Genomic DNA, 72,089 nt, shown 5'->3' with positions numbered 1-72,089 from the left:
ATGGCAGCTTTATTTAGGTGATAATCGAAGAGCCCTGCTGTTTTATGAGGCGGTAATCCAAGCCCTGTGTGGGTAACAATTCTTTTAGGTTGAATGGTTTATCCGTCTGATAAAAAGAGGTAGATTATTGTTCTGAAAATCCAAAGTCTTCCTTTCATTCTTGCGTGAGATAAAGACACTTGCCTGTTTACTTTTAGCCGAGGCACCAGAGGGAGCCCCAAGCTGAGATGCGCAGGCCTGGCCGCCCAGCAGAGACCAGACACGGGACCGTTCTTCCTTCACTGTTCGCTGAGATTTGAGGAAATCACCTGCCGTTGTTGAGAACGGCTCCTTTTCCTTTTATTTGAACTTTTAAAGGGGTTCCAGGGCCATCAACTGCCTCATTTGGGGGTTGGGGGTACTGTCCCAGTTTTAGCACCAAAAGTCCTGCATTCCAGAAAACCCTGGTCCTGAGCAAACCAAGATGGTGAGGAACCCTAGTTAAAACCTCAGCCAGGGCAGGGGTGCCCCTGTATGGCTCAGTTGGTTAAGGGTCTCCCCCTGATTTCTGCTCAGATCGTGAGCTCAGATTCGTGAGATCAAGCCCTGCGTTGGGCTCCGTGCTGAACATGGAGCCTGCTTAAGATGCTCTCTCTCCCTCTGCCCCTCCCCCACCCTTAAAAAAAAAACAAACAAAAAACAAAACCTCAACTGGAAGAAAGGATAGAAAGACAGAAAGGACTGGGAAGCAGGAACTAAAGCAGATATTTGTTAAAATATGATTTACCATCCCTAGTGGCATTTGAAGCCACTTGCCTATTTTTTGCCTGGTGACAGAATGGGATCTTTTGAAGGCCCAGGAGAACAACCTAGAAGTCCATTAAATAGTAAAACATGGAACCTCCATCACTGGACTATAAGACAGCCTTAGAAATCAGGACAGTAGATGTATATATGACCATGTTGAATAATTTCTGAGGTTGGAGCAAAAAAAAAAAAGTCGAAATCTTTTGTACATGTTTACCATTTATGGAAGGGAGTACTGTCACACGGCTGTTGGCAGAAGCCCGCTCTCCCCCCCCCCCCCCGCTCCTAAAGGATGCCCAAAGTTTTTTGTCACATGAGTCTTCCTAGCAGAGCTGTTTGCTTCCTCAAAGCCAGCAAGATAGCAAGAAACTCAAGCAAGATGAGCGACAGAACCTTACATAACATCATGCAATCGGGTTGGATTCAGTTTCCATTCTTTTTCACCGTTTAATTGTTTTCCAAGTGCGTTCATTACTTTTTTATTAAAATAAAACACATACACACGCAAAACCAAAATTTCACTACCTAGTAAAGAGAATAAAATATCAGACAAGGGAGAAAGCATTTTGTTCACTCGGCAGTCATCGTAAGCCCAGGCTCCGGCGCTGTGTGAGCCCGGTGACAGCTCACTGCCCGTGCCCGGCCAAGGCTTACACGTAATTTCACCTGCACGTGAAAACTGAGGTGAGTCTTACGGCAACATTAAGACGTTGTAAAAAAACTCTATCATATCTCTTAAAAACACTGTTACGGTATGTTGACTTGATTGGAGAGAGTATATTATAAGAAGTGGTCCATTCAGCATTAAAGAGCAAAGCAGGCCAGTTGCGTTTATGGTGCACGAGGACCCACGGGTGCGGGAATGTCCTCGGAAGCTCCCTAGAAAGCAAATGGTTCTTACCATCTCATAAATCCCCAAGTGGTCCACAGACCAGCAACACTGGCATCACCTGGGAGCTTTTTGGAGAATTCAGTTTCTCTTCCCACCCCAGACCTACTGAACCATAATCTGCATTTTAAAAAGATTCAAATGCAGGACCCCTGGTGGGCTCAGCTGGTAGAGAATGCAACACTTGATCTCTGGGTTGTGAGTTCGAACCCCACACTGGGTGTAGAGACCATTTCTAAAAAAATAAATAACTACATTAAAAAGATTTGAATGCATTCCTTCCAAGTTGGGAAGTTTTGAGCTAGACTATTCCGGGCTAGAGTACCATACATTCCCAGAAAAACTCACCCGCGTCTTCCAGGAACTGTCCGCACAGGAAAGCTTATTGCCGTATTGTTTATAGTGGCAAAAACCAAATAAACCCTGGAAAAAATAAAACTAACTGATCCTCTGTAGGGGGTTGAAAAATAAGTTGCAGCGTATTTATCAAAGGAACACTCTAAGAAGTTAAAATGAACAAACGATAGCCACATCTATCATGGACATATAGAGAAGTGGCTATATGGATAAATCCCAAAAAGATAACAAAACAAAAACATCCAAGTTCCAGGAAGTAATGTACAATATAAGATCGTCTACGTAAAGGTCAAATGCTTGGTGTGTGGACGCATATGTGGGTAAGTAAGTATCAGAATGACAAACACCAGGGGGGCCTGGGCGGTTCAGTTGGTTAAGCATCTGCCTTCAGCTCAGGTCATGATCCCGGAGTCCTGGGATCGGTCAGGCTCCCTGCTCAGTGGGGAGTCTGCTTCTCCCTCTCCCCCTGCTCTCTCTCACTCTCTGGTTCTCTCTCTCTCTCTCTCTCTCTCTCGTGCCTGCACACACTCTCTCTCTAATAAATAAACAAGATTAAAAAAAAAAAAGAATGACAGACACCAAATTCAAGACAGAGAGCCTCATCTGAAGGCTCTTCCCCGTGCATGCTTCGTGCTGGGCGGTGCATACAGACATTTGTGACATTTTTCCTGCCTTTTTTATATATTCAAAGTATTTCATCATAAAAAAGAAACAAATACTCAGCTTTTCCAGATGATACAAAATTCTCCTTCAGAATGCGTATACTGATTTCTAATCCCACAAGCAGTGAATGGGGTCCCCATTACCCCACATCTCACCCAGTCGCGGTTGGTCAGACTTCTAATTTTTGGCCAATCTGTTAGGCAGGTGTGAAATAGCATGGTAGTGCTGCTTACCCTGCTTTTCTCCCTTTATAAGTGGGATGTGCTTATTGACCATGAGCTTTCCTGTTCTGTGAGTAGCAGCTCCGCGTCTCTTGCACATTTTCCTATTTATTTGTTTCTCCTTATTGATTTGTAAGAAAGACTAATTAAGAGCACTAGGAATGCAAGTTGTTGTCCTTGTTCTGTGTAAATTGCAAGTAACTCTCAAGCTGGAGAGAGCACAGGCCAATGGGAGATGTGTAGTGGGATTCTCCACACAAATTGGGTCCCTTCTTAGGTTACCCCTCAATATCTGACAGTTTCAAGTACATGTCATTCTTCCTGCCTTTAAAAATATAATTAAAAAATCAATTAGCCAACTAAACGACAGGATTAGCAACTCTTTACATAGTTCTCCATGGTAACTTTATTTTAACTTGCAAAGCTTCCCAATAATGCTTATTTTTGCTGCCATAGTTAGAGGGAAAAGAAAAAAATACTAGTGACATAAATTAGCAAAATTCAAGATTTTCCCAGTCCGTTAAATTTGTATTAGTCTTTCTTTTTTTTGGACTTTAAAAAAATGACAATCTCTGGAAATTACTTAATGAAAGAAATTCTTTTTGTGTTTGATATAGTACTTGGGTAACTGTCACTGTTTATATCTGAAAAGAGAGACACGTTGTCTTATGTAAACGGAAGGGAATCAATTTCTTCAGAATGCTGGAAAATCCTTGTGCTTAAACGATTACGAAATCTCATTTATGTGATGGATGTTCCTTAGAAAATTTTTGGTTGCAGTCCAAAGAGAGCTGTACTTCCATTTATAATGGGAAAGGTAGTATCGCCTTGGTGAGTGAGACCTATTGCTCTAAGTAATAATGTACTTTCTCTCAGACCCGGAGCGTAAATGGGATTTTTAAGCATTGCAAAACAGAAACGCCGCAGACACGTGCGACATTGCTCAAATCTGAGGTCTAACCCTGTCTCCAGGACTGGCTGTCTTGCTCCGGGATTTCAGGTATGTCTAAAGCCTTCAAGGACCGCAGATCACCAGATCAGTCATTCTCATTCTCCAATACCAAGGAGTGAGGCTTTCGTTTTGTTTGTTTATTGGTTTGTTTTGGTATCAGTATGAGTTCACAGCTTTAAACGTATTTCCTGGGTGTTCTGGAATGAATATATTCACACACACCCCCATTCGCATGTTGAAATCCTACCAGCTCGCAGGATGGGATTAGGCGGTGGGGCCCTTGGGAGGTGATTGGCCTTAGATAAGATTATGAGGGTGGGGCCCCCATGAATGACATTAGCCCTGCTCTCCTCCCTGTGAGGCAAAGTCTGCAACCCAGGGGACGGTTCTCACCAGACCTGCTCACCCTGGCGCGGTGGATTTGGACTTGAAGCCTCCGGAGCCGTGAGAAATTTCTGTTTGTAACCACCTGGCCTACTTCGTATCTGCTAGAGTAACCAGAACATACTAAAACATTGTACTTACTAATGGTCGAATTTCCTCCTCTTTGGCCAGTAGGAACTAGTTCAGATAGGCTGATTTGGTGCAAAAAGACATTCCAGGCTCATTTTGTACATATTCTGGCCTAAGACCTAGGATAATTTTTTTCTCCCAAGATCCCTGATTCCTTTCACTACTTATGGATGACATTCTGGGCACTAATGGCATCATGGCACATGGGTCGGTCATTGTTTCTAAACTTTTCAGTGGAGATAGCAGAAAATAATATATATTTTTTCTTAAGTAAAAAATACAGCATAAATTTATAGTAATACTTCCGATTCAAATTCAGGCCTATAAAGTTTTCATCTAACCTCATTGATCTAGTATTGATATCTTCTGTCAACTCTGCTGAAAAGCTCACGTAATTACTTGTTTGATATTGTTCCTGAAACATACAGAAAAACAACAGAATCGTTACAGTAACATTTCCTCCAAAAGAATGATGGCTAAAAACAGCTTAAGGATTTTTTTCGCAGTGCTTTTTTCCTCAAGGTCTAGCCCACTAGGGCCAGACAATCAATTTATTGTTTTTTAAAGTCACTTGGAATAACTCTTCTCTGTGCGGTTTTGTCTCCAAATAGATACATAGCTAAGGTCATCCCTTTAATTTTACTTTCAACTTTAAGTAATTACCTTTTCATTTATTTAAACATAATTCACATGGCTCCAAAGTAAAATCTACAATATGGGCTATATTCAAAGCAGACTCGTTGTCTCTTGCTCCTATTAAATCAGTCTGAACCTGGCCCTCATTATGGTCTTTTCAAAAGGCAGAACTTGTCACCCCTGCCTCCCACCCTTTCTGCTCAAAAACATTTCCTCACTGCTCCAATCACTTTACTGTGGTCAGCTGAGCTCTGCAGGAGTGAGCCCTGGCCTCTCCAACCTCATTCTCCACCCTTACTTCTGAGGCTCCAACTAAAATGGAATTGACTCCGAGCCTTGGAAGTACCAAAATCAGTAGCATTTTTGAGTTTTTATCAATTTCATGCCCCCGGTTTGAAACCCTATCACTGTCCACACTCTGTGTGTGTCTGTCTAGCTCCTGTTCACCCTCTGCTGTTAGGCTGTTTCTCGGTCCTCTTCAGCCTCTACCCAGATCAGAGTCCTCTTGAGTGTGCCTGTGGCATTCCACATAGGCAATATCCAACACCCTGGTGTACAAGCACCTGCCAACGTGTCAGTCTGTTCCACTGAAACGTAAGTTCTGTTAGGAAAGGGACTTTGTCTATTTGGTTCACGATTTTATCCCCAGAACTGAAAATCTTTTCTGAATCTAGGGCCTCCACTAGTTCACATGGTTTCTTCACGAGTATCTGGGAGTTTTTGTGCAGTCTACATGCTGCACAATCGTACATGGCAGACCTGCCTGGCACAAAGTATTCGCTCATTAAATAGCTGGTGAATTAATTTTGATTATCTTTAGTTTTGATATTTACTTAATAATAGCTTTATTGCTGATCCTCTTTTCCTTTAAAAATTTTCGTTGTACTGTTGCAGAGCGTCCTTGAACAGTTCCTCTGAAGATGATTGAACTACCATTTTCTAAACGAGAAGCTCAGGCTGGCAATATCACTTCATTTGGGAAGGCACACAACTCATTCCTCCTCACCAAGATGTCTTACCTGGTCTACCAAAGAGGGCATGTGCTTTTTATTTGAAACTTGACTCTATCATCAGTTCTTTCAAGGAATAAGTGGCTAGTATGGGATAGGACACAGCTGGAATCATTACTGTTTATTTCGAAGACAGCAATCCCTGAACTTCATCTACTCCAAAACTTAGAAGAATCTGGAAGCATGAAGTTTACAATCACTACCATGCAGTTTGACTGTTATTGTTCCTTTCATTAGAACACATCCTTGTGGCTAATCCACTTTGTGGAACTCAGAACCACCTCCTTCCTCCTCCCCCGAATGCCCGAGTGGTGCTCTGTCTCACACGGCGGGGGGGGGGGGAGACCCTCTCCACAGGTGGAGAACCTTTGGAATATCAAGGAAGTAAGCCATTTGAGCACAAAGCCTTTTTTTCTTCCACAGTGTTGACAGAATTGTCAAAATGCCTCTTTTGTTATGTCTTCAAAATATCAAGATATTTATTATGAATGCTCCCTCCCTCCTTCCATCACAACACAGCCCCGCACTCTAATGAGAGCGCGATGCCCCGCACAGGCCATGGACTAGAGACAGAGCAGCTCTGCTGTCAGCCCGCGGCTGGGCCGGTTTTAGACCCTCTCTGAAGACACTTCAAATCTGGAGAGATTGCGCTGATGAAGTATTTTTAGAACTGTGTTCAAAGAACAGGAAGAAAGAATTTAAGTGTCATAGGAAAAGAATCTGGACTTAAATCCGTATCCTCTTCAAGAATTCTTTCCGAGGCTGGTTGGATTGCTTCCTGAAATATTTATATGAGCAAATATCTTGACTTACCATAAAGAAAGTCTGGGGATGACATAGTCAAACAAACTCGTCTCTAAAAGAAGATAAAAGCTCCCACTGGAAACTGAGGTGGCCAGCTGCCATTCAACATTTAGACCTGTTAACAGCAGTAAGTAAATATTGGTGAAAGCAATTTTTTCATTGACTCCAAGAACTGGGTAAATACATGATCATGGAAATAATTCTCCAAAGAGCAGAGTTATAAATTGGTGTTGCAAAGATAGAGGACAACTATTTCATTTGGTGCCTAAAGCAGGAACAAGCCTCTGAGGTTCTCTGGGAAGCGCACTTTTCTTTTTCTGCACTTAGCAGGTTTGTTTTTTTTTAAATAGCTTTATTAAAGTATAATCAACATACAATAAACTACACATATTTAATGTATACAATTTGATGAGTTTGAACATATCTATATACCCAAGAAACCATCACCACAATCAAGGTAATAGACATATCCAACACTGCCAAACTTTGCTTCTGTCCCTTTGGGGACTTTCTTGGGGGGGGCGGGTTAAGAATACTTAGCCTGAGAGCTATACTTTTAAATTTTTAAGTGCATAATATCGATTGGTGACTTAGGTGCTATGTTGGACATCAGATCTCTAGAAGTATTTTGCATAACTGAAACTTTAGACCAATTGAACAACTCCTCATTTGCCCCTCTCCCTGGTCCCTGATAACCACCATTCTGGTCCGTGCATTGAGTTTATTAGTTTAGGTGCTTCCTGTAAGTGGAATCATACAGTATATGTCCTTCTATGACTGGCTTATGTCACTTAGCAAAATATCCTCCAGGTTCATTCACATTGTCACGGGTGGCTGTATTTCCTTTATTTTTAAGGCTGACTAATATTCCACATCTTCTTTATCCCTTCATCTGTCGATGACCATTTTTAGTTGTTTCCATAACTTGGCTGTTGTGGATAGTGCATGACATGGGAGTGTAGATATCACTTAGAGATCCTGAGTTCAATTCGTTGGGGCGTATACCTAGGAGTAGAATTGCTGGATCATATTGTATTTACATTTTAAATTTTTTGAGGAACCTCCATACTGTTTTCCATAGTGGCTGTACTATTTTACATTCCCCAAAACAGTGCATTAGGGTTCCCTTTTCTCCACATCCTTACCAACACTTGTCTTTTCTTCTTTTTTTCATAATAATCATCCTAACTGGTGTGGGAGTGATATCTCATTGCGTTTTTGTTTTGCAATTCCCAGATAATGAGTGATATTGAGCATTTTTCATTGGCCATTTGTGTGTCTTCTTTGGGAAAATGTCTGCTCAATCCTTCTTCCATTTTTAAATTGGGTTACTTGGTTTTTTGCTACTGACTTGTATGAGTTCCTTACATATTTGGAGAATAACCCATTATGAGCTATATGGTTTGCAAGTATTTTCTCTCGTTCTCTTATTCCATAGGGTGGCCTTTCACTATGTTCATTGTTTTCCTTGCCATACAAAACTTTTTAGTTTGATGTAATTCCATTTGCCTATTTTTGCTTTTGTTGCTTGTGGTTTTGGTGCCATATACAAGAAATCATTGCCAAAACTGATATTATAAAAGATTTTTCCCTACATTTTCTCCTAGGATTTTTGTGGTTATGTCTAAGTCTTTAATCCATTTTGAGTTGAGTTCTACATATGGTGTAAAATAAAGGTCTAATTTCATTCTTTTCCATTTGGATATCCAGGTTTTCCAACACCATTTCATAAAGACAACATCCTGTCCCATTGTTTCTTCTTGGCACTCTTGTCAAAGATCCATTGACTGTATATGTGTGGTTTCTTTCTGGGCTTTCTATTATGTTCCATTAATTCTGTGTCTATTTTTATACCAGCACCATATGTACATTTTCTATTACTATAGCTTTGTAATATAATTTGAAAACATTTGCAGTGGCGTCAAAGAGACTAAATACTTAGGAATAAATGTAACCATGGAGGTAAAAGGTCTATACAGTGAGAACTATAAAACATTGATGAAAGACATTGAAGAAGACACACATGAATGGAAAGATACCTCATATTAATGGGTTGGGGAAATTAATAGTGTTAAAATGTCCACGCTACCCCCCCGAAATCTACAGAATCAATGTAATCCCTATCTAAATGTATACTGCATTTCTCATAAAACAAGAAAAAGCAATCCTAAAATTCATGTGGACTCACAAAATACCCTGAACAGAGAAAGCAATTTTGAAGAAAAAAAAAAACAAAGCTGTAGTCATCACACTTCCTGATTTCATTCGACATCTTTTAATTGGAGAGCTGTATCCATTTATGTTCGGAGGACTTATTGTTAGGGAAGGACTTACTATTACCATTCTGCTAGTTTTTTTCTATCTGATTTGTGGTGCTTTCATCCGTCCCTCTTTTCCTCTCCTGACATCTTCCTTTGTGATTTGTTGACATTTTTTATGTAGTGATATGCTTTGATACTTTTCTCTCTTTTTCTTTTGTATATCTACTATAGGTATTTTCTTTGTAGTTACCAGGAAGCTTACATAAAACTCGTAGTTACAAGTCTTTATTTTAAGCTGGTAACAACTTCAATTGCTTACGAAATCTCTACATGTTGGCCCTTCCCCTTGATGCTGTTGATGTCATACTTATAACTTTTTGTTATGTTATCGATGTCATACTTACATCTTTTTTTTTTTTTAGTTCAAACACAGTGTCACATTCATTTCAGGTGTACAACATAGTGATTCAACAAGTCTGTACATTATGCTGTGTTCACCACAAGCCTAGCCACCACCTGTCGCCATAAGACACTATTACAATACCATTGACCGTATTCCCTATGCTGTCCCTTCTATCTCCCATACTTCATCTTTTATACTGTATATCCATCGGCAAATTTCTGTATTTGTGGTTATTTGTAATACTTTTATCTTTAAATTTGTATATTAGAGTTAAAAGTGGGTTGCATACCTCCATTACGGTATTTCGTATGTTTGTATATATTTGTCTTTACCAGTGAGGGTGATCTAAAGAGGAAATGGAAAACACAGATGGCGAACAAAGAAATGAAAACTGGTACCAATGTAAGTGAAATCTAAATCAAACATAAAAGGAATTCTAAAAACAGTAGCTGGACACAGGAATGTTGATTCTGCCTCCATTTGAGAGACTCTGGGTGTGCAGCGAGAGGAATTTATTGAAAGTGAACTTATCAGCATAAATGAGGAAAGTGGTTGTATAAAAAGATAAAGCTGTCCCAGAGGAAGCAAAGCTGGAGCAAAAACTTCACATGAAAGGAATTCTCAGAGGTGTTTCATGACATTGAAGGCACAAAGAACACAATGTTGAAAGCAGATCCAAGTTTAGAAAGGAGGATGACAATTCAACAAGGCATCGGAAGGAGGCTTACTCCATGTTCTAAGTTCTACCACGAGAAGAAAGTAAGCACTCTTCAAACTACTCTTGATACATTTCTTACAAAGAAAACACTTTCAGTCTCAATGTTTCTGATGTTTTACAACTGACATAAGGGAGTTTTTAATGTTTCAACATAAATTTTTAAAGACCAAGGAGCAATCACGATTTTTTCCTATTGATGATTCAAATCACTTTGCATGGTTTCAGCGGCTCTCTGCGAAGTGAGCGCTGCCTGTATTCAGAGGAACTGCAGAAGCTAGTGCGTGGATAGCAGACGTGGAGAGCTATAAACCCCAAACTGAGACGATTCACAATGCTGGACATCTTTTTTCACGATGGATGGCAAGGAAAAGGCTTTAAGGCTCTTTAGCTGGCTTACGAGTCCCACAGGGAAAAGCTAATGGCCTGAGAACAGGAAGGTGCAGGAAGAGGACCAGCTTTGGAGAACCAAGAACCTGAACTAAATATTGGCTCTTTCACTCATCTCTTCTCCAGCCTTGAGCACTCGTTCACTGACGCTTTTGCCTCATCTGTAAACTAAGGATGGTAAAAGCCACAGTACAGGATAGTTCCGTGTATAAAAAAAAAATGTGGGTATATACATATAAAAACTATGGTAATAGTTCTCAGCGGATACTGCCAAGGACCCACAAACTGTTGCCATAGTTTCTATAACCGCAAAAAGAATCGAAACATAAGTTATACAAGTAAACCTCCAGTGGAGCATAGAGCCCTTTCCCACCCAACAAGGACAGGAAGCCATCATCTTTTACAGGCTTAGTCAACGTCAGGGACTTTTTTTTTTTTTTTAAGATTTTTATTTATTTATGTGACAGAGAGACAGCCAGCGAGAGAGGGAACACAAGCAGGGGGAGTGGGAGAGGAAGAAGCAGGCTCATAGCGGAGGAGCCTGACGTGGGGCTCGATCCCGGAACGCCGGGATCACGCCCTGAGTCGAAGGCAGACGCTTTAACGACTGCGCCACCCAGGCACCCCAACGTCAGGGACTTTGACAGAGAAGATCTTACTCAGTCAGTACAACAGCATAGCAAGGTGTGACAGAGACCACTTCCAAAGGCAGTCTGAATTTTCTCGCACAGACATTGCCAGCTCTGGGTGCTTACGGTTAGGCCAGTAGCTAGGTTAATCTATGGGGCACCTTGGATTTTCTAATAAAAATCACAGGTATTCCTGGGACGCTTGGGTGGCTAAGCGTCCGACCCTTGGTTTCGGCTCAGGACATGATCTCAGGGTTGTGAGATGGAGCCCCACGTCGGGCTCCATGCTCAGTGCAGAGTCTGCTTGTCCCTTTCCCTCTGTCCCTCTTCCTGCTCCCTGTCTCTCTCCCTCAAATAAACAAATTTAAAAAAAAATTACAGGTATCCCAGAAAAAAATTTTAAACTCTACAGTTTCTTTTCACATCTAATTATTTTCCTGATTCCACATTCATAGAAAACGTACCTTCGCTTCTCTGCTTCTCATTTTGTTTGAATACACTACGAAGAGAATCCAATTTTAATAACTAGTATTATGATGTGTTTACATATAACGAGGCTATCTCCATGTTCACACAGATGGTCTAGAATAACTAAACATCATTACAACCGGTTCTTATAAATGTGGAGCATCTCTACTAGTTTCTTTGATCTCTATCAATAAAATATTATTATTTTGATAGGCATTTTTATAAGAAAGTTGTATGCTACACTAGAAACTTGCTAGAATCATAAATTGTTCCTTTTTGTTCAGAGGAGAGTGGGGAGAAAGATTCTGATGGTGAGAATGTCGTCTCCTAGAGGTTGAATACGCAGATTCGGGTAGATCAGTAGTTGTGTTAGCTGGGATCGAAGAGTTGAGTGGATGCAGAATTGGCCTGGGAAAGAGCCCCGGGCCCTGCTCGTCTCTTCTTCTCATCTCCTATCATTTTTCCACACATTTTTCCTCTAACTCTCCTGAGTTACCAGTCCGTGTGCCTAAGGTATCGTGTTCTGACTTGTCTCTGTACCTCAAAGCAATGTAATAGTCCAAGAAAAAGATACGGCAGCCACGGTCGTAGCAGAGTGGATGGACAGTATGAGTCGCAGAGAAGTGAAAGACCCAGACCAGCAGATCCTGTTACCTTGTGCTCCCCAGCTAAGTACTTCACCAGGACATAAAGACCCTTTGCTGTCTGGCCCCGCCTCTGTCTGCCTACCGTTCTCTCCCGCGGCCATGGGAACTGTGAACCTCAGGCACCCTCCGTGCCCTACAGGTGATGCTTGTTTTATATTCGCCTCCAGGTGGCTCTGCTTGACTGACTGTGCTCTCCTCCCCCGTCTTGCCTCCTTCATTTCCCAGAGCAAATGTGGCTATACATGAGCTTTCCTAAGAGAATCAAGCATTTTTGCCTCATTGTTCAAAATATTCTTTAAAATATTTCAGTTATGACATAACCGGGTAAAAAGAATAGTATTACTTTGTTCTTGGCACCAGATTTCCTGTTAGGGAAAGAACCATTTTTATTTAGGAAAATACACTGAAAAGCTGCAGCTGACAGAAAATAAGGCCTCAAGAGAACGGAGGAATGACACAGAGACAGATGCGAAAACTGTGACCCACAAAAAGCAATATGGAGCTGGGAGAGAAGCAAGGGCCGAGAGGTTGCAGGACCTGCTGAAGAGATCAAGAGAATGGGGTGGAAGGTGGGAATGCACGTCACCAGACTAAGCAGAGACATTTACAGAAAGAAGGATCTCGTATTCTATGTAAATTCATCTACCACCTGGTCATGAGATGCAATGTCCCCATGCTGTTAGTCCCACTTACCTCCAGTGAAAATCTCCTCTCTGGGGCTCCATGACGTGAGTGGAACTTTTAGAGCGTGAAGGAGACAGATCTGTGACCCATCGTGTGACCAAGACTGAGAGAAAGGCACAGAGATCAGAGAAAAAAAGAGTTCTGAAGAAACTGGGTCACGAGGGTTGGCAAGGAAATTTTAAAATAGAAACAGAAATACCATCCTTCCCCCGTTCCAGATCCCTGCCTGAACCATATGCCCCGTGTGAACTGTATACCAGTCATTTTCCCCACCTGTAAAATTAGAGGGAGAAGCTAGAGGGTCCCTCAGGGCCCCTCCAGCTTTAATATTCTGTGAATCTAAACTTTCCACGGAGCTTCGGGAAACTAATAAAAGTTACATCCTATTGTAGAAAAATATTTGGTGCTCTGAATGAACTTGATTAGGCTCTAGAGATGACACAGATGATGACAGTCATTTAACACCTGGGTGGGGGGGGAAGCAAATTAAGAGAAGTATTCTCATGGTACCAAACAATGGCTTGTTCACATTCTTCTGCCAGTTGTATAGCGTCTGTTCTAAAAATTACAATGTGTTTTGAAATTACTACTTGAGTGCATACACAGTATGTGTCACACATTTATGTAATTATGTTATTAAAATGAAGTTTCCGGTATCTATGGATACAAACATGCCAACATAAGCAAAAATATCAAATGCCCCATTCTCTCCAAACCCGGCAATTTAAAGGTGGTCAACATTGGCTGTCGAGGAGCGTTTGACGCTGAGGGCTTAGTCCAATCAATTGATTAAAATGCAATTATTTGGAAGGAAAATATTAAATTGTTCTTGTTTATCTGCCGGAGGCAATTATCTGATTGTGTTTAAGTAACTACAGCCCCAGAGAGCTCTCATGTGCGAGAACAAGCATGGGTCTGTCAGTCCTACCCTATTTCAATGATGACAGGTCTGTCTGTTTTGCAATGGAGATGCTGTTGTAATTTCTCAACGGAGCAGATATTGAGGTTATTAAGTCAATTCACCATTAGTCATGTTTTGACTGGATGCGTATGGAACCAGTGGGGTCCTGTACAGAGTTCCTTAGGAGCCATTATAAAATATTTGGCACCAGGAGTAGAAGTTAAGCCCATAGAATCTGGAGAAAGCCTGAGTTCAAGTGCTGAATTCCAGCACCTGTCGGTTGCATGATCTTAGTTGCTAACCATACTTCAGTTTATTCTTGTGTAAAACCGAGCCTGTATAATAGCTCCTGACTCTTGAGTTTGTAGTTGGGATTCAGTGAATGAAGACAGAGGAAGTACGGGGAGCCATGACTAGGACGTAGCAAGCACTATGTAGACGTAAGCTGTCATTTTGGTTAGATTTTGTCCTAAGGAGAGATTTAGAAAGAGTATTAATTAAGAAAGAGATACCCCTATCAGGGTAAAAATAAAGGATTTAAAGACAATATGATGTAATGGTAGGGTGGATACCAGTCATCTGCGTAAACAGAGGGGTGGGAAGCGACTGTGTATTTCTTGCCTACTTGATTCCAGACATTGGGCTAAGCACGTTACCCATAGCAACTTACACCAGCTCTCTAACATTCCAGAAATAGTTATTAATCTCACTGCCTTACAGGTGAAGGGATGGAGGGCTCACATCTTAGTACATGGGCGGTCATGATCAGAATCAGGTCTGCAGACTCAAGCCCTATGGTCTTGGTGCTGTAGGGAGGTGCAGTCCTCTGATGGCACAGACGTTGGGGCCACTAAGGCCAACTGTCTGAAGCAGAAGTCTTTAAACTCTTTGGTCTCAGGACCACTCTCACTCATAAAAAAGTACTGAGGACTTCAAAGAGCTCTGATTCACATGGATTATATCTATCAATGTGATACTAGATATTAAAGCTGAAAAAGTTTTAAATTTATTTATTAACTTAAAAATGACAACAATAAACCTATCATATGTGAACATAAATAATGCACATTTCTGAAAGATAACTATATTGAGCAAAGCAGAAAATATCTGTGAAAAGAGTGGCATTGTTTTATGGTTTTTGAAACCTCCTTAATATCTAAAGAATTCTCTGAAAGAAATGACTAGAAAATTTCAGGCCAATGCTCAAGTAAACACGGTAAGCAAAATGCCTGAATTCATTCATACTGTTAACTACTCCCATGACCTTTGGCAAGTTCCCTCATCTCTCTGTGCTTCAGTGCCATCTCTAAAATGGGGATAATAATAGTAATTTCTAATTTGTAGGGTTGTTGTAAGGACTAAATGAGTTAATATATGTAAAGTGTTTACAACCAAGCACTCTAAAAAATTTGCTGTCATCATCATAATCATTACCATCATCATTATTTTATGGTCTGATAGTTCCTCTTTTTTTTTTTTTAATTTTATTTATTTATTTGACAGAGACAGCCAGCAAGAGAGGGAACACGAGCAGGGGGAGTGGGAGAGGAAGAAGCAGGCTCCTAGCAGAGGAGCCTGATGTGGGGCTCGATCCCAGAATGCTGGGATCACGCCCTGAGCCGAAGGCAGACGCTTAACGACTGCGCCACCCAGGCGCCCCGTGATGGTTCCTCTTAACTCTGATTTGCAATGTTTCCACTATTGTACATGCCAAGCTGAGCACACAGTAACGATGTAAGCATAAGGACTGCCTTTTCAGAAGAAAACTTAATCCACAAAATTTCTGCTCACTCGGGATGCTTCTGACATTCAAGGGAATTTTAGATGAGATCCCACTGAATTCTTTGGTCTGGAAACCGTACCTGTCGCTAGAGATGAGAGTGTCTTCCAAAAGCTTCTCCTCGCTTCATCCATGTTTCCATCCCTAAAAACAAAAGATAAGAGCCGTCTCCATGTTGAAATATTATCGACATATGCTCTGTTATAATGTGTTATCTCCTTTTGTTTCATTTTTCATTCTCTTTTTCCTTTCCATGCTGCCACAGCTCCATGTAACCAAATAACTCACAAGATAACTTTTTATTCTTCCTTGACAATTTCTCCTTTGACTTCCATTTCCCTGCAGATTTAAAACAAATTAGTATCTGTTGGAAGAAACCAACCTTCCCTCAGCATCTCCTCTCCAGCCCACACTCTCTGCCCCATTCTTCGCCAGGCGGGTACAGCCTCGGGACACATCCTCGTCTTCTGATGCGTCAATACTTAATAAGAGTTTGCTTGTAGCTCACACTGATTTCGGCAACCTTGGGATGTTTTCTACTTCAGCAGACACAGAAGGAATGTAGTTGGCACATGAAGTCATAGCATGACTTAGCAGTTCATTTTTATTGCAAAGCAGGATTCCAACCTGATATGCATTTCTTACATTCTGGAGAGAGACCCACAGACCCAAGATGAACACCTCCATCACCTCCAGCCACTCCCACCAGCATCAAGGCAAACAAGGACCATGAACCAACCGGAGGAAGGATTAGCCAGTTCGGTGATCATCGCTTCATATCCCAGCGAGTTCAGCGCACAGATTCCTACTGTTCCCCCCCCCCCAAATCTCCATATACACACACCCCCACCTCTTCTGCTTCGGGGGTCCCCTGGAAGCATCCAAGCACAATGAATTAGGAAAGTGTTGGTTTTGTAAACCAATAGTACTGTAATGTTTAATAGCCACTTTCTGGATGAAAACCACTGATATCTACAAGCTAATCTACATTGCAAAGGGAGGTTAGAAATTGTTCCACATCAGTGGGAAAATGCGCCCACGGAAATGCGCCTAATTTTGTCTATTTAATTCATTTTCCAAAAGGAGGATCGTATTTTATAGAAAGAGATTGTATTTTTAAAACGCATCCTCACTTCGCCTTTCCCAGCTGTCTTTGGCTAAGATAGCATTTTAAGCTTTTCATTTTTTCAGATAGTGAGGGTTTTCTCTGAGGCGCTTTTATTTCTAATAAGGTTTTCTATGCCCTCTAGTGGTGGTTTTGTTTCTGGCGTGGGAGACAAGGTACTGTGCAATTAGGGAGCACAATTCCGCCTGAGGGGGATTAAGGAGAATCTGCTGTGCGGTCATTGTAGTATTTGACGCGGTTTGGGGAGCGCCTTCAGAGAGAGGGAAATTCTAGAATGGCTTCACCTCACACTCCACAAAGACAGGCGCAAACTTCCAGTTTATTTTTTCCACCCTCTTTTCCTGGGCTCCCCAGCACAGGGCTATGTAAAATTCTGCCTCTTTTGGACTGCGTTTGATAGTTTCTTATAAGAACTGGTTATTTCAGTTTGAACGTTGACAGGGAAGAGCCTATTTCTGTCCTTACATCCTGGCTACCAGAGAAGAAGCTTTAACATCCACGCCTCTGAGAAATGGAAAATGAATCGTGTCCGTCTTTAAGGCCACCGAGTACAGCCATATGGCATTTTGTGGGGCCCTCCTTCCTGTTTTCAAGTCCAGCCCACGAGGTGGGACGCAGGCTATGCTCATGCTCGGGCTTTCAAAGAGCCAAGGTGATCTGGAAAATCTGTGCTGAGATGTACCATCTGTGGCTGTGTGGTCAGAGGCAGATTTATTTTTCTAGGGCCTCCAGGCCCTCAGTGCGCCTTCTGTAAAATTTGATCCCTAGTAATTATTGGAAATGACACCAACTCTTCTTAATTAACCCCTCTGACATAAACAGAAGGTGTGCTTCCCCCGTGAGGTTCGTGCAGAGGGCTGCGCGTTGGGATGGAAAGGATTCCATTGCTCGGCCCTCTCCTTCCTTGTTCCCCGGGACTCAGAGGACTGAAATGCTGGGGTGGATTTGTTCAGGCTGGCGTTTCCCGTCCATCTGAGAAGCTGCTAGCCATTGCTTATCCAGTGAGAGAGGAAAGGGCCACTCCTAAATGGTAGGCTGGCGGGAGAGGCAGTAGAAGAAGTCGCAAATGTGTCCGAGGTAACTGAGGTGCGACCACCATCTTTTCCAAAATTCTTCCGTCGTATTTTCAAGAGTACTGTGTTAAACGTTTATATTATGAAATAGATCTCTCTCTCTTCTCTCTCTCTCTCTCACACACACACATGCACACAGTTTACTTTTGAATAATGAGAAATCAAGGACCCCCCCCCCCACCCTTATGAGGCAATGGCAATATTTTTTTTGCAAATTAGCATGTGAGTGTTTTTTCCTAACAATACTGTAAGAATTCACTTCACTCCATCTCCTCGCTGATACTTTGCGTTGTCCAACCTTTAAACACGTAGGCAATCTGCTGGGTGTGAAATGGCAGCTCTCTGCTGTCCAATTTTGCATTTCCCTGAATTCCGACAAGTTGAAACAGTTTTCCACATATCTGTCGGCCATTCATGCTACTTCCGGGCAATAGCTCTCTATGTATTTTTACTTATTGTTTCTACTGAATTCTCTCTTTTATTCACTTGTAAGGACTTTTTTGTGTATTCTGGATATGTAGGGTCAGCTGTTTCTATAGCAAATATCTTCCAAGACAGCCTTTCAATGCATTTGAGACTTGTCTTTTGCTCTCTTTACGGTGCGTTTTGATGAATAGAAGCTCTTCATTTTTTATGTGGTTGAATTTATCCATTTATTTATGGTTTGTCACTTTGGTGACTTGTTTGAAAATCCTTCCGTTTTCAGATTTTTAAAGACAGACTCCTTTGCCTTCTAAAGCTCTACTGTATTCTCTTTCATATTCGTGGCAAGGAAAGCTGACTGCCTGCTGCCTCCCCTACCCCATGCCCCCTCCCCTTTCTGAGGAGAGTTACTGTGGGGAAGTAACTGTTCAGTCAGCAGTTAATTCATCTTTGCACAAAGATGGAGCCACATGACCCGCTCTTGACCATGAAATATGTGTAGAAGTGATGTGGCACTAAGAGGAGATGCGTGTGCCTTCTCTTTTTCTTCATCCACACAGATGCGAGGACTCTGGGATACTGGGATTTGGTGAAGCCGCGGATGGAGGAACAAATGAATCCCTCCACGTAGGTACATAGCCTGCCAGCCAGGAACACCTATGTTGGGCAGTCACTTGAGCAAGAAAAGGACCCGTGTAGTATTAACCACTACATTTGGGGGCTATTTTGTTTCCTCGGCTAGCATTACCCTTATCAGTATGGAAATCTGTATCTTGAAATGGGAAGCCCCCTTAACAAATTGTAGAATTGTATGGAAATCGGTATCTTGAAATGGGAAGCCCCCTTAACGAATTGTAGAATTGTATGGAAATCGGTATCTTGAAATGGGAAGCCCCTTTAACGAATTGTGGAATTTGCAGCATTGACATAATAGGTGGGTAGGAGGCAGCAAGGAACATAATAAAGCAGGACGGGAATATGGAGAGCTCCATTCGGTGGAAGCATAAAGCTTTGCCTGCTGTCATTTTGAAAGCGTACCTGGTGCCTAGCAGATGTATAGATCTGCAAGCAGTAGTTGGAAGGAGCTGGAAATGCTAGTGTGTTGGTTTCTAGTCACTGCTTATATCAAAGCGTAAAAAAGAAGATGAGTCCCAGCAAGGAGGGGTTGGCTCAGAGCAGAGATGGAAAATTATGGAGAGAGTCCAGAAACTTGGCCATGGCAAAACTCTTTCTGCACTCTAAACCGGGATAAAAAGTCCAAATGAGGGCTGCCAGGGTGGCTCAGTTGGTCAAGTGTCTGACTCTCGGTTTCGGCTCAGCTCATGATCTCATGAGTCGTGAGCTCAAGTCCCAAGTTGGGCTCATAGCTTAGTGTGGAGTCTGTTTGAGATTCTCTCCCTCTGCCCTTCCCCTACTCCCTCTCTCTTTTTCTCAAATAAATAAATCCTTTTTTGAAAAGTTAGCATAAAAAAGACTTTGAACTGCAAAGGTTCAGTAGGGGTTCTTAGTTACACGAAGGGATTAGGCCTTGTGGCAAAGATCGCATTAAGGTTATTTATTTCCAACTCGAGGTTATTTGATGACATAGCCTCAAGATACCTGTCAGTGTACTGAGAGAGTCAACCATGGGAGGTGGGGAGCAGAAAGCAAAGCTACGCATCAGAGAATTCTACCCAGGGGAGAATTAATATGATAATTCATACATGGGATTTACTGGAAGCAAATAGATGAGGAATCTGGTAACTATCTGTGGGAATTATCTTGCTAAATAAACTGAAGTCTGGTTTTAAAAAGCCTGTGACTATAACGTAGCTCTCATGCCTCCAAACTTGCCCCTGTAGGAAGCTGGCAGTGAAAACAGCTCCCTCAAGGAGGACATATTCCTCCAGCCCATTTCAGATGGGGCCTTAGGGGAGTGGTTCTCCCAAAGTGTGGTCCCCAAACCAACAGCTTCACCATCACCCAGGAACCTGTTAGAAATGTAAATTACCCAGACTCGCTGAATCAGAAATTCTAGGGGTGGTGCGTAGCTATTTGTGCCACAGTAAGGCCTCCGGGGGATTCTGATGCTTGCTAAAGTTTGAAACCCTTGCCTCAGAGGAGAAACAATCAGGAAAAATGTCTGGGTTGGTGGGGAATGGTGGAAAGGAAGTTTCCTCTAGAGAAGAGAATTGAGCCTAATCGAGGTAAAGAACACCACAGCTGCAGAAAAGGTCTCTTCCCATTGCCTGCATGGCAGGATTCCAACACCCCAGGACGATTGTCTTCTTTCTTACCCTTTTTCTGAAGGAGCTTTTGCACTGATATTATCTTTCATTTATTCTGTTTCTATGTATTGAGAGTGGGGATGGTTGCCAGACAACTAGTCTTTTAATTCCTACATAGCCAGATAATGAGGATCTACAATCAGACCATTTGGAGAGAACCGTGACCAGTTACTACTGATGGAATGTGAGGAAGGTGGTTAAGAAGGAGCCTCCCAGGCCCTGGGCAGCGGAGGCTTCATGAGATGAAAGGCCGTTGAGTCCATGAATCACTATGTGAACACAAGCGACCTTCTGACCAAGAACATCCACACTGATATTTCTTTTTTAGTGAATAATAAACTTCTCTTATTTTGAGACAATTTCTAGTTCTATTCCTTTCATCTTTACAAGTAGGTTGCATTTTTTTATTTTTCCATAGGTTAACAAGTTGCTTTAAGACTTAGATGTATGTGTCTCTTTAAAAGAACATACATTATGTTAAATGAAAGTGTAGTCTGAAAGTCTTATTTTTTTAACTGAGATATTCAATCTTTTCACATTTATTGAAATTACTGAGACATTTGTATTGATTTTTCTAAGTGGGGAGGGGCAGAAGGAAAGGGAGAGAACGAATCTCAAGCATGTTCCACGCCCAGTGCAGAGCCCAATATGGGGCTCGATGCAGAATGTGATCTCATGACCCTGAGATCATGACCTGAGCCAAAATCAAGGGTTGGATGCTTAACCCACTGAGCCACCCAGGCGCCCCTCATCACTATTCTATGCAAAGCCCTCCTCTGTATGATCCATTTGTTTGCTTGTTAAGCAAACTTATGACCTAACTGCACAACTATTTTTGCTTCTTCCCCATTCTCTTTTCCATTTCCTTCTGAAACTCTGCTCGTGTGTATGCGGGGCTTCTCAGTCTTCACTCCAGATCTCTTTCTTACTTTTCGTTTTCTTGTTTCTTTGGGTTGCATTGCAGATATGTTTTTTCTTATCTCATTTCCAAATAATTAATGCTCCTTTTGCTGTGTCCAATCTCCTGTTTTACCAATCCATTAGTATTTTTTATTGCAACTTATATTTGTTATTTCTAGAAGTCTGTTTTTCTAAATTTGCTCAATCATCTTTTAGTCTTATTTCATCACTCCTCTTCTCAAAGCTTTCTTAAATTTTTAACCAAAAACCTTGACAGTCTGATTCTTCTATCCTCCAGCTCGGATGTAGTTCACCCATTGTGCCTTTTTGTCGGCATTTCTTGTGATTTCTTTTTAAATGGGTTTCTCATTTTCCTTGGAAACTTTACCACTAGGAATTCTTGGAGACTTAGGTTAAAGCCGTGTCCCCTCAGAGAGCTTTCCCATATGCTCTGCCAGTTGCCTGGTGGCACTACCCATCTGGAAATCACTTTAAGTGCAATTCTCCACTTGAACTTCAATTTTAACGTGCAGATAACAACAAATTTACATGAGGGCTTGATGCTGACTATGATTTCTCAGGGGCAGATTCGTTTTCCTTCTATCCAGTGTCAAAATAAATGCAGGCTATTTCACATGCTGCTCCCTTCTGCTTTGTAGCCTTATTTATCATTCTTCCTAAGTAGGAAGAATGGCAAGTAGGGCCCCGTTAATGTGCAGAGTTTTGCAAGATCTCCTATTGGAATCCCTACTTTTTTGAGTTTCTTACATTATGTCCGACCTCTTATAGTTAGAATGACCACGTGTCGTTCAAGACATTTTTAAGGATAAGAGTGGGTACTATTAATAATTAGACCAGGGCAACAGACACTAACGTTATCCTGAGTAAACCAGGATATGTGATTGCCCTACTCATCCCAACACAGATACCAAAACTTAGGCTCAAAACACCAGATACTATTTGGAAAATTGTTGCTTTTGCTGCTTGCTGACTTCTAGTTTCCCAGCTGTATATGTATTTTTACCCTTTGTGGATTCTTTAGTTTCCTACCAGTTCAGTAAGCATTTTTACAGGTGTTTATGAAAATATTTGATTTAGCCATTTTTGCTGTTTCCAACTGGAAGGTCGTGCAGTAGATTTAACTTAGCATGTTATCAACAACAGTCTTCTCCCTCATCTTCAAAGACAATACGAAGACTCACTTTAAGCGTGAATTTTCCATATTCAGAAACTGGTCAAGTAAGAATTGGGATGATAAGCAGATATTTCTTATTCTAAGAGGGGCTCATTTTTGTTGTTGTTCCATATATCATACCTTCTAGCATATTCCAAGGAGCAGGAAACACAGGTAAATGTGACTATGTGTTGGAGGAATTAAAATCTCACCAGCCACCAAAAGGACATGGGCATGGAAGACTGGTAATCCAAATCCTGTGTAATAAAGAGCTCAAAATGCTTCATGAGTAGGAAAGTGTAGTTGTGGGCTGGCTATCTTAGGTTGGAGAGAGGTTCTCAAAGGCTAAACTTTCGGGGAGCCTGGGTGGCATAGTCAGCTGAGCATCCGACTCTCGGTTTCAGCTCAGGTCATGACAGGGGGTCCTAGGATTGAGCCGAGCATGGGCGCCGTGCTCAGCACAGAGTCTGCTTGAGATTCTCTCTCTCCCTCTGCCCCTCCCGCTCATCCTCTTTCTCTCTCAAATAAATAAATAAATCTTACAAAAAAAAAAAAAGGCACTACACTTTAGCAGTGCCTTCATGAATGATTAAATTTTGAATAGGGACCTTAATATTGGCCTTGTTTTAATTCCTTAATATGAGTACTATCTGGGTTTGGAGGGGGAAAACAGCACTATTATTTAAACTTTCAAATGGGCTGTGTGAATCAGAAAATGTTTCGCAAGAAGTAGGGAGTTTGTTATTTGATACAGAGAGCATCATCTGTGGTGCGTATGTAGGTTTTTTTGGCTTTCATGGTGTAAGATTCAGATATTTATAATGCTGCCTCTGATAATGGGATATTACTAAGTATTTAATACCAAATACTGTGATATTGTTCCTCTCCTAGGTGGACTTAAAAACAGATAAATGGGGCATTTAACATGTACAATTAGCACCCTAAGATATTTCTGTGGATTTGCCATGTATTTATTTATTTATTTATTTATTTATTTATTTATTTATTTTTATCTTTTTTTTTACATTTTATTTTTTTATTTGACAGAGAGAGACAGCCAGCGAGAGAGGGAACACAAGCAGGGGGAGTGGGAAAGGAAGAAGCAGGCTCCCAGCGGAGGAGCCCGATGTGGGGCTCGATCCCAGAACGCCGGGATCACGCCCTGAGCCGAAGGCAGACGCTTAACAACTGAGCCACCCAGGCGCCCCTGGATTTGCCATTTAGAACACCCTGTAGAGTTACTGGTGAGAGTGATTTAGATAATTATACATGTTCCTGAAATAATCCCTCTGGATTGAGCTCTTCAGAACATAACTAGAATAATGACAAACTAGGATGCAAAATGAATGGGGTAAACATTTCACTGAGATCTGGTAAGTAAATGCAGCATAGCATAAATAATCAGCCTACAAGGTACAGAGGAATAACGCCGTTAGTCTGCAAGATTGCAATATCTTTGAAAGCGGACTTGCTTACCACTAAGGTCTCTGTCTCTAGGGGATAGCACAGTCGCATAGAGGTTTAGAAGATGCTGGTGTGAGTTCACCTGAATACAGTTAAAACTGATATTGAGTCCTAAACATGCATTCCTCCATTCTAGAAATCCCTGCACTCAACGAGCAACAATATAAATAAAGAATAAAGAATTATGCATTTATGTTTTATTTTTATTATTTTTAAAATTTTTTTTATTATATTATGTTAGTCACCATACAGTACATCCCTGGTTTTTTTATGTAAAGTTCGATGATTCATTACTTGAGTATAACACCCAGTGCACCATGCAATACGTGCCCTCCTTACTACCCATCACCAGCCTATCCCATTCCCCCACCCCTCTCCCCTCTGAAGCCCTCAGTTTGTTTTTCAGAGTCCATCGTCTCTCATGCTTCATTCCCCCTTCTGATTACCCCCCCCCTTTCTTTATCCCTTTCTTCCCCTACCGATCTTCCTAGTTCTTATGTTCCATAGATGAGAGAAATCATAAGATAATTGTCTTTCTCTGCTTGACTTATTTCACTTAGCGTTATCTTTTTTAATGTTTGTGGAAGGCACTGTGATTCATGCAAAAAGCCACATCATTTAGAAACATTAAGGTAGTGTTGGAGAGCATTTCTAGAAAGAAAAACGATGTGCTCAGGCTATGAGCATATTTTTAAATCACAGAAAACAAATTATATGCTATTATGTAATCACATAACATCTACTCTTATATTATTTCATATCTAATCATAGAGACAAAATAAGAAAAAGGAAATAGAGCAACTCCAAGAAACTCAGTGGTTTAGATGCACTTAAAAGAAATCCCACTTTCCTAAAACCTCTGAAATGCACACAAAATTACAAAAATCAGAGAACGCTTCGCCTGCACTGAAATCAGGCAATAACTCTGACATCCTCTGACCAGCCTCTTAGACTTTCTTCTAGTTATCAAACAGTTAGAGTACACTGAAAGGACATGCCAGGAGAACTCCCAACTCCCCGTGCAAAGTCCGAGCCAAGCTGTGGGCCGTTAGCGAAGGGCATGGGGCCTAACCCCGTTCATTTCCCCCAGCTCCGTATCCAAGAGCTCTTTGTTGTTCTTTGAACGGTCATTCCTTTAGAACCTCCTGGTCTATTTCAAAGATGTCTCAGAGAGTATTAATTTATAGGTTTTTTGAAATCTTCTTATGCTCCCTACAGTGTTTCTGTTTCCTGGCCTGCTTTTTCCCTGTTTGTTCATTTTGGAGTCTCCGATTCTACTACGGGCTTTCATCGCTTGCCTTGTTATTTGTGGCTGTCCCCTCGTTCTGAAGAGTAAAATACTAAGAAGTGGGGTTGACAGGGGGGTCAACTAGTGGGCCGCACCGTGGGAGAGCAGGCTGAGCTCTGCCCCAACTGTTAGCATCTGGAATTTTCTCTCCTTTTATGTAAGTCAGGAGAGTGTAATGGTTCTCTGCCTGGTCTTTGAAGTCGGATTACCCGGGGGCATGAAGAAAGCAGAGAAAGAAAAGGGAGCCCAGTACAGGTGCTAATAAGTTATATCGGTTATTGGCATATTTCCGTTTCCATAGAGCGCATATGCACCAGCATTCTGCTAGGAAATGCAAGCCTGAGTAGCCAGTGGTGTCCGAGCCACGTGTTTCTATCGGATATTTCGGACCTCGCTTTGACGCTGTCTTCAGTTTTATCTGTTGTCCCCAAGAACCTTCCTGGTTCAACCTCCCCAGAATGAAAAGCTTTGAGTTCTGGTGTGGAAAAGGGTCAGTGATTGGTTTGCGTGGGAGAAGGGAGAGTATCTAGAGAAGCCATTGTTTCGTCCTCGGGCTTTACATCAAACCCCTTGCCCTCGGCCCCACTTACACCTTCTCCAGCCCTGAGCGGTCTGTGCCGCCGGAACACATTGGCCTGCCTGGGAGGCTCTGCGCGACCAGCTTCGTTCCCATTTGGCTTCCCCATTCGGCCATGGGCTTTCGGTCTCTGCATGCTCTCATATCTTTGTAGTGATGTCCCTGTTGTTATTTGAGTGTCATTTGAGAGGAGGAGATGAGGGGTTCCACCTCCACGTTTAGATTAAAATCTCCCGCAGTTCAGAAGCGTGAACAGCGGAAAGCGATCACGGGAGAGGCGGTAACATCGCACGTGGATGTTGCTCCCTCCCCGGCGCTGATTCTAGCCGAACAGAAGTGAGACACCGTTAGCAACAACAGGACTGGACAGCACGTACGATCCAATGTCTTCAGGCTGGGCCCGTAGACAGAGCAACACCGCGAGCCCCACAGTCACCCCGGATCCCTGTCCGGGCGTAGTTTCCTAACTGTGGTGCAGAGGTCAGAAGTCTCAGCAGAGGACAGCAGTCCTGTGGTCCCACTGAGCTAAGGAGGTGGGGGCCAGAGTTTGGCACTGCTGAAGCGTCTGCAATATTTGGAGCAGAGCACCCAGGATGACGAAATCATGGGGAGCATAGGGGCAGAAATACATGGAGATTTCCTGTGGTTCCTGGGCCAAGGGCTGGGTTTGCAGGGAGAGATCACTTGAGAGTCACCAGAAAGAGGCTGTCCAGGCATCAGAGAAACTAATGCTCGAGCAGTGCTAAGGGACATTGCCAGGCTGACCCAGCCAGGGGTGAAAAATCTCACTAACTCACGACTCATCTCACTGAGACAGCACAGAACTGTATCTTAGTAGTAAAGACCATGCCCCAAAGTAAGGTCGATTCTAAACATGCTTTGAAAAAAAACCCTAAAGCCAAGTGTGGACAAGACCAGAAGAGAAACAGAATTTGCCATTTGGGTCCAGCTGGATGAGAAGTATGTGGAAAACATCCTGGGCTTTTCACAAATCTGTTCCTTAAAAAATTGTAAGACCAAGTCAACACAATTTTAAAGCGATTAGCAAGTAATTGATGTGTCTACCAGAGACAAGCCAACAATCTTCAGGGGATTAGAGTCTCCACAATGATGTATTCAGAATGTCCTATCCTCAGTTAAAAAAAAAAAAATGATTAGACATGTAAAACAGAAAAATGTGTCTCACAGCCAAGAAAAAAAGCAATTAGAAACTAGCCTCGGGGCACCTGGGTGGCTCAGCTGGTTCTACATCTGACTCTTGATTTTGACTCAGGTCATAATCTCAGGGTTGTGAGATTAAATCCCGAGATGGGCTCTGTGCTTAGCATGGAGTCTGCTTGTCCCTCTCCCTCTGCTCTTCCCCACACTCATGCATGCTCTTGCTCTCACTCTCCCTCTTTCTCTCAAATAAATAAATAAAAATATTTTATCATTATTTTTTATTTATTATTAAGGAAGGGAGGGAGGGTGGAAGGAAAGAAGGAAGAAAGGAAGGAGAAAGAAAGAAAAAGAAAGAAAGAAAGAAAGAAAGAAAGAAAGAAAGAAAGGGAAAGAAGAAAGCTAATGAATCATCGAACTTTACATCAGAAACCAGGGATGTACTGTATGGTGACTAACATAATATAATAAAAAAATTTTTTAAAAAGAAAGAGAAAGAAAGAAAGAAAGAAAGAAAGAAAGAAAGAAAGAAAAAGAAAGAAAGAAAGAAAGAAAGAAAGAAAAAGAAAGAAAGAAAGAAAGAAAGAAAGAAAGAAAGAAAGAAAGAAAGAAAGAAAGAAAGAAAGAAGGAAAAAAGAAACTAGCTTCGAGGTCAGTTTACATTGTTACTATTGTTATGTTAGTCAGTTGGTCTTTAAAAAAATACTGTGGTCAACTACATAACAGCCTTCCAAACATGTCCTTGTCCTAATCCCAGGAACCTGTAAATATGCTACATTACAAAGAAAAAGGGACTTGGGGGATGTGATTCAGTTATGGATTTTGAGATGAGATTATCCTGAGTTATCTGGCTGGGCCCAATGTAATTGCAAGAGTTACAATAAAAAGAGGGAGGAGAGTCAGAGTTGGACAGAGGAGACGGACAGCTAGCACAGGTCAGAGAGATTCCAAGATGTTGTGCTACTGGCTTTGAAGAGGGAAGGAGGGGCCATAAGCCAAGGAATGCAGGTGGCCTGCATCTAGAATCTGGGAAATGCAAGGAAATGTCTTCCCATCTAGAGCCTCCAGAAGTAAGGCAGGACTACCAGCTTCTCGATGTTAGCCCAGTGAAGCTGATTTTGGACTTCTCACCCCTGAAAGAGAGTAAATTTGTGTTCTTTTAAGCCACTAAATTTGTCATAATCTATTACAGCTTCCAGAGGAAAGTAATACAAACCAGATGCTAGATTTAACAGAGAAAGATGTTAAAGGAGCTATTTAAATATGTTTAAAGAGTTAAAGGAAAATGATTTATTTAGTGAATGAGAGGAAACTTCAGAAGGGAAGTGGAATTAAATAGAAATTTTACTATTGAAAAGTAAAATAACTGAAATAAAAACCTCTCAGGGAAGCCCCTTTGATTCCTTCAAATGCAATTTCTGTCATTCAAGCAAAGATTAATGGACATGCAAGGAGACAAGGTCCCATGAACGATGAACATGGGCAAAATGGCTGGCAATAGAAGCAGGCCCAATGGTCATATGATATTGGAGTAAACAGACAAGGACTTTAAAATAACTGATTATTCAGTTCTAGAAAATATAGGGAAAGGGACAGAGTAGAGCAAAAGAAAAAAAAAACACCTCACGTAAGTGGTAGAATAAAGATAACCAAAAGTGCATTGTCTTAATTAAAAAATACAATATCTGAAATTAGGAATTCAATGCATGGGTTTCATAGCAGATTGTATACAGTACAAACCAGGATTAATGAAGGATAAATAGAAAATACTCAGACAGAAGCGTGGAGAGGGAAATAGCCTTGAAAGAGAACAGATCAATGTGCATAATAATTTATTTTCTTCCTAGGAACTCAGTCACGGAAAGGGCTCTCCCCCTTCAGGGACTTTTGCCTTGCTGGCCTTGTATCCTTTGATATCATCTGGACTCATTGTATCGTAGCAGGTAGATTAACCGAACGGTGCTGCTGGGTAGAATTTAAGAATGAAATTAGAACAGGAAGTGTACATTTAGCTTCAAGTGCTACATGGCCTCGTAGCTACTAACGTCTTGTTCTACCTCTTCTCCGAGCATTGCAGGGGAAAGTTAAACTGCCCTGCCCCAATCCAAGAGGACACACAAAGGCACTAAGGTGAGTTTCTAGAAGAATGTTAGCAGTAAGGCAAGCTCGTTGCCCAAGGGTGCACCTCTAACCCTGTGGATCATAGGCATGGCTGTTAACCCCGGAGAGTTAAAGAGCAGGAGTTTGGCCCGTATAGAAAGGAGACACGGACACTCCCAAGGAGGGAGCCCTGCAAGGTCAGCTTATGGATCTCCTTTCATTCCTGACTTGTGCCTCCCAAAGGGGGAGGAGCTAAGTCTGATCAGTGCGCCTGCGCTCAGAGTGGACGGGGAAAGGACAGTTGATGGATGAAAGATATTTACAGAAAAGCCATAATGAACAAAAGCGGAAGAGTATTAGAATTTTAAAAGTCACCATGTGAAAGCCCTACTGGGTCCAGACAAGAATTAGCAATGACTGATAAACTGTGAAGGGCCAAGGAGGTTGGAGATCTTTATGAGATGAAAATCAGGTTGATACATCCCGAAAGCCCTGCTCGGTCGTTCAATGGAGGGCAGTCAGACACGCAGCTCCAGGGGCGGACTACTGTTTCGGTGGAAAGGAAACAAAGGAGGAAGGAGAGGAGGGAGGGAAAGAAGGAGGAAGGGAAAAGAGAGAGAGGGAACGGGGGAGAGAGGGTGGAAGAAAAGAATCTGCATTTAATCTAACCTCCAGCTCTGCCTTTGAATTTCCACCACATACAGCGCATGGAGGGGCATGGCGAACAGCAAAATGGAATTAAGAGAGCCAAACCCACAGTCAGGAAAATTCCACAGGAAGAATGATGCAATTTCTTCAGTATATAGATGACAATAAATAAAGGAAAGGGGAACTCTAATGGATTAACAGAAATTTAATAGACCTTTCAACCACATGGGATGCATGGGCCTTATTTGGACCCTAATTTGAAAAAAAGTAAATAATAACAACTATAAAATGACATGTTTGAGGTAACCAAGGGAAAGAAGATAAGGATTAGATATTAGATACTATTAAGGATTCATTTTTTATTTTGTGTTTGTTTTCTGTTTTTTGAAAGAGATCAATGTTGAAGCATTTATAGGTGAAACTACTGCGTTTTCTAGGATTTGCTTTTATATATTCCAGCAAAAAAAACATGGAGAGGGATAGATGAGACAAGGATAAGTTGTTAATTATTGGTGAAATTCAGTCATGGATACGTGGGGTCATTTTGGTACTTTCTCTAATTTTGTGACTATATAAATTTCCACGATATACAGATAAAAACAGAGTGGAGGGGTTACTATGTCTCCAAAATTTGGAACAGTTTTTTTCCAGATTTCCTGCCTTCACTTGCAATGGGCCTAACTTGAACTTGGAGTCCTTACCATGGTGACCAGCCCCAGCAGCTCCCTGTCTGGCCAACAGTCAGAACTCTGCTCTTTTGTCCTATACTTTCTTGGCCTACAACTACGAGGCAAAGTCATTGGGGTCCCATTCTAGTCTCAGAAGAATCATCAATCTCTTTTTTTGGCTTCCATTCCAAACACAATTAGCCCAGAACTCTACTTTGGAAAATAAAACTGACCCTTCGAATCCAATTTAGCTTGGATATTTGTGATGATATTCTATGGGCAGAACCCTGGAGGGCAGACAGTCATCTGCACGGGACCCTGAATTCAGGGGGCAGGTCAGGTATAAGAGAATTAACAACACAGCTGAATGAGGGAAGGTATTTTGAGGATAAAAGAAAATTATGCATGTTCCCAAATTAAGATCAGTTATCCAGGGTAATAGAAAGGTTATAATTTGAGAAAGTGGGATTAAGTATCAGAGCAAGGTCCCTAAGAGAGCAAAAGAAGGACCAAAGGCACAGTGGAAGAATTTGTAAATCAGAAAGAGAACTGGGTTATTGTTCTGTACATGGGTGGGAAGAAGAAAAGGAAAACAAAATTTACAGGGACAAGTTGAGATAGACATAAGGGAGGTTGAGTGGCTTTTTTCTGGTGGGCAAAATCTTTCAAGTAAGAAAGAATAGAGACAGAGGGAAAGGAAAGGGGTTTACATCCAGGGTTAGAACAGCGTTGGTATAAAGACTAACCTGGCCACACTTGGGTGAGCGTCCCGGAGCTGGCCTGGGCATTTGGGAGACGGGAGAGGAGAGTTACCCAGCCTCCAGGTTTGCAGTGGACCTCAGGGTGCTACTCCATGCTGTGCAGTCAGCATATGTGAGCAAGCCCAGCCCTATGGTCAAACAGCTCATTCCTTATCCTATAGAAAGGCCTGGAGAGAATGTCTCAGAAGGTGGTTGGTGTAGACAGTGCCATCATCCAGAAACGTCCATGTGCGGAACCATTGGCTTCCCTCTTTCCTCCCCCTCCATGCTTGGCACAGGTTCCCAGGGAATGTCCTCACTTAGGTCTAAAGTTCTAGAAGCACCTGCAAGTCACAAAGTATTCCTATGGTACTCATTCTTCTGTTTTAACCATCTAGTCCAACCGGATTCTAAAACTGATTCTTAAAATTATTTTTGTTCCCTAAACACAGAGAACGTAAGCTTCATGTAAATAGGATGGTGGTAAAGCTGTGTTTTCACAGAAAAACATTACCAGCTTATTCAGTGATTTTAAATTAGTTTATTAATTGTATCAACACATTGACTAAGGTTTTAAATATCCAGACTAGGCATTTTCTCAAATATTTACACTTAGTGATAATTAACCACACACATAACTCAAAAATAGCTTTAGCTGTTACAATAAATAGATAACATATTTTCAAGAGTGTCACAAAAGAGAAAGGTATTTAAAGAGAATTGGTGTTTCCTGGGATAGTTTTCCACAGAAATCGAAACATTGTTAGATTACTTAATACCCAAAATATACGTGATATTTAAAAGTACGTCTGTTCCCCCAAAACAGGCCCCTCCTTCCTTTTCTGGGATGTGTTGATAATCACTAATACCACTTGATAATTTTTCTCAATTCAGTAACAACTTTTAAAATGATCTACAAAGTAAAGACATAATGCCCCCAATATCTTACGGGTATGTCGGCCATCTGCATCAACATCTTTGAATTGTCTCAGGTATATCGTACCGGAAGGCTTGAATCTATAAAACTGACGAAAGCCTAGTGAGAAACACAGTTTAATGATCTCAAAGCAAAGTTTGAAGAAAAAAGAAAGTCTTAGAGACATGAAATGAAAACAAAGAGAATACTGAGAAGGAGAAAAATAATGCCTTGGAGAGTCTAAGGGTTCAGTACAGACAGGCCCGCGTACGAAGGAACATGAAACCCAAAGTGAGAAGAGTGTCTTACTCCAGTCTTGGCACCTAACTTAACTGGGGCAAGTGCGGGAACTTTCGATCTTATAAAACTACTGAAATTAGAAGTTTTATTTATACAGAGTAAGTTGGTGAGACTAGATGTTTTTCAAGGTGTCCCTGAGTTCCAACAGCTTCAATTCCACATGTGAATCCTCTACTGATAAGCGTGTATCCCATTCTTACATTGACCCTTGGGAAGATCTCAACAAACGGGCTGCCTGGAATCCCTGGTAGCCCTGTCCTGGCTTTGGCACGTAATTACCTAAACATACAATATTTACCGAGAGCCATCGAGGGAGCTAATCTGGACTTCTTAGAAGTTCAAGTCTCTGCAAGCTCTTCTTGGTTAACTAGCTGAAGTATGTCAAGGGTTGTTTGAGGAACTGATGTTTTTTGCTTGCTCTAGGTCCCCACTTGCTTTACATCTCACCATCGAGCAGATGGCCTGCTGGAAGTTGTCACTGACCACCACGTACAGTAGGAGGTTACCAAAGGTGTTCAGGGCAGCCAAGGGTCTAGAAACGATGTAGGCTTCGTGGATCTGATTCTCAACAGAGCAGCTGATGGAAAGCAGGCGAGATTCGATCCGGATGACCCTCAAGATGTGGAAGGGTAAAAAGCATATGTAAAACACAAGGAGTAGCAGAATGGTTAGCCTTCTAGCTTTCTGCTTCAGGCCGCTGTGATTGTGAGGTCCTTGCGTTAGGGTGTAGATGATCATCGTATAGCAAAGAGTCACTATCACCAGGGGAAGGCAGAACGTAATGGCCGTCAAAATTAGATTGTACCATTTGATGGCGGTGAGGTCATCCGAACTGGTGAGGTCAAGGCAGGCGGATCTGTTGGTCCCGGTGGTTGACGTGATCAGGAAGGTCATGGGAATGACGGCCACCAGTGAAACGATCCACACCATAGCGCAGGCCACCACGGCCCATCGAGTTTTGTGAATGGAAAAGCAGCTCATGGGGTGAATGATCACGAAGTATCGGAAAACGCTAAAGCAGGTGAGGAAGAGGATGCTGCTATATAGGTTGAAATGGAAGCCGAAGCGGATAAACTTGCACATGAAATCCCCAAAGACCCAGTTTTCACCGCTGGCGTAGTAGTGAATCAGGAAAGGGAAGCTGGTCAGATACAGCAGGTCCGTGCAGGCCAGGTTCAGCATGATGACGGTGCTGCCTTTCCAGGGCCGCATTTTGAAAATGTAAGTGGAAATTGCTACTGCATTCCCTGGAAAGCCCACCAGGAAGATGACGCTATAAATAACAGGGAGGTAGTGCCTCTTGAGTGGGATTTTTTCATCAGTGCAATTTCCGAACTGCGCTGCATAATCGGGGAAGTCAGAAACATTTGCAGAATTGTCTAGTGGCTCATTCATGGCTGTCTCCTTTCATCTTGCAGGAAAACAAGAGTTCGGTTTGGCAATTCAAATTGACTTCGAGATAACTCGCTGATAAAGGAAAATAGAAAACATTAATGATGGGGTAATGAAAACAATGATCTTCTTTTAAATGAAAATTGCTCTAAGATCCTAAATTTGCCACTTCTTTCTCTTTAATCTCAAAGAGACCCCATGGAGAAGAGATTGAATTTCTAAGAAAACTATTGTGAGGCAAGACATCTAATAATAATATAAATGTTAAATTACCACCAGAATTAAAATGAAGGATTGGAAAAAACAAATGCACTTAGCTGTGGAAAACAATTTGGCAAGGTTGCTCTTTGGGGAAGCCATAGGGTGTCACCATTCGAGACTTCACCACAAGACCCACCATTAATCAAGGGTGAGGCACTTCAACCATCGTGTTACCTCTAAACTTCACAAGATGCTGAGAAGTGTTTCTTCTTATCTCTATTTTACAGAAGAAACAAAGACTGAGGGAGCTTTCGCATCCTGTCCCTGGGAAGGCATCTAGGAGCAAAGCCGGGGTTCGAACCCGTGTTAGTCTGATTTAGAAGCCATCCTCTATTCTGCCTTACCTCACTGGGCTGCCTCTCCATCCTGATTCCCCAAAGATGTGATGGAACGTGAAATGGGAAGGCATGAAAAGACAGAATACCAGCTATTTTTTAAATGCAGATTTCGTGCCTCGCACCATCATATGTATGGTAGATTTCATTTTCAAATGTCAGCTCTTCCAACCTATTTTACTAGCTCACATAATTTGTTCACGGGAGGGCGTGTGTGTTTGCCGGGGGAGGAAGAGCTGCAGATTCATGCAGCGTTAAGAGCTTTGGGCTCTGTCGCCAGCCTGCCTGACCTCGATTCTCAGTTTAGCCACTGAGAACCTGTGTGTCCCTGAGCACGTTGCTGAAGCCCTCCAGGGCTGGGAACAGTGGGACTTTAACTTCCTTCTTCTTACTTATCAGTGTTTTCTAAAATTTTGTCAGTGAATTTCTGCAATGAGAAAAGCATGAAGATTATTTAAAAGAAGAATTACTTACAATGAGCTTTTTATTCGGATGTAAATAGATGTTGGTAAAATGCATCCACTTACACATTTATGGAGCGCCCACTGTGTATTAATTAGGCACTCCGCCAGCTCTTAGAGATACAAAATGAATAACACACACAGATGTACAAGCCACTATCACATCTACTGGGGGAGATGGACACGGACATAATTTTAACAAAATATAACCCTACCACATGGAGCTGTCAATATATTTTTTTAAAAAGCAAGAAAAACACTTGGAACACTACTGGGCGCATGATAAGTACTCAATAAATGTTGGGTAGTTGTTAATCACTAAGCCCTTTGATAGACGAACGGCAGGAAGCTACTGAGATCAAAAAGAAGTATGGGACTAGCTACCTGGGGGTCGGGGGAGGGCGCTAAAGGAAGGTCATTAGGAAGGAACATTTAAGCTGAAGGTAGCGATAGGAAGGGAAAGGCATGCCGGGCAAAGGGAATAGCATGTGCAAAGCCACTGACATATGAAGACTTCAGAAGGCTCAGGGGAGCTCTGAGTAGCTCAGCATGGCTGCTACATTAGGGAGCAGTGGGAGATGAAGCTGGAAAGAAAAAGTAGCTGATAATGAAAATAAAACACCTCCTGTGGACTGAGCTCTGCTACCCTGAGTGTCTTACATGTAAAAACTCATTCAATCCTCACAGCAGCCCGGCGAGGTAGTTTTGCGATCACGCCCATTTTACAGAGGAAACTGCGGCACTGAGAAGCAGTGACTTGCTCAAGGTCACCCTGCGAGTTAGGAGTGAACCAAGAGACAGACTAGGGCAGTCTGTGAGCAGAGCTAGGCTGCCTCTCACAATGCGTAGGCAAGAACTGAAGTAAGTACCCTACAAGAACGAGGCTGAATTAGACTTTATTCCAGAAGGGCTAAGTAAATCGAACATCATAAATTGTGGGATGCGGGGCTCAATCGTCAATGACGATGGTACGCACCTCTTTGGGTTGAGGGAGGTTAATTGAGTTAATATGTTAATACACAGCAAATGTTTTGAAGGATGCCTGGCACATATAACGGCTATATCATGGTCGGCCATCATTATGACTATGACCTGGCCCCGAAATCTACACTTGCACACTGTCCCTCAGTGTAGTAAAGAGGTGTATTTCAGACTGGCCCAACTTAACCAATCTGAAACGGGTAGAATCCTCCCCTGTTCATTGGCCCTGAATATACTCTTCCAGCTCGCACTTCGGGTGCTGGTCAGGATGCCTTTAAACATTGATGACTTTTATTCCATATGAATTGGGGAATGACTAGCCTAGGGAGTTGGAACATGCCACTGGGCAGCCATTAGGCTCGCCCCGGGGAGAGGCCAGGGCTCGCTGGGACGGTGTATCACAGACGGAAAGCAAACGCTTCCCTCCTTGTCGAGTTAATGTACTCTCCCTGGACACGCTATTCCTAGAACCATTACCTACACAGTACTGGAGGTGATAGGAGTCAGGTCCTGCTGACCAGCGAGGGTGTTCTGAGCCCAGGAAACTGCAGCTGAGAGCCTTTTCTTTGGCCAGGTTATTTAAATGGGCTCATGGGCAGGTATTTAAACCTGAAAGAAAGGGGTCATGGTCAGAGAGTCCCTGAGGCAACACTTCCAGAAGTCACTTCTTAGTAAGTCCTGATTCAAGGCCACACTGCTTGTCTGTCAACTCCCTGAAAGCAGACAGATGGAATCACTGCATACCCCAAGGGCCAACTCAGAGAAAGTGCTCAGTATACATTTGCTGGGGGCAAAAAAAAAAAAAAGAAAAAGAACAGTGAGTAACGTCAGCAAAATTTTATCTTGGGCTGAAGGGTTAATGAAGTGGCAAATGTTATGTTTCTAAAGTTTGCTTCTTTAACCACTTTTAAAGTAAGAAGCACAATTAAAATTTCCCTCGTTGCCAAATAAACCCCTGGCCCTGGTATGGGGCCATTTTAAATAATAATCATATCAGGAAAAGACAGGTTGTAGGTAGAAACAACCACCTTACTGTTTTGAAAAACAACAGTTCAACTGGGGATTTAATGAAGACTGACCAGTTGTAAGGGAGGAGGGGTTGGCTAAGAAATTTAACCCCTCTTCCACAAGCTTCAGCAAAAGAATGGTCTGAGTTTACAAAATATGGGTCAAGTTTAGAACAACGGACAGAACTGGTCAGGGATGTGAACAAGTAGAACGAGGCAGGTGCTGGAGTCCTGTGCAATTCACGGCCACCACCCAGATGTCCGCCAAGGACTCATTTACATTCAACGGACAGTAAAGAAAGATGTGAGGTGTTCCCTACTTTTTGTTACAACAGTGGATCTCAATCATAGGGAGGTTACTGACCACCTAGAACTAACCGACCCTTCATAAACTAGAAATAATGATCTATGAAGTTTCAACGTAACTGGATACATATATTTGAACTAAGCTAGGTAACACACAAGTAAAAGCAAGCACCAATGATTTGGGATAGTTTGATATTTTTGTAAAGATAAAAACCACATCATTTTGGCTCTATTTTTTTTCTCTGAAATTGGGACGAGATTGTGATTATTTGAGGCTAGTGGCAGGACACCAGTGTTTGGGGATCACGCAGCTTGGGGACCGCTATCTTAAACGCCAACTTGCCCATGAACCTCACAGACTGGGTACCAAGCTTCTGCAGGTATGGAAGACAGGACCAGAAATAGCTTCTGTTCAAGTGGCAATATATACTACTGCGTGTCCAATGCATACTCTGGCCCATTTAGTGGGAAAAAATGGGATTAATGATGGAATGTGATTTTTCTAGGGTATCTGTTAATTTTGTAGTAAGCTCTTAATCTAACTTCCCTGACCCTCTTCCCTCCCAGCACACACCCTATGTTTTTCTGGTGCTATTCCAAGGCTGAGTTAACATTCATTCTTTCTTCTTCTCAAGCCACCAGTGGACCAGGGACATATAAACTTGTAACCCTGCACCTCTTGCATTCCTTCAGAGTCCTTGGAAACTGCGGCTGGGGTTGCAAGAAGAACAGTAAATAGACATTTCATTCATAAAAATCCATCTTCGTTTCCTCCTCTGCATATATGTAAACTGATTTGATTTCGCACTAGTGGAAAACAGACCTATTCTTAATCTAGGCAAATCTGAGAGGTGCGTGAATGCTGTCCTCCCAGAATTTGAAGGAATCTCTCTCCCTAACCCTTCCTTCAATCCCAGCTTTCAAATAAGAATATGCCACTCAGTCACCCTAAAGACTGTTAGTACTTGCCCTGTTGATGGGGCCCAAAGCTATGATTTCAGCGATTTGATCTTTAAATAAAATCTATGAAAGTTCTCTTGGGAAAAATACATGTATGGGCACACAGAAATTTAACATACCATTTGGAGGTTTAGAGACAGTACTAACTTGTTCATTAAATCTATAGTGACAAAACAAGACCAAAAAAAAAAAAAAGAGAAGAAAGAAAGAACGAAAGAAAGAACGAAAGAACGAAAGAACGAAAGAAAGAAAGAAAGAAAGAAAGAAAGAAAGAAAGAAAGAAAGAAAAAAAGAAAGGCATTTGGGGAGGGGGGGTGTTCCTTTACTTTTCGGGGACACTGTGGGGCAGTGTCTTTGGACTTTGCTAGCACCAGGGAGATGCAGTAAGAGCTAAGAATGTATCCGGAAGTCAGAATAAATCAGTGTCAGAGACGAAAGCTCTCGGTCCCCAAATTAACCGTCCCTCCCCCCAAAGACACCCATGCTTGGTCCTGAAAAAGGCACAAGATGGGCCTGACAGTCCGGAACTTCTTCAGGCCTCCGTCAGATAAACCTCTGGCCATCTTAGGCTTTCTTTTTACCCTGTGGGGATGCGGGGTGCTCCTGCTGCCTCCGAGAGAGAAGTCAGGGGCCCCTGCTCTGTCCGCGCCCCTGTCCTGCCACAGAGACATGCCCGAGGCTCTGTTCCCCAGGCTCAGGGCGCCCCGCTTCCCTCCCGGATCAGCGCAGGACCCCCGCACCCGGCTCCCTCCGGCCCTCCGGCCGCTCCCGGATCCGATCTCCGCTCACCTGGCACCCGGTGCGCGGCCGCCGTGTGCCCCGAGTGGCCGTCGGAGCGCGGCTGCGCCCTGGCGGCGGGACAGTAGGAGCCCAGGTCGCGCGCACCGCCCCTGCCCCTGCCCCTCCCACCCCTCTGAGCCCCGCGGCAGGTGCGTGCTCCTCGTCCCGCCCCAGCAGACAGCCCGCAGCATCCTCCCTCGCCCGCTTGGAGGCCGATCAGGGACAGCAGCTTCCACTCCCGGGAGCTGTGGACATCCTCCATGCCGGCTGGTCGCGAGCCTGCACAAAGGGAGTATTTGCAGAGGTGGGCTCTTGCCCCAGGAGGGTTGGGGTCCTCTTGCCTGGCTCCAGAACTATCAGCACCATCCACAGGTCAGGGCCTTTTATGAGCTTCGAATGGAAGCAACTTCTATCTGACCCTCTAAATTAAAGACTTCCACTGAAGTGTCTTTTCACTGTATCCAATTACAGGCCTGTCCTCCACCACTCTGCAAAGTCGTTTAAAAATAGTTTGTAACTGTGTAAGAAGAGCATTTGTCTGGATCTCCAGATCTAGGTCGAACCCCTCTTGCCATAGGACTTGGGAGGAGCCTCTTCCCTTCTCTGAAACTCAGCCACATCATCCAAGGTAACAGGGCTCTGAGTCATTGGACTCTATGGTCCCTTTCAGCATTAAAGACAAGTTTTCTGTATTGCCCAACGGAGAAGAGTGGAGAAAGTGCCTTCTGCGCTCTGCTGTGACTGAGCATAGAATGCCCATCTGTACTTCCATGTTGGTGGGCAGTATAAGGACCAGTCCATCCTGTGGGCATGCAAGTCAGCTTGAGCAAGAATGGCAAATCGGGCATTCCAGAGCCCAGGTGAGAAGACTCCCCCTAGCTGACTGTTGGGACAGTACTATAGTAGGATTTTAAATTGTATGCTTATCAGTATTATTATTTGAGGTCCAGCCTTTCCAGGGAAATACCTTGCATTAGGAGAAAAATTATCCTCCAGTTTTACTGTTTTAAATTGTTTCCTCAATCCCTCATTTGGAACTAGTTGACTCTATTTCGTGCCAAAGCGCCCACACATTCATTCATCAGACATTTGCTGCTTGATTATTCTGTATCAGGCACTGAGGAGATAAGGAGGAATAAGACATGATCTCTGCCTTCTAGGAACTCGCGTCCTCGAAAAAAAATAAACAATTACTGTAAAGAGTGATTAGTGTTGACACTGGTAGTTAGGGTGCTAGGAGGGGCATAATCCAGGTAGAAGAGAAACAGAGGTCAGGAAAAGCTTCCTGGAGTAAAACGACATTTGAACATTTTTCCATGATGAATGGAATTTCCAGGTAGAGAGGAAATGGCTGAAAGAAATTATTCAAGAACAAATGTTAAGTCCTAAAATCTTAAATGTGCAAGGAACATTTTAAAATATCCAGTTCTGGGAATATAAACTGGTGCAGCCACTATAAAAACAACAGTATAATGGTTCCTCAAAAAATTAAAAATAGAATTGCCATGTGACCCAGCAATTCTACTTCTGGGGAAATGCCCAAAAGGATTGAAAGTAGAGATTCAAAGAGATATTTGTACACCTAGAAACAATTCATAGCAACATTAGTCACATAACCAAAATGTGAAAACCACCCAAATGCGGTATGTACAGATCATGGAAGATAATTCAGCTTTAGAAAGGAAGGCGCTTCTGACACAGGCTACACCATGGATGAACCCTGAGGATATGATGGTAAGTAAAAAAAACAAAAACAAAAAAACAAAAAACAGTCACAAAAGGACAAATACTGTGTGGTTCTGCTTGTATGAGGTACTTAGACTAGTCAGATTCATGGAGACAAAAAATAGCCATCACTTTATCAGAAAACAATGTGTTATAACCTGACACTCTAAATTGGTTCTATCACAAAGATGATTATTATGATCTGTCTTTTCTTTTAATGTTTACCTGTAAATATAACTTCTTACTACAATTCAAAATTCTCACCTATAAGGTAGTCACTTGCAGAAAAAAAAATACTAACCAATACGGATCTTAATCATTCTCCGAATAAAAAGAATGACAACTTATATACCTTGAAAACCACTTGCATTAGAAAATGATGTCACTAATTTAGACTGTGTTTAAGCTTCAAATTTAGGTCCTTTAGCAACCCAAGTCAAAGACATATAAGGTGAAATTCAACTTCCGTTTAAAATTGGTCTCTTGCCCAGATTCAGAAATGCACTTTCTTCTTTTAAATAAACAGTCAATAGAACAGGATTCCAGCACTTATGCTCACGGCTCTGTGAGCAACCAGGCACTACCTGTAATGGTGCTACGATTGCCCCTTCGAGGCAGAGGATGGGACTTATCTTCGTGAAGATCTGGATACTCAGAATTTCTCCAGTTAACAAATACTGACATCTTAAAGCCTCCTGCTCCAAAAAGCTCCATGAAATTCTGCAGAGAAGGCAGATTCAACTATCATTCTCCAGAGAGCCATTAATTATCAAGTGGGAGGCTGGCAGGGGGGAGGAGTTCTCATCTTAGCTCTTACTCAGTTGAGTGAGAAAGGGACAAATGGTTGGTGACAATACAGACCATTTCATTTCTTTCTCCCCTGGTTATCCTGACCCAAACGTCAATGATCATGTTTCCAGATAGTGTTTCCACTATGACTGAACGTATCATTCCAGACCATTCATTCGTATTAACCATGTGTTTTATTTTCTATATCCTGATGCTTTGACATTTGGGGCTTTGCTGACCTGGGAGAGATGCCTTTCCCAGGGTTAGCCAATTTCTAGAGAGAGTAAACTCACCATAGAGTGTACTTTCAAATGCAGACCAGTCAGTCCAGAGCTCATCTCCCCAACCTACTTCCTTTGTCAGGCTCTCACAGTCTGGGCCACGATCCCTCTGCCCTAATCGTCCCAAGACCAGGTACCAGGCAAAGAGACACAGCCCCTGTGCCCCAGAGCCCACTGAAATTATTCCAACTAGCCAGTGCTAAGTCCACTTTCCCTGCCTTGTCTGTTCCTTCCACAGAAACTGCAATAAATTTCCCCCTCCTCTTCTGTCTCTTGGCCAACCCCCGTGATTGCCTGCGTGTCCTAACCCCTGGTATGGTATGCTCCCTCCTCTTGGAATCCGTGAGGATACCAAACTATCTTCTCAATCATCTCTAGATCTGTTAACCTCGCCATACCTGAATAATAACAAACCTATATTTTGAACACCCTTTGTAGCCTTGTCAGACATTTTTGTAACTTCAGCCACAATATAGCTCTTGGTATGATAGCAGTATTCTCATGAGGTTAATTGTCTTGATTAAAAACATTGTTTTCTAGTGCCTTTAAAAATGGATTGCTCGGTGAAAATGCACTGTTTAAATAAAGCAAGTTTTTGATCCATGCTCTCCTAGGCAACAAATTCAATCATTGTGATGCCTTCCAGATTCCTGCAATATTTTTCTGATGAAGAAGACATTATGGTGTAATGGACAGAAGCCCAGAAGTTTGAAGCCTGAATTTAATGTTTAGAAAGCAATTCAATTAGCTGGGAAAAGAAATTCCTTTTGTAGGCTTCCATTTAGGAAAAGCAGAGGTTGGACAAGACACTTTCTATGGCCAGTTCCAGATTAAAGGGATTTTAGTTGTGAAAACCTAGGAGCAGCCCAAAGCTTTGTTTCTTAGAAAAGTAGGTATGTATTGCTATGCCAACGTGAGTGAACATCGTTTGATGATTTTTACGTGTTTTCAAAATGATGTGTTGTTGTGAACACTTCTTTGAAAAAAGTTTTTCTGGGAAATATGCAACTGTTGGGAAAGAGATTGATTAGATTATCTTTAGATCGAATCTCAGTAAAATTTGGAAGATGAGTTAGATACATAGCAGGATCTTCTACGTGGATACGGAGCCAAGCCGTTAACATAGCTAGACTGTTGGCCAGAGCGAAGGATGGGATTGCCTCTGTGCTCAGGAGGAGTTTTAATGTGAAGTATGGTGACCAGTGGAAACAGGGAGAAATGGAGATTAGAGACAAAGAAAAGCAGTATAGAAAAGTCAGAGAAGAAAACAAGCCATCATCAAGAAATTGAGCTCTTTGCCTCTTCTGGTCCCCGTATCTCCTGACCATGCCTACCCTATGACTCAGAAAGCCATTGCAAGACTTAGAGATAAGACAAGGCCAATAAAACACTAGCTACTTTATGAGTCTCTTTGTCCAGAAGTACTTTTTTTTTCCTGTATACTTGCTGCACTTGAATTCTGTACCATATTATCCAGCATTTATTCATTTTTAAATTGTTTACTAGTTTAATAAACTGTAATTGTTTCATTAACTCGAGTCTTGCCTAAGTCAACAGGATTGTCTCCGTCTTGTTGGAGGGGAGTTTATATTCTCCTCTTTGGAGCTTAAACAGCATGTTGTATAGATCCATAGTAGGCAATAACAATTGCCTATTGTTCTGGCAGTTACTACCATAACCACGAATCTGATTCCAAGCAGTTTCCCACTGGTGTCTGGCCAATCAGTTGAGCATATGAAAACAACAAAGGGAGAGAGTGGCCAAGAATTGAACAGAATGCAAACTAAGCTGAAAGATTGAATGGGGCGAGGACACCATCACCAGGGACCGGAGAACCACTGTAGTCACGTGCTAGGGGCTGCCCCTAGTTTGTGCAATGTGCAGAAGAGTAGGGAGGAGAGAAATAAGGCTGGAGTTTGAAGGCTGACATGTTTAAAGGAGAAGTCTTTAGTTATTCTTCCTTTAGGCTAGAGGTAACCTAAGCATTAGTGTAGACTGAGGGATTTAAAAAGCCAAAGGAGAAGAAAAGATTGGAGAGAGATAATTAGTGGAGAGAAGATCTGATCACAGCGGGGAGGTATTTCTCGGCAAATAATAAACGTGTTCGAATCCTGGCTCCTACCCTTACAAGCTGCATAACTTCTCTCTTGAAATCTCATTTTGTTCATTTGTCGAACTGGGATAACATGAATATTGTAAGACCTAAATGAGATAACAGATAGAAGTCATTAGCACAGTGGAAGCTTTCATAAAATAGTAGCGATTATTAAGTCAGGAGCACAAATGGAAAGGAGAAAGGCCACCAATTCCTCTGAGATAGAAAAGGGGGATAGGGGAAAATCTGCATGAACTTGAGGTGAAATTCCATCATTTCTGAGTCCAGAGGTTCTTGACTCTGGCAGAATATCAGAATAGATGGGGGAGCTTTCAGAAATATCAGTGCTTTCCTCCTACCCCAGACCAATTAAATCAGAAACTCTGAAGGTGGGCATGACTACTGGTATTTTTTTTTTTAAAGCTCTCCTGGTTCACTATACAAAGTTGAAAACTGTTTGGATAAATTTCGTTTCTCAAGTTTGACTATACATTTTTGAAGTAAATACTTCAAAAATTTTTAAGAATGCTGATGGCAGCCATGGAAGAATGTCAAAAACATTGTGTTGAGGGGCAGCTGGGTGGCTCTGTCACTTAGGTGTCTGCCTTCATCTCAGGTCATGATCTAGGGGTCCTGGGATCAAGCCCTGCATGGGGCTCCCTGCTCAGTGGGGAGTCTGCTTCTCCCTCTCTCTGCCTCTCCTCCATCCTCTCCCCTCCCACTCATGCTCTCTCTCTGTCAAATAAATAAGTAAATCTTTAAAAACAAAACAAAACAAAATTATATTGAGCAAAGGAAGCCAGAAACAAAGTGACTCACTTTGTATGATGCCATCGTGATTCCACTGAGATCAAGCAAAACAAAAAACAAAACCAAAAAATCTATGAGGATAAAAGTTAGAATAGTGTTTGCTTTTGGGAGGGGAGGAGGGATGGCCAGAATGAACAATTGAAAACCTTCTAGGTTGATGTAAATGTCCTGTATCTTGACTAGGGTGTTGGTTACTGAGCTAAATACATTTGCTCAAAATCATTGAACTCTATGCTTAAAATCTGTGAATTTTACTGCATGTATTTATACCTATAGATCTAATTACACAGGCAGTGGGGAGCCATTAGAGTAGGGAAGTGTTATTTTAAATGTGTTTAGCACCTAATTAGCCACTAGTGTTTCTGATGAGCAGGCATTTAGTTCAAATCTCTTATCAGCAAGTTTCTACGATGTAAAAAGGATGTCCCAGGACACGGTTGGGAGAAAGGAACCAACTTACTGTTTTCTGTTTAGAGATTTAACCTGTCATATTTCATATATTATTTACATATCATTATAGTTAGTATATACTATCTTTTGGTTATTTATTCAGATTTTCATCTTCTGGCATTTACTTCTGTGGTTAAGGTTTTAGTTCTCGTTTTGTTCTTTGGAACTTTGAAACGATGGAAAGAACGTTGGGCCAGAATCACGCCAGAGTTCCTTAAGCTATCTTCTCGTTTTCCTAAAGATAAGCAGATTCAGGGGCCAGCGCCAAGTCTCTCGCCAGGAAGAGGAAGCTTAAGGATACCAGCATATCGCACAAACACGATCTCGGTCTTTACACCTAAGAGGGAACGCCCCCACCCACCTGTGCGCACACACCCAGAGACTCAGCATATAGAACCCCCTGACGCTCTGTGCTCTGTGGACCCACCCACAACGCGACGTGTGGCTTTTGGGAGCCCCAGTGGCGCTACCAACCACCAGCGCAAGATGGTCAGTGTGAAGCAAACAGAAGAAAATGGTCCCGGCCCTGCTTTTACCCTGTGTAGCCCCCCCTTTTTCCATGCGCCCTGTGCACACAACATTAGTCACACTTACACCCTAAAGGAAGTTCCGAGATTCAAATTCCTCGGCGCTGAAGTAATGGCCGTTTGCGTGATCTACGGCAGCCAATGGTGACTGCGTTAACTGCACCCCCGCTAAAAAGATAGTCTGTTACCAGAGATCCCATTGCCTTCCTACCTCCGCTCGGATTTCTCCTGTTTCAAGAGACTCTCTAGGGAACATTAGGCCATCGTGAGCTGTTGAAATTCATCTCGCTCCGGGCTAGTGTCTTCTCCCACTCTCCCCTCCCAGCAACCCCATTGAGCAACATTGTCTTATTTTCTTTGTCAGGCTTCTGCGTTCGGAAACACACATAACAGGCTTCCGTCGTTTCTTTATTATAGCATTTTCAGTTTCTTCCTTTTGACCTTTTGATATTGCTTTCATGATTAATTTTTTTCTAGGGCCCTGTTGACACAACAGACCTCTGTACTAACCTATTAACCTTTGAAAAATCAAAGTTAAAATCTGATTTGAGTGAGAAACCCAAAATAGTTTCCAACTAGCCTGGGCTTTATGAACAATAAGCCAGACGCGTTCATCTCGCTGATGGACGGGCTCTGCACGCGGAGGAGCTGGTGAGTAAGAGGAGCGTGAAAGGAGATGGGGTGTAAAGATAGCATCGTGTTTAATCTTAGAGCCGCTCATCTTAGTCCTCACTTTTAGAAAAAAAGAAAAACACACGTAATTTAACTAAAGAAGCTGTTGCTTCCTTCCTCCGGCTTTTCATAGACGGTCCTCGGGGGTCTGCCCCTTCCGCTGCGCGCACCGATGTGTGATTGCCAGGTGAGACCGGGAAGCTCTTTCTCGTTCCGCCCTTCCAGATTATACCAGATTGACGCTTCATGAAATTGGGAAGAAAAAAAAAAATCTGAATCCCCTTTCATTGTAAATCCTGCTTTAATCCCAAAGGTGAGTTTCACTGTGTCCGGACTTTTGTGACATCCTCGCCGCCGCCAGTGATAATCGTGGAGACAGGCATGCTCCGTTTGGTTAGTCTCCACTTTGAGAACAATGCCTCACTCATCTCTAGCCCATCTTCAAAAGTGGTCTGTGCCTGGCCTTTGCCACCCCCCTCACCCCCCTGTCCACGGGAAACATACTGATCACTGGTCCCGTGTGGTTTTGCATGGCTTTTGGGTCTCCAGAGGGGACCTTTCTGTTTTATTTTATTTTTAACTCGGGGCAAATGGATCACCAGAATCTTAAAGTGCTATTCTTTGAATAGATACATCTAAATTTGGTAATTTTATTGCATATTTGTTTGAAGAGGCAATATTGCCGCTCTGTTCCCTTGTAATTGCGTTCGAACCTGCCTTGTTTTATTCAGTGTCTGTTCATTCTCCAGGGACGCGGATCGGGGAGGGGCAGGGGCGGGGCGGGGAGCCTGTGACGCCCCCGGCCAGGGCTGGAAGCCTCCCTTCCTGAGGAGCAACCTTGCAGAGCAATGATGACCAAAGAGCCCCTCCAGGGAAGCCTTCTTATCATCTGTGCACCTCGCGGCTTCGGTCACTTGCCGTTTGAAGGCTGAGCGCTTGAGTGGTGTTCCTTCCTGACAATGTCACCTGAAGGGGACATTGACAGAAGGCTCTTTTCTGCATGACCAACCCGTGCACTTATGAGACCTTGAGCGGGGTCAGCTATGTCATTGGCAGGGTCCCTTAAAGAATGAATATGGGGGGCTTCTCGTTTAATAAGGAGGAGAGTGCTCCCTTCGGCAGAACGTGTACGTGCTAACGTTGGGCTGATACAGAGAAGATTAGCACGGCTCCTGCGCCAGGACCACCAGGATGGCGCGCAAAGTTGTGAGGCGTTCCGCAAAAAAAAAAAAAAAAAAAAAAAAAAAAGGAAAAAAATGCCTTTAAAGCTATTAAATTATAAAGCTTTTTCCTTTCTTCTGCGGTCTCTTTTTGATTTATCATGGTATTTGGGGTTTTTTATTTGCTATTTAATGGCATTCTAAATCAAGAAAAATCAACGTTTTAAATGATTAACATTAAATTTACCATCCATCTTTATATGGTGTAATACCAGTTTTAAATGCAAATAGAGGAGCGTTCAACTCGTATATAGCATCCTCAGAATGACACAAGCCATATTTCGGAGCTCATACGTGTATGTGTATTTTGAGTTCATCGCAACAGTGGACACACTGCACAAAAGGAATTCAGCTTTTCATAGCACACATTCCACCAACTCTATTTTCAGTTTACTGAAGAGTAAGGAAAGGCTGAAAGGAAAATAAACCATCACCCTATCTTTTCCTTTCTTTCTATGTCATTATTTTCAGTATCATTGGCCGATTCAAGAAAATAACACAAGTAAAAAAAATGGTGTGATGGGGCTCCTTGTGTTCATTAGACAGCCATTGTCTTTCTCTGGGTCTGAAGCAAGTTCTGGTTTGAACAGAAAGCATAGCCTAGAGGGGTTGTCAATAACCCCTCTTACCCAGTCATAGACCCACCAGAACGCTTGGCTATTTGTAAATGCCATTTGTAAATCGGGCCGCAAGGAACAGCACTGCACGTGCACATGGCGTGGAACTTCTCTGTCCACACACACGCTCCATTGTCCCATCCTATTTCCCTCACAAAACACAAGTTCAAAGATGCATCCTTAAGGATTTCAAGACAGCAGCCGCACAGCATTAAGCCAAACGAGGGGCCCTTTGGAACGTGGAATGGGGCTACTGCATAGGCCGCATACGCCTGAAGTCAGCCCTGGCCTTGAATCAGGAAATGACTTGGCGACCGACTTGGGTTCAACCCTGGAAAAGTTATCAAAGTCGAGAATATTTTCAGAAGCGCCAGTTAGGAAGAAACATGTAAGTCGCTTTCTTACATGTGTAGACCACCAGAGATCTCAAAATCTGGTTATCTTTGAATGAGCTCATTGGGATGGCTTTCCACCACCTCTGGCTCCCTGTTCTATGCCACAGAATAATTTCATAAACTGTGAAGGAGACGGAGGACCTCTGGCCTCTGGTACAGCTTCAGTCTCTGAATGACCGCAGACACATAAGCTCCTCCTCTTCCTGAGGCTCCAGGCGGCAGAGCCAACCCCTCTCGTTCATTCTGCCTCATTCCTTCTCAGGGCCTTGGCTGATGATGTCTTTTGGACAAGGCGTGTGTGATTTATTGAAGGCTTTGGTTCTGGGGGGACTTACCTGCAACGGCTGACCCTCTAGCCACAAAGGGACCATGTGTAGACAATGAGGCCTTGAGAGACAAAAGAGGGACTGTGAAAAAAAGACCTTTGTCCAAGGAGTCATATAATCATCCCGCAGCATTGTACACACACACACACACACACACACACACACACACACACACACACGTGGGACAGCGTGGGAACCGTAACACGGCTTTCTTCCTCAAGGACTGACAGAGCGTGTTATCTCTTTGTCACGGACATTTTTAAAGTTGGCTCTATGCTCAAGTCAAGTTTTGTCTTATGAAATTACTGACGACAGGGAGGATACTCGGACTTTGCAAATAATCCGTTTTCCTCAGACGTATCAGGACATTTGCCAACCACTCCTTACATCTTTAACTTCTCTCAGAGAGCAAACCTGTTGCATGTCAATAGAAATCACCATGGGGCCGCCTGCACAAGTTTTTCTAGGTTTCTCCTTGTGGCCTGTGGAGGGCTTCAGAAAACACCCTCACCCCGTGTCATTGTCCTTCGAGCAAGGAATGAGAGTTTTTCTGTTGTATCCAGGGGCCTGGGGTGCGGGGCTCCCGCAGGGTCAGAGCAGTAGCGACCATCCTTCCTCTCCCTGACCTTGGGCACTGACCTCAGCCCCGCGTGTCTGCAGGGATAAACAAAGACCAGTTTGGACCTGCCTTTGCTCTTGCTCTCAGTCTCTCTCTTTGACCCTCTGCTCTTACTCTCAGTCTCTCTCTGTGGCCTATCCTTCAGCCACAGCAATGTGCCAGAGGCCTTGTGCCTGAAGCTGATCGTGTGGAATGGCAAGGCTGAGTCTAGAACACTGTAGAAAGGTGGTGTGTCCTTGTGCCTCGCAAATCCTCCTTGAGGAACCTCTCCAGGCACCCAGAACTCACCGTGACTGTGTTCCCATCAATCAGCCCGAACAGGCACAGACGGGAACCGAGAGCCTTCTGAAGAATATTCTGGTGGGGAACAGGGCAGCCACTCTATTCGAAATAATAAAAACCACAGTTCAGAGTTTGGCTTTGCATATTTCTAAACAGATAACCTTAGACCAGTTATTTAACTCTGGAGGCTTTTGTTTTCTCAAGAGTCAATTAGAGATGAAAGTACCTCCTTGCCTACACCACGGTTTAGAGATTGAACAAGGTTTAAAACCGCACATGTGATAAGACACCTTAAGAAACTGTTAAAGTCCATTGCAATGTCTGGCATTACTATCAGGTGCCTAAAGCCATGCCAGGCAACGTGGAATAAAAGGTAACTTCGATTGCATGCGTATCTGAAATCAGCTCACAGTCTGGTTGGGAGGCGAGGCTCTGTATGCCGTACACACACGCTTTCAGATCTCCACGTTATGCGTTGCTAATGACAAAGGACGTTCTGTCTGCGAAGGCGATTCTACGATTATTTCCATTGTACGTATGAGGTAATGAGATGCAATGACCCTGCATGACGTTTGAAGGTCGCATGCATCGCTGCAGGACAACGGCAAACCCAAAATATGAAACCTACCAAGTCTAAGTCCAGACTCCAAACTTCACCTTGACATCATGCCATGTCCTTTGATTGGTATTAAATATTTAGTCCGGGCAATAATTAAGCAGACTTAGTTATGGAAGAGATCAATGTGATAATCCTCTCAAAGACCCTCCGTATCTCTCCCTCAGAGCCCTACCTCTAGCTTTACGATAAGCTACACTAATAGCCTAACCGTAAAAACTAAGCCTTCTTAATGTGCTCTCCTTCTGAAAGTTCTCAAAATCTGCCAGGTTAGTTAAAATGTGGAGCTTTTGATGAAGGCCTTTATGGGACGCTCAGACCTCAGCTTCTGATGCTGGTGGAGAGGGGGTCTTCAGGAAATTGCCAGGCATGTCCCGTAGGTGCCAGAGCTGTGCTCACACGTGCGGCTAATTCTGCTGCTGAACCCCATATTTACTCGTATATTTTATTAGGACTGCTTCATTGTGCCCTCTTGCTTCAAAGTGCTGAACTGGAGCATAGTTCCTTTGAAACAATATTGGTGGCATGCATAATGAAATAGACTTGAATAGCATTTCTGGCTCTTGAGGGAGTCAAGAGTGTATGTCAGATCATAAAGAACAATTTGATCCCACCAGCATAGCACAATTACTAATAAAGAACAGGTCTTAGTGAGAAGACTGACCTGGAGCAGAATGCGACAAACTTAAGAGCCACCCCATATTCCCTCTTCAGATATCTGGGAGCACTCACTGTTTCCTGAAACCTCACTTATGTCTTCTGATTCCTCCTTCCGAAAGGAATAACATTTTGATGCGACTATTCCTAATTCTAACCCTGCTAATGACTATCTTACGTTCATTTTGGCTCTGTCTCCCCGACACTGCTGCATGAAACACAGAAGCCATCTTCTAAGGGCTTAGAAGAGCAATGTTAAAACTCCAGAGATCTCTTGATATCAGAAAATGGGGTATTTTTCCCTGAATGACTTTTTTTTCCATGAGTTTTCTTCCTGAGTGTTCATTCAACGTTAAGTGTTGACGAGTGTGGTCTATTCAATCAGGCCCCCAGCACACAGGCCCCCAGCACACTGAACGCCAGTCCTTGCACCTGAGCTTGGTGTTTGAGTGACTCCTTACTGACGGACCTTCACCAGTAGAGATTTTAGAGATCTCTTGGAGATCTGCTCCCTCAGAACCAGGCATCCCAGTGGGAGGACACAAAAGCAGACGATGTTGGAGCACTTTCTTCGGTGAGTTTCCAAGAGCTGGGGAACAAGTGGGCGTTGACAGCCAGGGATGTGGTCAGGGAACCCATGGCGGCCCGCAGAAGCCAGATGCCCTGCGGCTGCAGCCGCGTGATGCATGCTGGGTTCCAGATGTATGTGCTCCTCAGGAACAAGCCTTGGACTAAGACAAGCCTTTTAAGGATCTGATGAGGAACCCCAGGTCAGCCCCAGGATACCTAAATGCCAGTGTTTTCTGGAAGTTCTAAGCACAGTGAGATGCAGAAGAATCATCACACACGTAATTATTGGTCAGAGTTGGCCTCCCCTACTAGGCTGTAAGTCTGTGTCTTGTCGGTCACTCTTTGCCTTGTGCCCGGTACAGGCTCTGGCATACGGTAGCCATTCAGCAAGCTGGACTTATTTCAGGAGGTGTATGTCTTTAGGGACCAAGCTACAGGATCTGACCTGGTGAGGCATCCTCAAGACCCAGCCATTGCCCCGCAATATACACAATATATTAGCAAACCCCAGTTTTTCATGCTGCCCCTCTTGTTGGGGACGACTATTGTGAATTCCGAGCATCAACATGCTCCAGGAAAACCGAGATGAATCTCTATTTCTGTAGCCTCCTTCAAGTTGAGAAAACTTGGTCCAGACGTTTCTTAGAATGAGTCCCAATTTATTTTCATTTTAAAATGTAGGTCATTAACCTAAATGGTAGAGAGCAAAGCAGATGACCAATGACCCTTGGTCATTGGGAGATGTGCTGTGTGTCCGAGAGCAATAAAAATTTCCAACCCAGACAAGTTAGAGGCAGCAGAGGCACCTTCTCAAAGAGCTGAAGTAGCCCTGTGATTTCAATGTTGGCATTGTTGACGTTTCCTATAGAACATTCTTTTTGTTTTAAATTGACTGCTGTTTTTCACCTCAAGTTCAATTTGTTCGCAGGGAGGCTGAAAAGGTAAGGATCGAAGTTAATTTGTATATTTTGGGGAGTTACTGCAAATGCAGCATCTTTTGACTGGATGAATTTGTGGGGGTTACACAGGGGTCCTCCCCGCCTCCAGATGCTGGGGCTTTAAACTGTCATGAGAGCTGACATTTTATCGTGCTGTTATGTCTCCAAAAAAAAGGTAGGCATGCCATAAATTCCCTCAGAAAATCAGGCAACTTTTCCTTTGTTTCAACTCATGTGGAAAATACTAAACATATGAAGAGACATCTTAAGTGGTGGGGTTTTTCTGCAAGTAGGAAGCTAAGCCAAGTAGATGCATTTCACATATAACCTCCCAACACCCCATGAGGCCCCGTTGTATTATTCTCCATCTCATATGAGTGGAAATGAGCATCATAGAAATTTTTCGTCTTGTCCAAGGTCTCCCAGGCTGTACCTGTTATTAGTTTAGAACCTCTGAGCCCCACACAGTGTTCTCCATTCGGCTTTGTGAAGTGGGGACTCCAAGAACCTCAGTTCTCCTCACCTGCCCACAGGCAGTCCTGAGGGGAGGCTGAGGGCTGCACGAGGAAGACAGGACATGAGCTAGTTTTCTGGGACTGCCATAAGCTACCACAGATGGGATGACTTACAAGAGAAACTTACTCACTCTTGGTTCTGGATCCTAAAAGTCTGAAACCAAAGTATCAGCAGGACCATGCTCTCTCTGATGGTGGTAGAAGAGAATCCGTTCCAAGCCCTTGTCTTGGCATCTGGTGTTTCTGGCAGTTCTTGGCGTTTCTTGGCTTGTAGAGTCATCACCCCAATTCCACACATCACCACACACATGGCCATCTCCCCTCTGTGTGTCCGTCTTCACATGGCGCTCTCTTTGTGTGTCTGACTCTGCGTCTCTCCTTTTCCTATAAGGACACGAGTCACATTGGATTAAGGAGCCACCATAATCCACTATGATCTTATCTAATCCTACACCTTAACTACAACTGCAAAAACCCTCTTTCCAAATGAAGTCATATTCAAAACACTAAGGGTCGGGACTTTAGTATATCTTTTGGGGAATGAACTCTACCCACCCAGAACTATTCTTTTTCTTTGTTTTTGTTCTTCCTGTGACATCCACTCACAAGGCAACTGTGGTCCCAGCAGAGTTCATCGAACTGGCTGAGGCAGGTCGTCTCCAGCAACTTTCTTCTCTGAGGAGCCAGTACCACCACCGACCACTCCTTCAGCCCAGAGGTCTGAATCTCATCTCTGAAGGGCCCTCCTCAACGTTTCCAGATCCCTTCCTTATTCACCGTTCCCTCAGCTGTGATATTTGTAACTGCCATCTGCCATTGCTGCCCCTGTTAAACATTGAAGTACTTCTTTTTAAAAAAGATTTTACTTATTTGAGAGAGAGAATAAGCAGAGTGAGGGGCAAGGGGAGAGGGAAGAAGCAGACTCCCCGCGGAGCAGAGAGCCCATTGAGGGACTTGATCCCAGGACCCTGGGATCATGACCTGAGCTGAGGGCAGACGCTTAACTGGCTGAGCCACCCAGGCTTTCTTACTCTTTCTTGTAGTTAATCGCCTTTTATCCAGTCAACAATTCTTTCTATTAAATTCTCTCTGTTAAAATATTGATCTCCTGACTGGATCCTGATAGGTGGGCAGTGGACTGGGAACTCATACCTCAGGCAGCGTGGTGTCATGTTTACACAGCTGAGCTGTGTCTTAGGAGAAAGCACTGGAACTTTTACCAATCCTCAACTTTGCACTGTTCCTGTGAAATGGCATGGATAAAAGTCCCCCATCCTACCTAGTTTTGAAGCCGGTATAGGTCAAATGAACCGAAGAATCTTCTGGTCTCTAAATGTCTCTAAGCAGTGAATAGCACCACTGACATCCCACTTCTACTTACCACCATCAATCCACCGCCTGGTCATCACTAGGGCTGTTTGCAAGTACCCCATTTTCATCTTCTGCTGGGAGCATGGTAGCATGGCTCTTGCCTACCTCTTTTGAAGTTAACTGTGGCTCTGACTTTCTCGGACCAACGAAATGTGAAAGGAAGTGGCCCGTGTCATTTTCAAGTAAAGCTTTAGGAGCCAATGCATGACCACATCTTCCCCTCTCCTGTCAGTCATGGGAGCACATGTCAAAACAGAACTTCCGCCTGTGACTGTCCCTGAGTGACTACAATGAGCAGGGCACCCAGTTACCCTGAGCTGCACATGTAGCATGAGGGGGAAATGAATGTTTGGTGGACCATTTGTTCCGGCAGCATACGGAGCCTGTCCTGATTAGTACACACAGACGCCCATGTCCAGGGGCAGTCTCTCAGGCTCATACATTTTTAATAGTTTATTCATTTGCCTCCTGGGACATTACGCTTCCCTGGTATTCCTTCACCCTCGTTGGCTTCTCCTTTTTTTGCAGCTTTGCTGGATCCTTCTGCCATTCTGTCCTGCAAACTCTGAAATGCGCCAGGGCTCACTCCAGGCATCTCTTCTCTAACCACACTCTCTCCCTAGAAAATCCCATTCAGTCCCACAGAATTAATTCACATCTGTCCGGAAATTGACCCTCATTACCTAATGTGTATAACAAACTACCTATTAATCGTCTCCATCATGATGTCTTGTGGACCACTCTGCATTCCAGATACCCAACAGAAATTCTGATTCTGCTGCACTCCTGGAAAATCTTCTCCATCTCATTATCATACCGTCCAATTGCTCAGACCTCGAACCCCGAACTCATGATTCTACTCTTTCTACCTTCTCTCCCAGGTGCCCGCCCAACCTACCAGTAGGTCTTGTTGGCTCCAATTCCAAAATGCTTACCAAATCTGATCCCTGATCACCACTCCACCCACCTGTGTCTGAGCCCCCACCCCCGACATCTAGCAGGCTTCCATGACCTCTTAATCAGTGTTTCTGTTTTCACTCTTAATCCCCAACAGACAGCAGACATCATGCTCTTTTTAAAATATGAATTTTGTCATATTGCTCTCCTCCTTCAGAAACCTCCAATGGCTTTCTGCTACACCTAGAATAAAATCAAATTCCTGTAGAAAGAGTGAATTATGAACCCCACATTTACTCATGCAAAAAATGTAGCTGAAGCTGGAAGTCACATGCCTTCTTTCAGAATTTAATAAGAAATCTTAAGAGAACGGAAAGAAGACAAACTATTGAACTGGCATCACTTGTTGCTAGATAATTAAGAGGAAAATGTAGCTAAATAGATACATACTAGTTGCCCACAAATGTAAGTGACATCTCTGCTTATTCTTGGTCTTCCTGGGTGAGCGTCCATCTATTTGCTGAGGAGGTCAAAGAGCTCACCTGTTATCTTGAAAGGGTTCTTAACAATGCCAGGACTCTGTTGACATGTGTCCTTGAGACTAAAAATGTCTACTATAGGAAATCACATTTGTAAGATCATTTCGTTGTTCCAAAAAAAAAAAAAAAAAAAAAGAAAGCCATGTTTGTTCACCTGAAGCTGTTAACTGATTTTGTCGTGGGAGATAGATTTTGCCCACCAGTCTTGTGATAATTATTTTACTCTGACCTCTCCCCTCTATCTCTAGGGAAACCGACTCCTGTAAAAGGGCTATAGAAGATTCTTTTAAACCTAGAAAGAAATCGAAGAAGCATTACTTCCTTGTAATAATTTGTAAGTAATAATAAAGTCTCTTAAATTAAGCTGGCATCAAAGCACACTATTTTGTGTCCTAATCATTACCGGTATCCCATGCCTTGGCTCACAAGGCCACGTGGGATCAGACCATTATCTACCTCATTCACTACCTCCATGCACCCTGGCTTTGTTGATGTTTCTAGACCACAGCAAGCTCATTTCAAATGTAAGCCCTTTAGGTTTGTTGATCGTTCTCTCTGGAATTCGTTTGGCCTGATCTTCCCATGACTCGTGGTACTCAACAGGTGGTTTTGGTTCAAATGACACCTCCTCCAGGAAGTCTTCCCCTATCTCTCTATCTAACCTTTCCCCCACCCAGGCCCATCAAGTCACTTTCTCATTACCTTGCTTCTTTTCTTTATCTTATTTATTACATGAAACTATGTTGTTACTTACTTATTTGTCTTCTCCCATTAACATCCAAATCCCATAAAAGCAAGGACCTCATCTGTCTCATTCATCAGTTTCTCCCTCACATCATGAACTTAGTGTCGCCTATGGTGGATCACATAAAAGATTGTGGAATGACTGAGTAAATGTTTATAACTTCAAAAGCATTTTAACAGATAGTAATAGCAGTCTTATACTACATGTCTCGGGGAATTAGGGCCAAGGACAAGTTTATAATAAGAAAATCGCCTGGTTCAGGCAACGTTTTAGCACGTATCTTTAGCAGGCTACAGCTGTAAGTCGGTTTAGCTGATGTGCATGTTTTATAAAAAAAAAAAAAAAGACCACTAAAAATCATCTGCATTGAATGAATTAGCAAGCACTCAGTCCACACTTCCCAGGTTGGCAGGTGAGTCTTGCTGCTGTACATTAGGGATGTTAGACTGAGCTGGTGTAGGACATATGTGCAGTTTATTGAACTGATTAGGGTTCTTTAAAGTCTTCCTGCTAAGGAACTTCTCAGGATGTCTGTCTGTAGGTCAAGAACTGCACCCGAGTGAAATCTGACAGACGCAGAAGGTTGTGGTCTCCCCCACCGGCTTTAGCTAGGTCAGCAGCTCTGACTCGGGGTGTGGGCAGGATTCACACCTTCAACAGAACCAGGGTTGAGTAAAGGACACATAAACCCAGGCTGCTGTTAGGCCCTTGGATATGGATGCATGAGTCAGACTCCAAGCAACTAGTTGTAGAGAACGTTGGGATAGTCCTTCCGTATGAGAATTCATGTTGCTTGTTCTTACTAGCAGAGCTTCAAAGATGGCTGCATGGAAGAGTAAAAAGAACGCTTGATTTCGATTTTTGTAGAAGGCCGTGAAGATTATCTGTTCTTCAGAAAGCTGGTGGGAGGGCTCCTGGGTGGCTCCGTTGGTTAAGCGGCCAACTCTAGATTCCGGCTCAGGTCACGATGTCAGCATCCTGGGATGGAGCCCCACATTGGGCTCCATGGAGTCTTCTTGAGATTCTCTCTCTCCCCCTGCCCCTCCCTCTGCTTGCACTCTCTCTCTCTCTCTCTCTCCCTCTCTCAAATAAATAGATAAACAAATCTTAAAAAAATATAAATAAAACTTGGTAGGATACACTTGTACAAACTTTTTGGCAGGTGTTTTTGGTTATTACAATGACAATATTGAAAATGGTCTTTTAGCCCATTTGTATTTTCTGTTTCGATTTCTCCCTGTGCCATTAGAACATCATTTTTGCTAGAAATTTATCTTTTTCATTGAGGTTTTCAAGGTTATGGCAATTTAGCTATATAATATATACACATAATATATAGATAGTATTCTATATGTTGTATATGTTTTTATTTATACACACATATATACATATATGTAAAATATTCTAGATGTGTGTGTATACGTCAAGTGGGTATCTATATGTATTATACATATTTAAAGTGATGTGTATAATGTAGAATTTCTGTAATGTTTTAGTTTTAGTTATGTCTCTCCTTTGATTCTGCGTTTTACGAGCTGTATCTTCTCTCAAACTTACACCTGTCTCCTGGCATCAGCGGGCTGGCCAGAATGCGCCAGGGAACTGGCAACCTGTGCTTAGCCGAGCATTCCATCCGGGGTTATTTTTGCTTGCCTTTTAAAAAGTTTTGCTAATTGTTATATTTTGACTAGCCATTGATAAATACCCCCCAAATCAAAAAAAACCATTTCCGATGGACAAAGCCTTGAGTGCTAGGGTGTTTTAGGCATGGCTTTCTCTCACTGACGGGCCCTGCCTGCAGATACCTGCTTCTTTCTCCCATTTGAAATTGACCTTAACTAGAACCGGACAACAAACTCACATACTTTGGTATTTCACCATGAAACTCTTTACAAATTGATCAAAATCATTTCATAGGTAAAGCAAAAAATAGCAAAACACCAAGTGCTTCACTTCTCTGCTTTCCTGCAAATACCGTGCACGTTGGAGTAACCTTGGTGGGTCAGCTAACTGTTTGAGCTTCTGCTTGGAGCACATTAAAATTTGGTGTTTGAGTTTTTTGATGGGACAAGTGTGTTCTTGAGAGGCTCTCTCTCTCTCTTTTTCTTTTTTTTACCTGAAACAGATTTAAAGTCACCTTAGTATAAAATGGCATCACTGTTTGCCCTCTTCTATCAGTTTAGTATTTCAAAGTGGTTCTGAAAATGACCTGAATCATTCCATTAGGTAAAAGGAGACATGGAATTCTGCTAATTTTATTTATGCATACGTTTAATAAAAATGCCCCCAAAACATTACCTACATTGTTGACCTTTTAAAAAAAGTGTTGACAAGACACTGATCTATTTCCCTGTGAGTCTATGTACCCCCAGCATAGCTCTGCCCCCAGGGTATGTGAACCTCTGTTCTATTTTATTTTTTTAAAAAAGATTTATTTATTATTTTTGAGAGAGGAGAAAAAGAGTGCTCACATGCACTTGGGAAGGGGCAGAAGGAGAGAGAAACCCAAGCGGACACAGGACTCCATCTCATGACCCCAAGATCATGACCTGAGCCAAAACCAGAAGTCAGTGGCTTAACGAACTGTGCCACCCAGACATCCCAATGAGCCTCTGTTTTAAAACAACAAAGATGTGTAGGCTAAATCTGTACTAACCTTGGGTAGTTCTTTCTGTTATTGTGGTAATAGTTCTCAATTTTTCCCCCCTCTTAATGTAGGGGACAAAATATTCTAATAAATTCTTGATTCATGCCATGTTTCAATTCTCAAAACACTATTTCAGTGGTTTTCTGTATTAGGTGAAGTTTCCATTAATGTGATTCAAATGATGCCAGTTAACATAGGCTAGTCTTGAGGCTGTGTTTGTGTTTAAGATAAGATTTTTTTTCAAGATTTATTTATTTATTTATTTGACAGAGATAGAGACAGCCAGCGAGAGAGGGAACACAAGCAGGGGGAGTGGGAGAGGAAGAAGCAGGCTTCCAGCGGATGAGCCTATTGTGGGGCTTGATCCCAGAACACCAGAATCAGGCCCTGAGCCGAAGGCAGACACTTAAGGACTGAGCCAGCCAGGCGCCCCTGAGATAAAATTTAATATCTGTTCATCTTGAGAATATAAAACTACTTTAAAATTATAAAAACCATTCACTTGAAATTCTAAAAGACAGAACCCTATCTTCACGCAAAAACATGACTTTCTATTTTTTCTCTTGATCTTTTTCAGGATATCCACTGACCAGTAAAAAGAAAACAAGTTGTCAAACTTTTAGAACAGCAAAACATTTTTCTGGTTTTGTATTTGCAAGAAGGTTTATGAATTTTAGGATTGCCTGCAGATTAATTTTGCTTTCATGTTGAGTCTGATGAAATATGTAACATTTCTGGAGTTCTTTGTTTCATTTATTTCACCCCCACGTGTGCTCCAGATAATCTGGATTAATATGAAACATTTGATAACACTATTTGAATAAGATAATAATGCTGAAAACTCCTAGAGTCCTTACTATGTTTTAGGGACCATGCCAAACACTTGCACATATTAGTTCATCTAATCCTCATGACAATGCTGTGTGGTAAATATTATTATCTTTAACCCTACTTTATAGATTAAAAAAACTGAGCCACAGAGAAATTCAGTTGCCTGCCCAAGGTGACAGCTGTTAATTGGCACAGCTGGGATTCGAACCCAGACTCTGCAGCTCTAAGAGTCCACACATCTAATCAGGGTTCTACATCGCCATGGTTGACTGTGATACAGGTTTGTTGTATATTTGTTTGTTTTGTGTCTTTCTAGAACTGGAAGTGGAAATTTGCTCTACATGGTACCAAAACAGCTGGTAAATTCATATTTTTCAATTTTAAGTAATCTTAGAAATGTGGGATCCTCTAGGCAATTCCTTGAGCTGCTCACCCATTTTGGTTAGAATTTCCTATAGTCACTGAAATAGTGAATAGCATATGGTAGACAGTAAAAATACACAACACTTTAAAAATAAAATTATTATGGCCAGTCAGGAATTAGATCCGTTCTTATTGGACAGTGTTGTCTTGACCTGACTGTAGAGTTTCAAAAACTCTGAAAGAAAAAAAGAAAAAAAGAAAAAAAGAAAAAAAAAAAAAAAAAAAAGCTGTGGCTGGAAATGTTTCCCTTGACCAGCAGATGTCACTGTTGCCTCTCAGCAGGAATGTTTAGCATCCGCTGGAGATCAACATGCTGGAGAGCATGAGAGTTACTTTACCAAAATCTCTGAAAGTCACTGGGTGCAACCATGTTGCTTTGGCATGAAGACAAAGAATTACGCTAAAGAGAGAGAGAACGTGTCCCCCCACTTCTGCAGAGAACAGAGAGGGTTTCAGACAACTTGGTGCCTCCCTGATACATCAGAGGCAGCAGCTCTGGAAGGGAGGCTGAGAAATGTGGCGGAAGGAGCTCCTCTGTAGTTAGGGAGCAATCATTCTCATCCCACTTAGCCAGCAGGGCTCAACCAGAGCATGAGTGCTAGAAAACAGCCAGAGCCACAGGATGGGAGGGAAAGAACTTGTTTGCGTACACATGCATGGCACATTCTAGTAATGCCTAGAAATAACTGGGAGAAAATCTGCAGAGGCTGAAAGTCCTGTATTGGCAGGTGGGACCAAAAGCGATGGAAATGAGACTCACACAAAGGCATTCTGAGCATCTGTCTCTGCTGGGTCTGGGAATGCAGAAGTAACCGGACATGGACGGCTCTGGACCCTGCCTTCAAGGTGAAGGCACAAACAACCCTGGCAAACCAGGAAAAATACAGCCGTGACCTTTGTGCACTTTTTTCCTAAAAAAAAAAAAATCCCACTACTTTAAAAAGTTGCCACGATCACTGCTGTCAGCAATTTCAAGGTAAAATCATTAATTATTTTAATGATTCCGTAAGCAAGTAGTAGGATACCTGTTAAACTGTAGTTGTCTTTAAAGGCATCAATTATTTGGATTTTTAAAAATAACTCTTCCTCAAAAGTGTTAACTTGTATTCAAGTAATCTGTTTCCTAGGGTAGTCAGGAAATATATTCCACCTAAATTTTAAGATGTGGTTTTAGGGTACATTATGGAGCACTTTTCAAGATCAATCAGTATACTTTTCTAACTTGGTCCTATGATTTCAGAAGCTCCTTTGACAACAGGGATATGACGTCAGTCTTTGCTTCTGGATGTGGGCTATGTTTTGGTCAAAGTGGTTGGCAATAGGAAGATAGCTAGAGAGTAACCCTCAGTGCTACGAGGGGCCAAAGAGTACTCTTCAATTCAAACTGATATTCAGAATCATGTCTCCTGAGGAACACTAATTCCTAGGTCACAAATAGTTGAAACTGCATGGTGAACCCATACATTCCAAGTGCCAAAGAACGTTACTATTTGGAAGTCTCCAGGCATCTTGAACTCATAGGTTACCAGATGTATCAAGCAAAAATACAGAATTCCCAGTTAAAAGTGAATTTCAGATAAAAAGGAATACTTTTTTAGTATGAAAGTATTATACAAAAAATACGTACTAAAGATACTATATGTGCCATATACTGAGATACTACAAAAGTAGGCACATTGCCTAAGTATGCCTTTTCTTACATATTGCAGATTCGATTTGCTATTATGTTAAGGATTTTCACTTGTCAGTTCCTGAGGGATACTGGCTTATAATTTTTCTGTTTTGTAAAATCTTATTTATTTATTTATTTTTTTTTTTAGGTTTTGGTATCTAGGTGATGGTGGCCTCATACCATGAGTGAGAATGTGTTCCTCCTCTTCTACTTTCTGTAAGAGTTTGTACAAGTTTGCTGTGATTTCATCTTTCAGTGTGTGATAGAATTCACCAGTGAAACTACCTGAACTTGAAATTTTCTTTGTGGGAAAGTTATTGATAGCAAATTGCAATCTCCTAAACAAAATTTTCTATGTATTTTGCATCAGGTTTGGGAAATTTTATTTTTCGTTGGAGTTTATTAAATTTATTGACATGAGGTTATTCATACTATTCCCTTTTTGTATCTTTTTGGTATTGTGGGATCTGTAGTGAGATGCTCTTTCAATCTTGATATTTATAATTTTTGTTTTTTCTTTTTTCCTGAGTAGTACTATTTCTCAATTTTATTAATCTCTTCAAAGAACTGTCTCCTGGCTTTAATTTTCTCTATTGTTGCCCTTTTCTCTTTCTTCAGTGATTTCTGCTCTTATTTTTATTGTTTCATATCTAATCCTTTAGATTGAAGGTGCTATTTTGGGGGCACCCAGGTGGCTCAGTTGGTTGAGAGTCCAACTCTTTTTTTCTTTTTTTAAAGATTTTATTTATTCATTTGAGAGACAGAGAGAGAGAATGAGCAGAGGGAAGATGCAGGGGGCAAAGCAGACTTCCTGCTGAGTTGGGAGCCTGACGTGGGGCTCTATCCCAGGACGTGGAGATCACAACCTGAGCCGAAGGCAGACACCCAACCCTCTGAGCCACCCAGGCGCCCTTAAGCGTCCAACTCTTGATCTGAGGTCTCATTCTCAGGGTCATGAGTTCAAGCCCTGATTTGGGCTCCATGCTATATTAAAAAAAAAAAAAGATGCTATTTTGTTTCCAGCTTTGTAAGTTGCATTGAAATCATTGATTTTAGATTTATCTCCTTTTCTAATACAAGCATTGCCCACCTAGGGCTATGTGAGCTGCACCCCTCAATTTTTAACACACTGTCCTTTTACCATTATTCAAAACGTGTTCCAATTTCCTTTGAGATTTCCTCTTTGACCAATGGATTCCAAATATTTGAGTTTTTAAAAGTATAGACTATTGCCATTTATTTTTAACTTAGTCACATACCCTGTAATCTTTTGAAATGCTTTAAAATTTATTTAATGGACCAGCACATGGTCTCTCTTGGCGAACATGTCATGTTCTCTGGAAAAGATTCAATGTTCTGCCGTTGCGAGCCTAAGGCAAGTTGAGTAATGTTGTTAAGATCTTCAATATCTTTTCCAAAATTTGTCTGGTTCTACCATGTTTGAGAGGGGAGTGTGAAGTCTTGAATTTTGATCGTATGTTCTCTAGTCTCCTTCTAGTCTTGTCGATTTTTGCTTCATATATTCTGAAGCCATTGTTGGTCATAAACATTTATGGTTTTCATGTTCTTCTGATGAAATGACTCTTTATCATCATGACATTTCCCTGTGTACCTCTGGCTATACTTGTCTGGAAGTCATACCAGCTTTCTTATTCTTAAATTTTCCAAGGTACAACTTTTCCCCTCTTTTTTTCTTCCAACCTACCTGTGTCCATTTCAGTGATACCTCTGGGGACTGAGAAAATGAGCACTGCGATCCGTGGGCCCACTGAGAGCTGGTCTGGACCAGGACTCCATTTATCAAGCTACCCCACATGTTCTCACTCCACTAGGGGCCACGATGATGCTTCCTTTCTGATCAATAACACCCTGTCCTTTCCCCACAGAGCCTGGTGCCATTTACAAAGGTATCCATACAGGAGGAGAGGGGAATACCTGGACATCTCTAGGACTACAGGATCTTGCAAGAATGACCTTGCCTACCTCTCTAAACTCATGTGGCCACTTGTCCCTGAGACACTGTCCTCCAGCCTAAGGCTGTCTTGTGTGGAGTGGTGCCCTGCTGCCTGCCTCCTTCACCTTGCTCGTCCTGTGCTGGGATCTCCTTCCGTAAGCACTGTCTCACTGGTGTGTTTTGTACATATGCATATACATACCTACATTTAGCTGTCAGTGATTTTACTGAATTGAGCAAAAATACACAGCCCAGTTTTCCTTCGTTTCTTTATTTTTAATTTAATGGACTGCCAAGATTTTTTGGTTTGTTTTTCAGGTTTCAGTTGCTTCTTTCCTCAGGTCTGCAAACAATTATGGGAAGCTTCAATCCCGCTTCCAGAAGGTTGGCCCGTAAACGTAGGCTTGTCTGCCCCCTAGTGTCAGGCCCTGCGATGCCCACGGAAGCTGAGTATTTGGGCCGAGAGGATTTTTGGCGCTGTTGCAACAAAATGGCCTTGTCAGATCCTGAAAGTGCTGTGTGTTCCAATCACGCGCCAGGAGTCCCACTCGATGTCAGATCTTCCCTCTACACAGAGACGACTCGCACTTCCCTCTCTATCCATGCCTGAGTTTATTTGTTTGAGGGGGTGTTGATTACCTTTGGGGTGAAAAAATGAAATGGAAAACATTTTTTAAAAATAACTTTCATAACAGCTTTGGTGTGAAGGAGATCTGTCCCGTGAAACCGTCGTCCTAGAGGAGTTTTGAAACTTATTTGAAAGTTTATTATTAAAAAAAAAAAGAAAGTTTATTATTAATAAAATAATAATAATGCATAAAAATATTTTAGTAATAGCCCTTATTCACGTTTCCAAACTGCACAAGAAATCATTTGAGGTTGGGGCGCCTGGGTGGCTCAGTCGTTAAGTGTCTGCCTTCGGCTCAGGGCGTGATCCCAGCGGTCTGGGATCGAGCCCCACATTGGGCTCCTCTGCTGGGAGCCTCTTCCTCTCCCACTCCCCCTGCTTATGTTCCCTCTCTCGCTGGCTGTCTCTCTCTCTGTTAAATAAATAAAATCTAAAAAAAAAAAAGAAAGAAAACTTGTAAGTTCTTTAAAAAAAAAAAAAAAGAAATCGTTTGAGGTTGACATTGATTCCTCTCTGCTATGATCATTTTTGTGGTCTTTGGACCTGGCACCAGCCCACTTTCTAGCATATCTGCAAACCAATAAAGGTTTTAAATGGGGAGTCTAAGAGGGTAGAGGGGTCTCCATTCTCAGATAAGTTTTTCAATTTGGTTCTGATGCTTTTCTCCTCCTGAGAAGCATGAAGCCCTCAGCATCTTGCCTCCCTCCTAAAGATTCACAGGTGCCATCAGAAAGTTTCCCTCCAAGCTATGTGGTCTCTGTTTTGTCTGACAAAACAATAATTTGTTTTCCTTTTAAAATAAGAACCTGTGTTGATGGTTGCCTTGCCTACCCCTGACCTCCCCATTGCCACAACCCAAGCGGTATCATTCATACTGCCTTCACTACAGATATCCTGTCCCTTCCTGAGCTCAGAAGATTCTATGAGTGAATCTAAGCAAAATAATCTGCACATTCTCAGGTATCAGGAATGATCTGCCTCTCAAAGCCTGACGTCTTTCTCAAAGAAATACTTCATTTTCATGCTACATTTATTTTTATTTAGTATATTGATCAATGAGCATGGCGGACACATGACTACGGACTTTATGATTGATCTGCCAGATGGTGCCTGCCGCCATGCTGTTTCCAACACTACCCTGGCAGTCAGCCGAGGCCCAGGGAGAACGAGGATGGAGGGGTGCCGGTTTGCACAGTAGTTGGTCAGTGTTGAAGAGTTGAGAATTTAAAATGTTTTTAGTCATGTACATGGTTACCGATGTAGAAATTTCATGTAAGAGAGTCAGCTTTTGAGAAGGGGAAAGTTTCAATTACTCCAAAACTCTGTTAGTTTATGCCCAAGTTTTCAAAAAAGGAGACATCTTTTGGGGGAGAAGGAGAATGGGGGAAAAAAGCAAACTCATAGAGGAGTTATTTAAGATAATCTTTTGAGCTTTATATTCCAAATCACACTCTGCTTAAAGTATCAATCTTAGCCCACCGAGAATTGGAAAACCTACAGCTAGGTGAGGTCATTAATAGTTATTAAGAGTGTGTGTGTTGGGGGGGATAGCAGATGCAGGTGAGGGGTCTGATGGAAGGGGGATGATTTGGACAACAATTTTTAGGTTAAATCAGTGAAAATAAGTATTTCCAGTATGGATTTTTGTTATGCCTAATGATATATACTACAGCCACAAGGTGGGGACATAACACAATCTTCCTTGTCTCATTCTGCTGACAAGTAGAAAACTCAAAAAAAAAAGCAGTATTTAAAGCCAGGTGACTCCATTTCTAGGCTCATAAGAGGTTTCCTCCCTGCTTTCCCTCAGAATTTAATAGTAATTTTGATCATCAGATACAGAAAATGTGCTTGTCCAAGAAAGAAGATATTTTTGAAAATTACTGTCTTTTAAAAATACTTTGCGCAACACGGCAACCAAAACTTGCTCCCCGATTTACCCCAGGTGGAGGCTATAGAATCCCGGAGTCACTGGGTCCTAGATGAAGCCCTGGCCTTAGAAGCTTTAGGCCCTCGTCAGCATTCTCGTGTTAACCAACTGAGTCATTATATCAAAGTGGTTCTCTCTTCTTTCCTTCCATATTTTTGCATGAACTTCTCATCTCTTATATTCGTGTTTAATCAAAGAGGTTTCCCAGAATATTGAATTTAAGCATTTTGAATAGTGATGTACTGATTTCTTTTTATCACGGTGACTTTTCAGAGTTAACAATCTAGAATATACCGACAGCTATGCTAACCTTTAGAATATCAAGATGTATGTGTTATAGCTATGAAATATCTCCATGCAGATAAAGTTGTGAATATAGAGTTCTCTCTATTCCATATGTATAAATTCAATATATAAATATGCACTCAATTCTCATATAAGGTTATATAAGCAATATTTACTGATAAATTCATCTATATATAGGTATGAAAGATAAACTGCCTCTTCACATAAATACATAGTTACATATGCTATGAATAAGAATGTGTGTGTGTACCTATGTATTTGGCAATATTTGTCCATATTTATAGGTAAATTTCGACAGCAAACTTTACATTTATCTAAGTGCTCAAAACATTTCCAACTGGATAACCTCTAAGCATCGTGTTTAAAATTGAACTCATTGAACTCATTACCACATCCTCACCCCCAACCTCTCCTTATATTCCTGTGTCTCAGTGAGAGGTCCTACAAGCCACCCAGGGATTGCCCAGGGATCCTGATGCCTTCCTATCCTTCACCTTGATCCTACAATCAATCACGAAGTCTGATGGACTGTCTTCCAAGTATTCCTCAATCCCACCCCCTTCTCTTGTCTTTATAGAAACTTCCATAATGTGGGCCTTCCACCTGTCCCCTGGCCTCCTTTGAACCCCTCCCTGATATGGCCATCATCCTCATCTATGTGAAGTATAGATCTGGTTATGTCTCTACCCTAGTTAAACTTTCAGTGCTGTCCCAGCCCCACTGCCCAGAATATATATTCTGGGCACTTATAAGGACCTACAAAGCTCTGAATTACTTTGCTTATGTTGTGTTTTCCATCAAGAAAACCCGCCTTGATGATTCACCTTTAAATTACATTCAACTTTAAAATACATATTAAATGTTAATTTAAAATAAGGATATATTCTATGAGCATATATTTTCACTATATATATTTCTATAAAATTTTAGGTATGTAATAACCGAATCTATATTAATATGGTAATGAAGCAAAACTTCTGCTTGACCCTGGCAATATAATTCAGCATTGCTACATATGTTCATTCATTTGTTCAACAAATATTTACCGAATTTTCACTACATGAGAGATGCTTGGGAGACATTATTAAATAAAATGGGTAAAAAATTTTGGCTTGGTAAAGCTTGACTTCTGGAATATAGAACATTTATTTCTTGTCTTTAAAAAAATCAATTTCTGAATCTTTTCATAGTGAATAGATCTTAAGAAATTTTATATTATGAAATTGAAACTTAGAATATTTACCAAAATCTGAAGTGGAGTTACTGAACAGATTATTTGCTCCAAAGGTAAATTTTTGTTTCTAATCTTCTATTTTCAGAAAATTTTAATTAATTGGTTTGTATATATGCAAACATATCTCATACTCAGTGTTCATCAGCCAAGGAAAGCCTTTATGTGTATATCACACAGGACTAGATTCAGTAGTGTATGATAGAAGACAGAAATAACTGTGACCTAGAAAAGAGAGTTTATTTTTCTCTCATGTGAAGAGGACTCTGGAGGCAGCCCGTCCAGGCCGATGCAGCAGTACTGTTGTTCCTGAATTAGACACCCCCTGTACCCAGTCAAGGGTTTGAGCCAATTCTCTTATGGCATATAAAGAGGGGCCATGATAAAAATGATCTCCTATTGAAATTATACCTTTCAGGTGTCTGGTCAACCAGTAGGCAGTGGGAATTAGCTTGAACTCTTACACATCGTTTGCTCCAGAGCTATGGATTATAGAAGAATCTTTGACAATAGTGGCTATATTTTGGTGTCTGTGAGGTCTGAGAATAGTTCCTTTTCTTTAAAGACTGTTAAATGGAAACTAATGCAGTGAAGAACATGGACTATCTTTTATCAAGATTTCTTCGATTTATAACAATTCTTTCAGATAGACCAAAACCCGCCAGAAGACAGGGATCATGCGCTGTTTGGTTTTTGCATTTTCACGATCTTCTAGCACAAGATCCTGCATGGTCCTGCTCTTGTTCACCTCTCCAGCTTCATCCCATCATACTCTTCCCTTCCCTTCATCACCTTTCGCTTGAAATTCTTGGAAAGGGTACATAGCCTTCAGTATTGGAGAAAGTTCTACCCTTCAGAGAAAAGTCGTGCAGGTATTGGCTCTCAGGGGTCCCCAAACAAAAACAGTTGGGTCCCTGCACTACAATGGTCCTTCACCCATTTCCTTACCCCCTTTTCCATCATGGAAAGAACCTTATTAGAAAGGTGACACAGATGAAGAAAAGTCCAAGAATCTTGCAAACATATAGCCCTGGGGATCATTGAGGCTCTATCCACATGCCCTGTTATGTAAGAAAAATCCTAATTTTTGTATTCTTGTTTGTGGATAGTCTGAATGTATTCCTAATGGTAATTTAACATCTGCTTATTAAGAATTACAGAGGAAAGAGAGAAAATAGAAAGGAGGGTATTACAAAAAAATTCCAGAAAGACAGACGTTTGCAGATTAATAAAAGAGGTCATTAAATACCTAAAACAATGAAGAAAATTAAAACTTAATAAGACACATCATCAGAAATTTCAGAACACTAGGTATATTTCTAAAAAAAAATCTAAAAACTAACCAGAAAGGAAAAGAAAATCAGTTACATACAAAACTTTAGGAAGTGTAATGGCATTTGTCATCTTCACAAGATTGAAAGCTGGAACACAAAAAAACCATGCCTTCAAACACTTGTAGAGGAAATTATTTCTGCAATAATATTCTGTATCAGCCAACCTGGAAAACAAGTATGAAGGTGAACAGTATTTCCTATATTCACGGTCTCATAATGTTTACTTCTTGTGCACCTTTCTCAGGAAGCTCCAGGTGGATGGGGAGCCAAAGCAAGAGAGTATACTCGAGAAAAGACATGGGATCCAGGGAAGAGAGTCTTTGAGAGAGAGAGGCAAATGGCACTCACCAAGAAGGTAGTGAAAAGTCCTTGGAGGAGAGCGCGTCAACAGATCTGAGCAAAGCTCTTCCATACTGGAGCAGGACAACAGATGTCGCCAAGAGGAATGCCCCCCTCCCCCCCAAGCAAAAGCAATGGCGTTTAGCCAGAGGAATTGTACAATTCTCCTGGAGAGTTTAAAGAAAATTAGCTGGACAGACATGGCCAACTCAGCAAACAAAAAATAAGATAAGGCAGTGTTAATTACAGGAAAACAGAAAAATATGCAAGCAAAAAAGAATAATAATTGCACAATGTGGCTCCCTTGTGAATATTTATAAGTCGTAATAATAGAAACTATGACTATTGACTTAATGAAGAATTGTGGTATTTTGGGAAAATGGAGAGGTTGTAAAGGACTAACTTCTCATCTATTATTGTGAGAACCCATAGATATCTAAATCTACTAATTGAACAAATAACATGATGGCACTGTATTTTCAAAGTTCCTGTTAAAATGGCTTAAAGATTTTTAAATGAAGGGTTAAAAAAGGACAGGACAGAAGATCTCTGTTTTTCCTCATCGGAAATTTTAACTTTCAAGAGCATGTGCATGTTTTATTTTGCTGCTAATTAAACTATAATTTATCCATAAATAATTGAGGAAAGCATGAAAACAGATCTTCTCGAGTTACAATAAAGAAAACTGTAAAAGCAAAAATGATTTTTTTCCATGTTCTGGTTTTCTGTTTGTTTCCATTGTTTTTGAGCAAATATTTCTGTATGATCTGAAATGGGCCTGCTAAAACCCACTACAGAAGCTAGGTGTTTTAAAACATGAGAAAGGTTTCTGACAGGGGAATTTAAGCATGGGAAGAGAAGAATTTGCTAGAAAAACCTAAGAAATCTACTAACATGTACATTAAGTTTTCAATCAGTTCATGCTCTTCCCTTCTTTGGAATACAAAATTATAAACTCTGAATAAAAGAAAAACTTTCAATTAAGGGATCATCTTTACCTTTTTATAGCTTTTTGGTGATTTGACCATAATAATTTTATTAATTTTGAGAGCCCTCATTTGAAATACCATTGGGGGGGGCGAAGGCTCCTCATGAAAATTTGACTATGGTCCTAGAATATAAAGATCATTTTTACAATAAAATTATATTGACATTATGAGTTTCTGATAAATCTTATGGCCATATTTTGAAATAAATCATATTTTTAAAGGGATCGAATATGTATGTGTTGCATGTGCATGTGTGGGTGGATAGAGTGAATATATATGTGAACAAACAATATTATTTCTAAAGTTGTTTTTTCAATTTTAATGAAATGAAAGACCTCTAGATAAACATACCAGGGTATGGCACTGCAAGTCAGAATTTTTTTTGTACAAAGTTTTTGCTTTGAATCAATTTATGTATGCTCCCGGCTTCCCTCCATTCCCCTCCTTCTCTTTCTTCTTTCTTTCTTTTTTTTTTTTTTTTTAAAGATTTTATTTATTTATTTGACAGAGATAGAGACAGCCAGCGAGAGAGGGAACACAAGCAGGGGGAGTGGGAGAGGAAGAAGCAGGCTCATAGCAGAGGAGCCTGATGTGGGGCTCGATCCCAGAACGCCGGGATCACGCCCTGAGCCGAAGGCACACGCCTAACCGCTGTGCCACCCAGGTGCCCCTCTTTCTTCTTTCTTTTTATCCCCATGCAAAGTCAAATGTTAAGTCTGCATAAAGTGTGCGTTCAATAATAGGTTCATGCATATAGCAACAGTATCAATTATCGTAGCTAATCACCTTAATAAAGACTGGGTTGATAATCCTAGTTAACTATCTCTGAAAAGCAATTTCGTGTTCAAAATAACCCTTATTAGGATACATCCTCAAAACTCAGATTCCCCTAAATATAGTCCTGTTTAAGAGTTTTGTATCTTTGCAAGACTTGGCCCCTCATCTGGAAGAGTTTTCTTCCTAGTCCACAGAGCAAATCTTAATCATTTTTTAAATGGCTTTGGCATCAACTCATTTGACATCAGATGAACACTCTCAACAACCTCCATGCCTTAGCTTTTCAAGTTAAGCAGCATGTCCCTTGCTCTGCAAAATGCCTACTGCACATCTAGGGCAGCCTTCTGGGGTGTTCTTC

The 72,089-nt window shown here is 42.0% G+C and overlaps 1 protein-coding gene and 1 long non-coding RNA gene across 2 annotated transcripts; one reads left to right on the top strand and one right to left on the bottom strand.

Moving 5' to 3' along the window:
- Positions 1-31,845: 31,845 nt before the first annotated feature.
- Positions 31,846-39,069, bottom strand: OXGR1 (oxoglutarate receptor 1). Its single transcript, XM_045811001.2, has 2 exons — positions 39,024-39,069; positions 31,846-33,998 (listed from the first exon to the last, which is right to left on the bottom strand). The coding sequence occupies exon 2, from the start codon at positions 33,924-33,926 to the stop codon at positions 32,913-32,915; it is 1,014 nt and encodes a 337-aa protein (XP_045666957.1). The 5' UTR covers positions 33,927-33,998; positions 39,024-39,069; the 3' UTR covers positions 31,846-32,912.
- Positions 39,070-46,290: 7,221 nt separating this feature from the next.
- Positions 46,291-61,541, top strand: LOC123801119 (uncharacterized). The gene is made up of 3 exons (XR_015725905.1): positions 46,291-46,342; positions 56,174-56,259; positions 60,277-61,541. It is a non-coding gene; the product is annotated as an uncharacterized LOC123801119 (long non-coding RNA).
- The last annotated feature ends 10,548 nt before the right edge of the window (positions 61,542-72,089 follow it).

This window comes from Ursus americanus, chromosome 10, assembly GCF_024610735.1.
Source record: "Ursus americanus isolate L20-20 chromosome 10, mUrsAme1.1.p, whole genome shotgun sequence".
Taxonomy (NCBI): domain Eukaryota; kingdom Metazoa; phylum Chordata; class Mammalia; order Carnivora; family Ursidae; genus Ursus; species Ursus americanus.
Note: the sequence above shows the minus strand (reverse complement) of the source record. Positions and strands in the feature narration are given on the sequence as shown.

Coding starts and splice junctions, on each gene's coding strand:
- OXGR1 (XM_045811001.2), bottom strand. CDS start 33,926: ATGAATGAGCCACTAGACAATTCTGCAAATGTTTCTGACTTCCCCGAT.